The sequence below is a fragment of the Canis aureus genome, chromosome 1 (assembly GCF_053574225.1).
Source record: "Canis aureus isolate CA01 chromosome 1, VMU_Caureus_v.1.0, whole genome shotgun sequence".
NCBI classification, from domain to species: Eukaryota; Metazoa; Chordata; class Mammalia; order Carnivora; family Canidae; genus Canis; species Canis aureus.
Window position 1 is genome coordinate 16,155,709 of NC_135611.1, and position 72,089 is coordinate 16,227,797.

Here is a 72,089-nt window from a genome sequence, read left to right on the forward strand (position 1 = left end):
TTTCAATTTCTGACTTGTAGATTTTTAATTTTGGCTACAGACGTGGGAAGACAAATGACTGGGATTTCGTCTCCTTGCTTGCTTGCTTCCCCCCCACCCCCCAGTGTTTGGGGTTGATATAACTTCATTGATTTTAATTATGTATGTTATTTTCTTCCTACTCCATCTGGCAGAACTGAACTGTAAAATTGAAACCAGAAGGTTGCAAATCTCAGTTAGTTCATGAAACTTAATCGTCAATGTTAGTTTTGTGACCAACCATTGTTATATGTGTTTTGTTATGGAGCCTCAAGAAGGCTCCAGAAACTGGCATAGCCCTTAGTCACAGTCAATCAATTATTCCACTTTGCAGGTGCTTGATTTTTGAGCATACAGCAATTGCACAGTGGGTTTGGAAGGTGGGCAAACATGTCCATGAATATTTGGAAGTTTATTTTTCTTTACTGTCACAGGCACATCTGTTAGACGGGAGTTTTGTATTATGCCTCTCAAACACTGCTAAGATACGTTTTAGTGTCTTTTAAAAATATTTTGTCACACACGGCTTATGGAGAAATCATTAGCAAGTATAAACATTCCCTTTGTTTCACACAGTGGACTTATAATAATAACCTATCGAGTTAATTACCTGAGACCCTAAAAATTATATTTTAATGTACAATAAAATGTATTTGATATTTGCTATATTCTGGAGAGCCTTTATTTGAAAGTGGTATTTTTAGTAGTGTTCAGTAATAAATAAATTTTGAAAGAAAGGAGGTAATCAAACTTCATGTAAGGATGTTTAGTTTCATCACTATGTGAACATTAGCCAGACAGATTGTGTCAAACTGCATAATATCTCTGCAAACGTTTTCATCCTAATGTTAGGAAATTGACTCATAATCTTGATGAGATTGATAAGTAATACTCCTTTCACCTCTTTATAATAATAGAGTAGAAAATCAGTGGGATCTATTATAGATTTGCAGGCAAAACTGTGGCTTGCCTCATAGATGATTCACAGAGAAAATGGCTTTCTGTGAGATAAATCTATTGATAAATGAATGACAAAATGAATGCATTCCTTCAACCCTTCTGTACCTACCTGTTGGCGGTACACAAGCTGTCACTCCTTTCCATTGATTAACCCACGGAAGAGGTCATTCTGTCTTGATTCCAGCAAGCTGCTTTGCTTTGGACATTCTTACTGATGGGGATCTGAGGTTAGGAAAATACAATTCTGTCCTTGGGATTCTTCTGTGCTAGAAGATCCTAGAAATGTTGCTCTTCATTACAGTGCCTGGAGCTCTAAAATCAAACTTGTTTACAGGTAAAATTAATTTCATGGCGAAGCAGTCTGGCATAGCTGTTCAAGGCAGATTCTAAAGCTAAACTGCCAGTGTTAGAGACCCAAATCTACCACTTCCGGGCTATATGGTCTTGAGAATGTCACTTGACATTCCAGTGCTTCGCTTTCATCACCTGGAACAAAGATAGCAAGGACTGTTGCCCCACAACATTGCTGAGAAAATGCAATGACCAATATATGTGAAACTCTAGAGTAGTGTCTAGAAAGACTGTATGTTTTTGATATAGTTATTGGGGTTTTTAGACTCAGAATATTAATTTTAAATTTGCCTGTCATGCCCAACCTTTTGCCACTTTTCTGAGAGCCATTCTTATATCGTCTGGGATGATGAGCTGGCCAGAGAGAGCCTGTGTGGGGTTCGGCTGAGCCAGTGAAATTGCTTCTCTCCAAGTCTGGACTGGATATGTGGACCCTTTAGACAGCTGCTGTTGGATACTGAATGAAAGGAAGCTTTGGAAACCTGGGATTGGGGCAGCTCTATCTACTGAGGAATGAGTAGGTCAAGGGAGGAGAAGCCACGTTGCAAAGTGGGGGACTCTGGCAAGAGAGGCTGAGAGGAAGCAGAGGATTTGAATGGCCTGTTTCCCAACAGCGTGGGGACCTTGGTGGGTCACTTAAATTCCCACTCCTGTCCCCTGAGTAGCCCGGGCATCTTAGCAGACAGTTTCCTTCTGTTTCTGCCAGTCCCAATCACACCTGTGCCTTACAGCCACGTGCTCCCTGTAATATCATCCTAGACAAAATATGTATCCGAACACAAATAGAAACTCAAGTCTTGGACACTCTTCATTTCTTATTTCGCTTCAGTTTTGGGTCAAGCGAGTTCAACTTAAGGATGTTTCGGTGAATTTTTTTCATGTATAACAACTTACTATTTTTATAATGTTACGTAATGGTTATTTTATAGCACATGCATTTACCTTTAATTAAATAAATGAGATTAAATCATTCCAGAAATATGCTGGCTAAGATGCAGCTGGTTACTTACAAACATGTGCAGAACTGAGAAGACATCTGATGGAAGGAATTAATATTTATTGAACCTTTACTGTGTCAGGGGAAGTATCCTATGTGCCTTATTTATGTTGTCTTATTTCACTACATAGCAGTCCTGTCAGGTACATATTATTAACAGAGGATGAATTGGAAGCCAGAGAGGTTAAATAACTTACCTAAAGTCATATAGCTAAAATATGTGAGGCCAGGTCTGTTTGACACTGTGCTCTTTGCAGTATATCTTACAGTTAATCAATCATCCAACAATATTTGCTGAACATTTACTATGTGCCAAGAAGAGTGTTACTATGTGGGACTGGTCATGTAGGGTCCAATACATTGTAAATCATGTTGAGAATTTTATTTAAATGTTGTCAGTCTCTCCTATATGATAAAAATTGTGTATTTATGGAATTTTTCTCTTTTCACAAAAATTATTAAGATCTTAGTAGCATAAGAATGTCTCATGGTAATTCTAAACATAAGCAATTGAGGATGCATAAGAGTAATATCCAGATATCATTTTTAAGATTATGAAGCAATCGTAGAAATGGCAGCTTAGTAAATTTAGCTGTTGACACCAGGTTTTGCAGTTTTATGGTATGAGAAGTTCTCTGTGATTGGGCAGCAAAGACTAAGCTGCCTGGCAAACTGGATTATTAATAATGGTGAAAGATTCTGGAGCCTTTAATCAATAACAAGTTGAATTATTTGTTTACCAAATGGATTTTAAAAAGGTTAATATGAAATGGTTCACATAGCTTTTAGAATATATTTATAACATGAAGAATATAAAACTACCACTTTTTCCCTATAGTGCATCTTTCTGAATTAACTCTAATTATTCATTACTTTCTCTGATAGTTTTTTGGTTAGATATATTCACTGATGTGGAAATAGTCCTCCTTCCCCATAATGCCCCTTAATTGACCTAATTATGGCCATAATTGTACCTAATTGAAATGGCCCCATGTGGCCTTGGGGTATCATCTCCAAAATAAACAACATAGGAGCATGCAGTGGCACACACACACTCCTGTCCACACACATGCACACACCCAACCTGCTATTACCTTTGTCTCTGATTCCTTTCACTTTTCCATCTCTCTCTACAACCCAGTCAAATCTAAGACTCTATCCTGAAAACTTGTTTACAGAGTCACATAAATACATTTAATGTAATAATCCTACATAGAACTCACTATTGCTTAAAATATATATTTTAGGGATACCTCAGGTGTCCCTATAAAATATATCTGGTGCCCCAGATATATTTTAGCCACCCCAGATGGCTCAGTCAGGTTCAGTCAGTTAAGCTCCGACTCTTGATTTCAGCTCAGGTCATGATCTTAGTTAGGGTCATGAGTTCAAGACCCACATTGGGTGTAGAGATTATTAAAAAAAAAATTTATTTTAATAAAAAGATAAAAAGGGGGCACTTGGATGGCCCAGTTGGTTGAACTTCCAACTCTTGATTTCGGCTCAGGTCATGATATCAGGATCTTGAAATCAAGGCCCATGTTGCATTGGGCTATGCCCTTGGCAGGGAGTCTGCTTGAGATTCTCTCTCTCTTTCTCCCTCTCCCTCAGTCCCCTCTCCCTGTTTGTGCACTTTCTCTAAAGAAAGAAAGAAATAAAATCTAAAAACAAATAAATTACATACTTTACACAGCAAATTACAATTATAATTCTTGAGTTTTGTGATACTGTGGCAAAAGCATTTTTTATAGCAGCTGATGTCGATATAAGCTAAAACAACCAAAAGATTACAACCTGTGATTCAGTATGAAAATTAACATCAAGAGTCAACCAAAAAAAAAAAAATGCAACCAAGCAGAAAGTACTGTGTACTGTGTTCAAATAGGCAGGGTTATAAAATCTATTTTAAATTCAACTGGGGGAATAGTTAACTCTCTTTCAACTGAGGGTCAAATAGGCCCTTGGTGATTAAAATAGAAACTCAACAGTGATCCCTTTTTACCATGTCATATACAAGTAATTAACACTACACTTCAGTTTAACACCGAGCCTGACACTCAGGTCTTGGAAACAGCTCTAAATGCTGGAGGATCAAAGTTTGATTTTAAGTTTAATTACATTTGAGCCTGGTACCCCAAGCATTGGTAATTGATATGTAAGCCAAGTTCGTCACAAAGGCAGCAACCAGAGAACTCAAAGTATACAGTCTTGGAAACACAGGTTTCCTTGGCTCTATTTAGTACTGCAGTTTCTGTCATTACATTAAAGAGACGAAAGAACTACGTTTCCTTCATTAACTCTTTGCCTTGTCCTGTATGTACATTCAGAGAGGGAGTTCATATGATTCTTTTGGGACCACCCTCGTACTCAGCTGATCATAGAACATCTCATGCATGCCGGAAGAGGAGCTTATCCTCAGCTCTCTTATCCTCAGCTTCTGCAAACCTTCTGTGTTGCTTGTCCTGTTAACCTCTGGACCAGGCTAGCAGCCCCATCTTCCCTGGTTTCTTCAGCCTCACAAACTCCATTCTTTCTTCTGAGATTAGGCTCAGTCACCTAATAACCATGTTACCAAATATTAGGAATGTAAGGTGATCATAGATCTTTCATTTAATCCTATATGAAATGTGTATTCAAATGGTATACCTGTATCTGACACTCCTACTATGTTTCAGTCATCAAAACCGAGAATGCCACTCGTGTACTCAACTTTTCTCCAATGAGCAAAACAATCTCACATACACTATTGTACTGATACTTACCAGCCCTTCATGAGAAAGCCGAATTTAGTTTGTAATCAAGGAATGAATTTACATTCCCATCCTAGGTTTGCAATCTGGTAATTTACAATTTGAAACTCTCTCCTAGTAACACTTATTCCTATGTTCTAGTCTATCAATTAAGCTGCAATTTCTTCTAACTTCCATCTATCTTGAATATGACTATTCTATGTAGAACAATTAAAGGACTCAAATTTGGGAAATAATTGACAATCTGCCTTTGAAATTCTGTAACTCTATGGCATATTCACAAATTGAGAAGGAAATGAAGAGTGATTAACTAGAATTTGGAAAGCTGTTATTTTTTAAAAGGCGATGAGAAATGTGCATTGATCAGTTTTGTGTACTACCATGCAAAAAGGCAAGAAATTGAGATAGCTGTAATGGTCTCTTATTGAACCATTCCATATTTCCATGTGTTGCGAATTTCTCAAGTAAATCAGCATGTTTTTGCTGCTCTGTGACAGCCATAAATCTTGGATAATCATCCTGTGAATGGGTCAGTGCATTAGCTCTGTAACTTCAATTAGCTATACTACCATCAAGCTCTGAGAAATCTGCTGTAACACAGCTTAAACCATTAGATGAAAAATGATCAGAAATACTAAGTGTTGTTGTAAACGGAGCCAACTTTAGGATATATCATCTGAGCTTCAAAGCTTCATTTAAGTTTAAATGTTTAATATTGAAAAGGCCAGAAAGATGCCAGAACCACCAGTGCAACATTTATGCTTTATGTGTGACTGTGTTTTTCTCTCTAAAATGAGAACAGAAGAAGCCCAGTTGTTCCAGAACATGAAGAACAGGACAGTATGTCAGACTAGATAAACTGGCATTTCTTTGGGAAAAAAAATTGTAATAATAAGACTTAAAATGCTGGATAAACTATCACAGCTTCCTTCTTAATACATTGCTGAATTTAAAACTATAAAGTTAATATCTGGGAGTCAAAAATAGAAGGGAGTTCTGAAAACTCAGGATTATAAACAAATTGACTCTGGCTGCCCTAGGTAGATAGATAATTGAGGAGGGTGGGCTTGCTGCCATGTGAAGAGCAGAGATAAGGTCTTTGTTCTACACGAAGTGGTAAGCTGTAATTGGTATTTACAGATATAAAATCAGGATGGGCCAGTAAAATATTTGCCTACCCAAGAAATAGATGACATCAAAGTTTCTTTGTTCCTATTCGGAGTAAAAAAAAAAAGTCTCCCCTACAATCTTGTAGCCACAGGCCTGCCAGCCATCATGCAGATTTAGTTTTCAAACTTACATGGTCCATGTGTGACATGGGCTCATAAATTCACGTAAAATATCATACTAGCCTGTTAATACTTCTGGGGCACCTGACCTAAGTAAATATAAAATCAGTCTGGAGAGATTTACCTTCAACCCATCCCAGCAAATAATTTCCACAGATGAATTGCCCTGGAGATGAACTCACAACTAAAATTACAAAATACAGAAGGAATTCACAACTAAAATTACAAAATACAGAAGGAATAAACTCATCATATCTGAGAGTTGAGAGACTCAGGAGGACCTAAAGATAAGGGAATGATCAGTTTTAACTGAATCTGTTTTTCTTTCCAGCATTACTTTTCGGTTTGCGGCAGGACAGTTATTCCTGGTGCAGGGTTCACCTGTGTGCTGCAGGTCGTTTAGCATTCTCTATCTTGGTGCTAAAAGTTGGTAACAATCCCACTCCTACCAACACCCTCGGGTACTGTGATAACCCAAATACTTGCACATTTCTAAATACCTTCTGAAGGGGATCCTTGGGTGGCTTAGTGGTTTAGCACCTGTCTTCGGCCCAGGGAGTGATCCCAGAGTCCTGGGATCAAGTCCCACATCGGGTTCCCTGCATGGAGCCTGCTCCTCCCTCTGCCTGTGTCTGCCTCTCTCTTTCTCTCTCTTTCTGTGTCTCTCATGAATAAATAAATAAAATCTTTTAAAAAATTAAAAAAAAAAAACCTTCTGAAGAGTGGTGCCCCCTCTATTTATGGGCCACTGATCCAGAAAATAAAATAAGTGTGTCTTCTACTAATAATGATCTGAAAGAAAATGTTGAAATTATGAGAAAAACACAAGCACAAAAAAGTCAATTTTAAAAAATTGAATAGAACCTTCAAAAATTAAAAAATATAAAAGCTGAAATTAAAAACCCAATGAACAGATTGAACAGCATAATATATACATTTGAAGAATGAATTGGTGAACTGAAAGACCGTTCTGAAGTCTTTGCTCAGAATTCAGAATAAAGGAATGAAAGGTTGGAGAATATGTTAAAAAGCATGAGAAAAAATAAGAAGGTTCAACATATGCCTGATCAAAATTTCAGAGAAAAGAAGACAGAAATTCAGGAAAGGGAGTATTAAAAAATATAATGGCCAAAAAAGTTTTTTAATATTGATTTAATGAAAGATGTATATTCTCAGTTTTAGCCATTAAACCATGTCCCTAGCAGAAACAAACGCATCCACACATATCTACAAACTCTTAAAATTACAGGACACCAAAGACAAAGAGAAGATTTTAAAAGAAAAGAGTGAAATGCCAGATTATCTATAATAGATTGAGAACAGTCTTCTCAAAGGCAACTGTGGAAGCCAAAAATAACTTTTTAAAAAACTTTTTCAGAAAATGTGGGATTAAAGGAGTTAATAAATGTGAAGCATTTAGGGCTATGCTTGCTACGTTGCAGTCTGCATATAAGTATTTGCTCTGACAGTCATTATCCTGGTCTGGGTTGCATGAATAAATTGTTAATATAGAATCAGAGGTATAAACTGAACATAATCTATTAGTTTTTGAGCGGCTTCTAGGGGCCACAGATTGTTTTATTTTCCAAAGAAACTAATGCAATATGTATTAATTTCTTGGACATTGTCCTTAGAATTTAAATTAAGCTCCTCACCCTAATATTTGTTCAGTTTTAGGAAGTCGCTTAACTTTTTTTTATCTATAAAATGAGGATGATAGATTATTTAAGTATTTTATTTAAGTATATACTAATCACTATTTCTTTAAGCTCTAAGCCAAAAAATATATGTCATAAAAAAAGAAAATGTCTCTAGAAATGTCACCATTTAGGTGGGAAATAAGACACAGATGAATTCAATGTATTAAGTGCTATAACAAAGTTGTTTGTAAAATAGTGTGGAAGGACAATTACTCTTTTCTAAGGAGGTCAAAGAAAGCTGCAGGATATGCTATTATTACTACCATCGTCACTATAATCATTATCTGAATGCTTACTATGTGCCAGGCACGGCTCACACATACTGAATTTGTATTAAAGAAATGGAAGGGTATCACAGATAAAGCTAAGATAGAGTGACATGAGATTATTTCACAATTATTGGGCACTGCAAATAGTTCAGTGTGGAATTGCACAAGGGTAGATTTTGGAGAACATTTATCTAACATAAAATAAGAAGACATAAGATACTGTTAAATTTAGTTCAAAACAGTCCTAGTTTTTATCTTAGAAAGTGAATTGGAGCAGGATTCTGGAAGTAGAAGATTGGGTAGCTGCTGCTAGAATAATCTAGGCAAAAGCAAATGAGGGCTTGGCCCAAGTAAGGTAGAGGCAGTAGAAATTGAGCAAATGGGTTGAGTGACATTTGTGAAGTCAGAATCAACGAGACTGGTATTTTTCTCTTAAATCACACATCCAGAGTTGATTCTGAAATCTCCAAATGGAGAATTTGGAAGGGCAAGGAGCACATTCCTTACCCTGAACCAGTTTACAGAAACAGAAAACCAGAGTGTTGTTGGTATACGGGCCATGAAACCTACTTGCATAGGATACAGTGGGAGAAGCATTTAGCCCAACCTGGAGCTGTTTTCAGAATGATGAATGAGAGGCTGCCAAATCCAGGGAGGTGGGAAAGTGATTCCAGAGAGCAAGAGCATAGAAGCATGAAACAACAAGATGCAACAAGAAAACCAGTGCCACAAATGTGTGAAATAGGAGAAGAGAGGAGCAGTGGTATTTGACAGCCATATTTTCAAATGGAACCTCTTGCAGGTGAGTTCTTGTAGAAGGGAGAGTGTAGAAGGGTGACTTGAATGTAACCCCCTTCCAGCCCCTCCCCCCTCATTGCCCCCAGGGCCCCATTATCAAGATTAAAGCATTGTGTGATGATACTATCTTTCATCTAGATGGCTCAAGCAGGAGCATTTTCAATTAGTCTTTTGGAAATACTGCATGACATAAGTACCCTTAGCATAACAGGGGTGGATGTACTGTAAAATACAACGAGAATAAAGAGGGTATAAAGTCATACTAGTGTAGAAAAATTAATTATCTCAGGAGGGAAGTGTGTTTGCTCATAAACATCCTTTAATGGCAAAGAAAAGCATAAAAACTCATAACCTATAGACATTATTAGTAGGAGGAGTGGGGAGGAAGAAACGAGGGAAAAAGAACTCAACATTCAGTTCTTTTTAATCCTTTGGATCAGAGCAACGTCCAAGCTCACCCATTACTCCAGGGAATTGTAGAAGTCTCTTTAGGGCAGGCCACTACTGAAATTTAGTTGATGCTGTATGAAACACGTGGTGGGATCAGTGTAAAATTGAGAAACATGAGAAACTGAAGGTGTAGGATGATGAGAAAGGTACAGTTCATTTTTGGCTTAAGGAAAGGCTCCGATCATAAGGGAAAGGCTGGGAATTCTGGTACGAGGTTAATCGGTGAGGTTAGGCAGTCTTCATCCCATTGTATTATAAGTATGTGACATAGGTTTTAAAACTATTATACTCTGTTTAGTCATAAGGAATCACTGGGCCTCCTTTCTTCTAAAAGTAGGCAACCAGTGTCAAATAACAAACAAAATAGGGAAACATATGAGCTCACTAAAGTTTAGGAACAACCTAATAGAAAAGTAAGAAACTATGAAGGCTTTGGTAATTATGCTTTAAGAACCAATCTAGCAAATTCAAAGGTTCACATCAGCAGTTTCAACAGAAGTGAAATGCTACATGGACTGGCTCTTTGAAAATATTCACTGAAGCTGCGGACCAAAACCCTTTATCTTCACTGAGTCTACTCAGGAGACTTCAAAAATAAATGTAATTTAGTATATTTTAATTTTATTATTCCTATAACATCCAGATGCCTTTACTTTTAAAAGATGTTTATTTTAGGGGTCCCTGGGTGGCCCAGTGGTTGAGCATCTGCTTTCGGCTCAGGGCTTGATCCTGGGATCTGGGATCAAGTCCAACATGGGGCTCCTTGTGAGGAGCCTGCTTCTCCCTCTGCCTTTATCTCTGCCTCTCTCTCTCTCTGTCTCTCATGAATAAATAAATAAAATATTTTTTTAAAGAAAGATGTTTATTTTATAAACAAAATAAAACAAATGCCTTGAGGGCATTTGACATGTTTAAGCATTTCTCCTTGTCTATCCCTAGCCAAATTTGTCAAATAAAAAAGTGTTTTTGAAAAAGCTCTATTTATAGGGGCACCTGTGTGGCTCAGTCAGTTAAGTGTCCAACTCTTGATTTCAGCTCAGGTCTTGACCTCAGGGTCATGACTTCAAGACCCACACTGGGCTCCAGGCTAGCCATGGAGTCTATTTAAAAAAAAAAAAAAAAAGAAAGCTCTATCTATATATTAATATTTTTCATTTAGTTACTCCAAAGAGAAATTATTTTGTAGTGTCAGTTTCCTTTTACTATAATATCATGCTAATTATTAAATTTATAATTGCTGATATTTTAAATGATAGTGCCAAATAAATTAACCTAATATTTATGATATTTCAAGTACTTATTTTCTATTAATTTTATGAAAAAAACTTTAGACCTAAGATTAGAAACCTATATTTTGATTTTTAATGAAACACACATAAGTAAGAATGTTATTAATAGATTTCTTAGACAACTAAAATAATTTGTTATGGGCTTTCTCAAAAGCTAAGCTGACAAGTGAACTAGACCCAGCAAATCAGGCTAACAAATCAGATGGTAAATCACTGATTTAGACTATTGCCAAAAATTTGCCCAAAGCTTAGCTTTGTTCATGCGTGCATTCACTCAATCATGGGTTCCAGGTAAAAGCACTGTGCTGGCCACTGGAAAAACTAGTCACATTTCTTTAAATGGCTACATGCTTCTGCCTCTAACGTTCTTCCTGGAATGACTTTATGCTTTGGACTGTGGAGGGAGTTCCTACCCAATTTCTAGTTCTCCCTTGAAGCCTTCTCTGCCTCCCCCTCTATTTTACAGGCAGGTGGACCCAATCTCTTCTTTATGCTTCTATACAAATCTGATCTATGCCTCTACTTCTTACCCTGCACTGTAACTTGGTGATGGTTGCTGCCACTGCCATTACTCTTACATAGTCACATGACTTTTTTTCCCAACTACACTTTGAATCTTTTCATGATAAGAGATCCATCTAATCAATCTTCAGCTTCCTAGCATTTACTTAGTAAGTGAATGAATCCATCAATAAACAATAGTAGTTATAAAAAGTATAAAGGGTAATAAAACAAACATTCATGTACCCACCACCCAAACACTTTGAACAATATTACCAATAGAGTCCCATCTCCCTGGGTATCTTACCCTAATTCCATTATTTTCCTTATACACCAAAGATATCTACCAAGCTGAGCTTGATGTTTTTCAAGCCTATGCATCTCTTTAGGCCTCTACGTATATCTTCTTAAAAACATATGTATATATCTGTAAAAATATATGTAGTTGATATTTTAATATTCATAGACATCACTTATTTATGTATCATACTGCAATTAACTTTTTATACAGCAATATTGTATATGTGATACTTATATTCATCACTCATGTGTGGTATTTATGCAGTGTGATACTTATAACTACCATTTATTTTAAGTTAATATTCTTTTTTTTAAAGATTTTATTTATTTATTGGAGAAAGCGTGCACTCAGAGGGAGGAACAGAGAGGGAGGGAGGGACAGGAAGGGTAAAAATCTTAAGCAGACTCCGTGCTGAGTGCAGAGCTGGACGCAGGACTCCATCCTTCCACCCAAGATCACGACCTGAGCAGAAACCAAGAGTCAGATGCTTAACTGACTGAGCCACCCAGGCACCCCGGTTCTATAATATTCTAATGGATGTATATACCACAATTGTGAGTAGTGTTTCACAATATGGCCACAATATAGTTTGCTTAACCATTGACCTGTTGAAGGGTATTTTGGTTGTTTCTATTTTTCGGTTATATATAATAACCTATATTATAGCCTATATAAAATTCATGGTTTTTTTGTGTATGGACATATGTTTTCATTTCTCCTGAGAATAAGAATAGAATAGCTGGGTCATATGGTAAGTATATATTTAGCTTTATGAGAGACTGCCAAACTTTTTTCTAAAGTAGCTGTACCACTTTGCATTTCCATATTAATATATACATTTTTTCTTTTGAAATTAATTTAACCCACACTATGGGTAGGTATGGATCTAAAATGTTTTCCAGATGGCTATCCAGGCATCTCATCACAATTTATTGATATATATGTGTTCCCTGCTGATTTGAAGTGCCATCTTTATCATATTCTAAAGCTCTTTATCTATTTGCATCTATTTTTGACTTCTAATTCTGCTCCATAGGTAGCTCAATATGATGTATGAAAAAAATGACTCATGTTTCCATACCACACTTTTCAAATTATTGAGGCTTTATGTTTTGAAACACAGAGGGGCTAATTCTCTATCACTGATCTTCCTTTTAATTTTTTACTTGTTTAGTTTTCCATATCAATTTTAGAGTCATTTTATCAAGTTACAAATAATTTATCATTATTTCTTGGAGAAAGTTTTCATCTATATAGTTCTTAGCCCTCCAATCTAGGAATAATATTTTCCTTTACATTTATTCAAGTCTTCATGTATAGGTGTAACCCTGTCAGCTACCAGAACTCTCTATCATCTGGCTCTTCGTTACTTCTTTGACCTATTCATTCTTCTGTTCTGGGATGCTCCAGGCTGTTCAAGCCTCAGAAATGTTATATATGTTCTTTCCACTATCTCTTATTATTTTTCTTCACATAGCTAATTACTTTTCATCATTTAAAATTTGGCTCATATGACACCTCATCATAGTGTTTTCCTATCACTGCCTCGAAGTAGTGCCATCTCATCCCCACTCACTTGCTTTCACATTCTTCTGTCTTATTTTCTGTGTAAGGCTTATCTCTATTCGAAGCATGGTTATTCCTTTTTCTAGCTATTTATTTTTCAACCCCACTAATCGGTTTAAGCTGCCAGGATGGTATGGGTGTTGTCTTCTGGTTTCCTGCAGGGTCACCAATGCTGGGAACAGTGCCTGACACTTAGTAGGTGTGCCACACATATTAAGTGAATGAATGGATGACCTTTTTTTTCAGCTGCGACAACTGTCTTCATGCTCTTGCAACTACTACTTACACAAACCGTTTGGGTGGATTTTCTACTTGAAATTATTTGACTGCCTAAGAAAATCAGTGAAGTAATAACTTACAACTTTTCCAACTGAGCACCAGACTCAGGGGTCAGCCGAGCAAGATCCCCTCTGCTGCTTCGTTCTCTCCCTCTTGTCTCTCAATCTAGTCTTTGGCTGTGTTGCTATGACTGACAGGACCACCAGCTGTGACTCCTTGAGGCAAAAGAGTAAAAGAACAGAGCAGAATATGTGCTCAAAACTGCAAAAGGCACAATTTGGTATCTGTAATTTAGGTCTTTACAATTGGAAGTAACTAAGCAAAAAGTGATCTGGAACAGTAGTTTCCATGCCTGGCTGATGATATGAGTCACCTAGAGTGTTTTGACTAATATAATAATTTAAGCCTCACCCCAGTCCTATGAATTAGAACCTCTGTCACTCAAAAACATGCAGACAGCACCCTCCAACCTCACTCTTGCGGGACTCTAGTGTTCTTCAGTGTTAGGAGGTACTGTAGGTTGGACCAGGCAATTGACCAAGTAGAAGATGCATGTGATCAGTGTGAACTTTTGATAATGACCCACAAATTTTAAATGTTGATGGGATTGTTAAATCGATGGTAAAACAATAAGTTTAAATTCTAACCTGATTTAATACTCTACATTAATGAGGGCGGCCCGGTTGGCTCAGTGGTTTAGTGCCGCCTTCAGCCCAGGGCCTGATCCTAGAGATCCGGGATCGAGTCCCATGTCGGGCTCCCTGCATGGAGCCTGCTTCTCCCTCTGCCTGTGTCTCTGCCTCTCTCTCTCTCTCTCTCTGTGTGTCTCTCATGAATAAATAAATAAAATCTTTAAAAAACAAAAACAAAAAAAATACTCTACGTTAATGAAATGTGGAGTCTGTACAGCACCCAAAGATGAGAATAAGACGTTATGACCCATACTATGAATTCTGCTACTTACCTGGCCTGCCTGCTCTGGGACCAGAATATATATATATATATATATATATATATATATATATATATTTTTTTTTTTTTTTTCTTAATTCACTGTCTACAGATGTGTTGCTAGTTAGAATTGGCAGGCTCCTGAGTTTCATGATAGACATGTTGAGTCAGAATTTCTGAGTATGGAATGCAGGAATCTGAATTTTTCTAAAATTCCTTGGATGCTCTCTTTTTCACCCTAATATTTGAGAACTGTGAAAGCATAGGTTTGGGACTTTAGAGTAGCTGGATTTAAATGTTTCCAGCATTGTGACCATGGGTAAGTTTCTTGGCTTTTTCCAACCTCCACATTCTCATCTATAAAGTAAGAAATCAATGGGATCTGCCTCAAAGGATTGTTATCCAGAGTAAGTGAGGGCGGCAATGTAAAGCATTCAGAATGGTACCTAGGAGAAAATTTGCTCAGTAAATATCAGATCTTAGTTTTATTAACCATTGGCTTTTTGTTTATCTCTACCTGGAAATTTCAGATTGTCTTACAGCAATTATCTCAACTGATATTCTCAAAATGTGGCCCCTGGACCAGCATCATCAATCACCACCTAGAAACTTATTGGAAATAAGAAATTCTGAATACCACCCAGACATACTGGATCAGAAACTTGGGAGTGGAAACACAAGATCAGAAACACACAGCAATGTGTGTGTACCAAGCACCCCAGATGACTCTGATGCCTGCTAAAGTTTGAGGATCACTGACTTGGGGGTGGGGATGGATAATAAAAGGATTAATTGAAAATAAATGTAATTGTACCATGAAATAAACAAAATACAGTTTACTAAACAGTTAATTTTAAAAGATACACAGTCAGGTGTATTTCTCTGACTAATATTCCAATTTTCACAGACCCATGTCTGCTCTGGTTTTGTTTGGCTTTTCTTTTATCAATACCCTGGTTCTATATTATCTATTGTTCTGTATTCCACACTCTTCTCTATTTTCACAGTAGTGTCCTCCCAGGATAATTATCTTTCTGTATCAGATTACAGCGTAGAATACACAGGGAGTAGACATTCAAGATAAATAGACATGATGTGAACCCAACTCAGTGTGTTGATGTTGGGCAAATTACTCAAACCTTCAGAATTCTCGGTTCTTCATTAGTTAAAAAGGGAGGCTAACACCCACCTTGAAATTTTCTTGTGAAGATTATATGTAATATATGTAAATTACCTAGAACGGTGCAGGCCCATAGTGAGTGCCAAATAAATGGCAGCTAATGACCAATCACATATAAGTTTCAGCATTTCTCTGAGCTGGAGCTAATGTTAATGTTTTGTATTTTACCAAAAATATATACTGTTTGTTCTATGTCTGTTCCTATTTGCACAAAAATTTAGGGCAGAGAGGTAGAGTTTTCCAACAAATATTTAGCAAACTGTTTATAGATTTCCTAGTTGCTGTCAAATTTCACCAGATTATAGAAGCTTGAGGTTTAAGGTTTAGGAGATTCATGCTCACCGCGTATAGTATACTGGAGTGAGCTGGAGAAATTACAGTTGCTTATTGTAAACTATGTTTGGAGTCACTACACCCTGTTTATGTTGTCAAATATAAATTAAAAGCCCCTCTCGATGTATTTATGACATTGAATCTGCCTACAATCTGACACCATTCTACCAGTTAAAGTAGAAAGTGACACCCAATAGGGTCTTTATGTTTATAGTAGAATCTTCATAGCAGCTGCTTCTTATCTAGGCAGCCAGAAGATCAGTTGCAAAGCATTTATTAGGATATACTTTTGGTCTTGCTCATTTAAGTTGAGAAGGCTGTAATCCTGAGGACCAGATTCTCTCTCTTCTCTCTCTCTCTCTCTCTCTCTATATATATATATATAGAGAGAGAGAGAGAGAGAGAGAATATATATATATTCTATTACGATAATTATAACCTTGAGCCAATTGCTTCATTTCTCTTACTGTCAGAGATACTCAGGTCAGCTTCTTCATTTATCAAATGGCTAGGTCAATTTTGGTAAGTATTCTGTGTGTACTTGAAAATAATATGTGTCCTTTATCTTGTTTTACATATGTCAAAATTGGCATTCACGTTGAATTTATAAATGTGTTGTTCATATTTTCTGTAGTCCAGCTTATTTTTTGGTTTGCTCATTTTATCAGCTATAGAGATTGTGAAAATACCTCTTCCCATTAGGCGAATCTGCCTTTTGGATTGCATACCAATTCAGAATTTTTACATCTTCTTAGTGGTTTGATTTATCATTATGAGAAGTCTCTCTTTTTGTCTAGTGATGCTTTATGCCTTGAAGTCTATTTTGTATGATTTCAGTATAGTTATATGTGCTTTCTTTTGATGAATATTGGCCTGATTTACATTTTTTAAACCGTTGTCCTTTTATTAAAGATTTATGTCTTGTAAGTAATAAATGATTGAGTTTTATTTTCAGAGATTTTAGTATGCTGTGCTTGGGGGTCATTTCATTGTATTATTCTTGCTTGGGGATTTGTATAGCATTATTATTATTATCATGATTATTATTAAACATTTAAACTTTTAATTGAAGTATAAAACACATAAAGAAAAGGGTATATAAAGGGTATATATCCTCAATGTGCAGCACATGAATTTTCACAAACTAAATAAAAGTTTGTGTATAGATCAAACACCCTGATAAAAATGTACATGTATTGCCCAAACCATAAGCATTCCTCATGCTCTCTTCTAATTTCCATTCTCCAAAGTAATCACACTCTTGATTTCTAACAAAATATATTAGTTCTGGTGCTTTGTAGATTCCGTATATACAGCTTCTTAGCTCTGTGGCTTTCTAACTTGCATCAGCATCAAAAATTTTCTATTCATTGTATTTTCAAATATTACTTCTGCTCCATTCTCTTTAATTCTTCCCTGACTCCAATAACACACATTTTAGATCTTTTTACTGCATCCTTTACATTACACCCTTTCCCTCCTCTGTGTTTCATTCATACTTTCTATTGAATTAACTTTCAGTTCACTGATCCTTTCTTCTCATTTGTCTAGTTTACTGTTAAGCTCATCTATGAATTCTTCATTTAGGTTATTATTTCCACTTTTCAGGGAAAAGTCCCTATCATGTTATCTATATTGTAGTATATTAACAATAGTTATTTTAAACTCCATCTCTGAGAACTTGAATATATAGATCTTTTGTGTGTTTTTAAAAATATTTATTTATTTATTTATTTATTTATTTATTTATTTATTTATTTATGAAAGAGAGAGAGACAGAGTGAGAGAGAGAGGGGCAGAGACACAGGCAGAAGGAGAAGCAGGCTCCATTTTTGTGTGTTTGTTCCTACTATGTCTTTTCCTTCTCTTTATGCTGTTCATTCTGTTATTTTGTCTTATGGAATAAATGGTAAATTTTTACTGAATGCTCCATATAATATATGAAAACCTTAGAGATAATGATGTTACACTTAAGCTAGAGACAGATTCCCTTAATCCAATTGAGGATTGATGTGATTTCTAACTGGATTTCAGTCAGTGAGAACTGATCCACTTATTTATGCACCTTATTAGGGTACAGTCCAACATTAATTCCAGTGGAGAGTCCAGAGTGTTTCCCAGGGTCTCTTCATCAGCGCAAGCCATACACACATTTTTGCTTGCTCGCAGTCACATAACATTGCCAGAAGCTCTGCCCCACTTCTCTACCTTTGTCACGTCTAGAGAATGAACAAGTGTCTCAAAGAGAAAAGTGGCAAATGTTGGACTCATTTCTTTGAGTACTTTCATTCCTTCTGGGATTGTGAGCCCTTAAGCTCCCTTTTACATCTCTGATGCTTTCAGACAGATTAAAAACAAAAAAAAAAACCAACCTTTCTAGTTGTTCTCAGAAGGAGAGTTAGTCTGCAAAATGCCACTCTACAACTGCTGGAAGCAGAAATCCCTGGTGCCCATATTGAAAATTTATTTCGTTAGCGTACAGCCTCCTTTACATGGACTTTTAATGCAATCAGTACAATTAAATGCTTTGAAATTAAATAGCTTTCCCCACTAGAGGCCACCATGATATATTTTGCTTGCACAAATCTTTTATCAAAATTTAAAAAAATTATTTAAAAATTAGGTTAGTGAGTGCCCTAATATTTATTTATCAATCTTAAATAACAATGCAGAATAAAATTACCTACCTATAGACCCAAGTTTCTTAAGGCAAACTTTTACAGAGTCAAATACTAACACAGCCACTATTTGACTGACTGATTTAACTCAGTGATGCATAAAATAAGATACAATCTTTTAATTATGTGAAATAAAAATATAGTAAGAAATTGGGTATTTTTTTCTATAAACCGTGTCAAAATTGTATTCCATAAAAATGCTTATTCCCATATAATACCCTAAGTGAAGATTCATACTTTGAGAGATAGAAACTGCTTACATTTTCTTCTTCTATCATCAGAAAATAGTGAATTTTATACCTATCTTACAAGATGTGTGTAATAAAAGGCCTGAAAAAATACTTTCATGATGTTTTCAAATCATTTTCTTTGGGGCCTTCGGAGATTGACAGCCTGGAAAGAGGGGAAAATGTGGTGTTCTTTATTTGAAATTAAATAGAACACCTTAGAATCTCTGAAATTGTCAGGAGGCTTTGTGAAAAGATATTCTTATGCAGGCAACTGCAAGTCCATCTGTTGTTTTAATTTGTCTCCCTAATAATTCCCAGGAGTCTGACTTGGTTTGAATATTGGAATAAACAGAAATGAATCAGGTCGTTTTCTTTTAATATTAATCCAAAATTCAAAGTGGTGTATTAACCAGCACCTACATCCCTTCAAGGTTGTTTGATTTCATTAACCTTCACAATATCCCAATTAAATACAAGTATATTCATTTTATCATTGGTACTTGATTTCTTTAGATAATCAAACTCTGCAATTTTTAGTGATTTTAGATGCGAATGCCATTATAATTCGTAGAATGTTTTCTTCTTTTCAAACAATGTCACATATTTCAATAATATAACACTACAAAATATTTGTTATCTATCTTAGGACTGGAACCATCTACTTTTTATTATGTGTTTTATAATTTGATTTAAAAAATCTTCACTATTTTAATAATTTTAAGAGACCATTTTGCTGTGCTTCATCAATATATCTTGTGATTTGGAAGATATGTCATAATCTGAAAGTTGCCTATACATAGATTACATAATGCCACTCATAATGTTATGGTTATTATTAGTAAATTACATATGTTATTTACTTTTCTACAAGCATAATTTTTATTCTGTTGAAAGGTCCACAGCACTTCTTCAACAATGAATTTAAAACGTTAAACATCTTTGTGGTATGATCAAGTACCCATCCTCAAGTTCTTTGGGCCACAAATCAGCCCCTAGTCCACTGCGATAATTTTGGGGACTGTTTCTGTAAACCACAACAGATCCACCTTTGATTTGATCTCTGCAGTCCTGCTCAACTAGAATAATTATTTTCCTGCGCTTCCAAGTGTAAAGGCCTAATCCAAGTACCACATGAAGGAAGGAAAACCAAGCGAGAGGGCAGTGAAACAGATTGTGTTCCTTTCTTCCTTTTCCCTTGCTTACCCCTATCACCCCTCTCCCCAACAGTAGCTCCAGTCTGCAGAAGTGCCAGTGCCACAAAAGTCTGTGCAAGGGAATGAGCAAGCAAGGGGATCTGACCAGATTGCACAGTCAAGAACTAGGAGTCAAAAGTCATGAGTCTGAGGTTTCAAGTCTGGCTTAGTAAAGAGGGAAACCCACCTTTTGAAATCACTGTTTGCATTTTTTTTCATGGCACCACCTTTATTCAGGTCCCAAAACTTAGAATTAATTACAAGTTGTAGGGACCAAAGGAGAAATCAGGGAAGCTATGTGACTGAAGGGATCAGGCTCTGGTTGTGCAGAGTATTAATGAACACGGACTGTGTGTACACAGGAGTATTAGTTTTAGTTAGTTAAATTGAATGGATAACTTCCAGTAGATTCTCATATTGACCATACAGAGATGTAATGTGATATTTTAGAATACATTACTATGGTCTAGGCAGTAGGAGAAGTCATTGGTGATGCTGCACTTAGGGGATGGCAGGGCTCTGGACAGCCTCATACCAGAAGCATTCAGCAAAGGCAGAGTGAGCATAACCCCTAATGTGCCAATATTGGAACAGAAGAAGTTCGATTAGAAAGGAATTAAGTTAACAATATATTGACTGAGGGAAATATTTGGCATTAATTGGGTGGCTTTCTGAATGACACTGCTGGGTACTACAACCATTTGTCAGAGGAGGACGTAAGCTTCAATTTGTCTTTGCTCTGTCTGAAATTGCCATGATCTGTTCACAGCAGATTTAAATGACTCTCCCATAAGGGAGCACTCACTTTGAGCCATGGGAGAAAGGGAAAACCTATTGGAAGAAGATACTTTCTGTGAGATGGGCATTTGGAGGCCACAGAGAGCCAAGTAAATAGAGAAGAGGGATTAAAAGAGCATTAGGAACAGAATCCAGTAATAGAAGCCCACAAGCTCAAAGTTCCCCGAAGAAGGACGAATTGAATTGATTGAGAGGTAGTGTAGATAGGAGTGGGACATAAACTTGGAAAGGTAGTTTACTTCCTGGTCACAACTGACCTTAACATTCCAGTAACAAATCTGATCTTCTGGCTGTTGGAGATGGGGAGCTGCAGCACACTTTTGAGTAGAAATCTATGACTGAAAGGTTATTTAAACATTAAATCAGTGATGCATTCTTGGATTGCTCAAAGAAGGGAAATTAGTACAGACAAAAATTCAACTTATGAGAATATGTTGGAAGTCTGAGGGATGAGTGCTTAATTAAGATGAGGCTTAATTACTGACACAAAATAGGAAGGAAGGGATGCAAGAGAGAGAGCTGCAATCTTTGTTGTCTGAATGGATCTGGATGGAAAGGTTGGGGGAAAACAAGTCGAATGTGATAAAACAGAGGACAAAAAACTCCAGGTGTGGGCACAAAATGAGCCAGGATTTTTGTCCTGTTGAGGGAGGGTATGTGCATTCTTGCTTTGATGAGATACCTCCTTCCTTTTATCTTCTTACATATTCTCTGAAGGCTGTGGAGTTGGCATAGCCAGCTCTAAGGTTTCAAGGTTGGGAGATGAGAAAAAGCACCTAGTAATTCTGCACTAAGGAAAGGGGGGGGGGGCGTAAAAAAAAGACACATGTTGCCTTTCAAATGCTGAAAAAAAAATCTTTAAAAACCCATTTACTTCTCATCTTATATGCTCTTGGGTCAATTCTGTTCTTTAATTCTCTAGGTCAACAGAAATAGGCAAGTCTGTTTCATTTTGATTTCTAGTCAGTTTCACTTTTGTATTTCCATGCACAAGCACAAAAAAGAGCAACTTCTCGATTTTTGGTCCAATAATCCATACAACATATCATATTTTGTGCCATTGCATATAGCACCTCTTGTCCACAGCTTTTTTTTTTGCAAGTGACTCACTGCTCAAGCAGATGGTTTAGGCTGCCCTCTTGAACCGCACTATCAGCGTCTTTTAAAAAAAATCACCATTTCAGATGATACATATTAAAATCTAGAATATTCTGCTCATGTTGAATCCTATGCACTTTCTGGTTGCATGAGTTTTTTAAAAACTAAACTTCAAATTTGCAAGGTAGCACTTCAGTTTTTTTCATAGTTTTCTCACACTCCGGCTCTGGGCCAGCTCTTCTTACTTTGCAGGTTAATGTTTCATGAAAATTCATTCATTGCCTCCAGATCATAGGTTTTTTTAGGGCTTTGAGAAAAGTCTGCAACAACCTAAATGTATGCATTGATGTTCATATGAATAATCTGAGCCACAGAGGAAATTCAATGACTTGCCCAAGGTAAACACAGTTCTTAAGAAGATCCAGGGTCTGGACTCTGCACTCTGTGTTTTTGTACACCACTCATCAACTAGACAAATAGTTACAGATGATCATAATTTATTTTTTCAACATTTTAAGGGTTTTTGAATGCAAAAGGATACTGCTCTCAGAAACCCCCAGTCCAACCACATTGCATTTCTGACTCCAAGTTAGTGAAAAAGGAACCTGTTAAGCTTATGAACTGGAACCACCTCACAGACTATGGGAAGGGGTCATCATGAGCTACCCTGGCATCTTCAGCCTTAATGTGCAGACTTTCAAACAGAGTCCCTTGACACCTTTTTGCTCCTTGGTTCATCATTTTGTGCTCTGCTTCCAGTTGTGGTGGTGAACTCTTGAAGGCTGTTACTAACATATGGGTAAGAGAAAGAGGGATGCTTAATAAATTCTAGATTTAGTATAGAATTTAGGCTAGAGGAGGGATGCTTGGGTGGCCCAGCAATTGAGCGTCTGCCTTCAGTTCAGGGCATGATCCTGGTCTGGGGATCAAGTCCCCCATCGGGCTCCCTGCGAGGAGCCTGCTTCTCCCTCTGCCTATGTCTCTGCCTCTCTCTCTGTGTCTCTCATGAATAAATAAATAAAACATTTTTAAAAATCGTTAAAAAAAAAAAAAGAATTTAAGTTAGAGGAGAGGTGCCTGGGTGGCTCAACCAGTTAGGCATCCCAATCTTGGTTTCATCTCAGGTCATGATCTCCCCGTAGTGGGATCAAGCCCTGTATTAGGCCCCACGCTGAGCAGAGTCTGCTTCAGATTCTCTCTCCCTCTCCCCTCTGCTCCCTGCCCCCCCCCTACTTGCTCACACCTGCTGTCTCTCTCAAGAAGAAGAAGAAGAAGAAGAAGAAGAAGAAGAAGAAGAGGAAGAATTATTTACACTGGTGGAGCAAAAAGAGTCCAAGTCAGCTCAGAAGGGCTAGGGATCCACATTACTATAATAATCAGCTTTTATTGAACTGCTACTATTAAGCATCAAGTACTGATGTAGATACTTTCCTATAGAACTTTCTTTAATCCTCACAGTAGCTTGTAGTGGCTCTCTTAGTTCAGGTTTCCCTAGATAGTGGCAATGAGACATGTATTCAGTGCAAGCAGTTTGCCTGGAAGGTGGTCCCAGGTCTCACCAGTATAGGAAGAGGGAGGTGAGAGAGAATGGAAAGAAGCCAACAAAAGGTGCTGAAACTATGGATGATGATTAAGGATGACAAGAACTTAATATCTGGCACTTCTGGCTTGCTGTACATACAGCCAGAGATCAGAGAAATCCCTTCAGCTCCTTTTCTCACAGTTCTTGAGGCTAGAAGTCCAAAGTGAAGGTGCAAGTATTGGTTTCTCCTGAGGCCTCTCTTCTTGGATTGCGGATGATGGCCTTTTCACTGTGCCCATATGGCCTTTCCTCTGTGTAAGCACATCCCTGGCATCTCTTCCTCTAATTATATGGACCCCATCGCACTGGGTTAGGGTCAATCCATATGATCTCATTTACCTTTAACCGTGTCCTTAGAAGCCCTATCTCCAAACACAGTCACACTGGAGATAATGACTTCAATCTATGAATTGGGGAGGAACACAGTTCAGTCTAGAACTGCACTGAATCCCTTATTATTCAAATGAACTTATGTAAAAGTGTGCTTTGTTCTCACTGACACTATTCACTCAGATAAGCTTTAAACTTTCCCTCTGAATTTGTCACACCCAGTTATAATGTGCATATACATTTCTATTCACGATCAACTTGTTGTGGTGGCACAGCTGAAATCAGCACTTTGCAAGGTAGGGATTTGCACCCCTAGGGAAAAACAGGACTGAATGCAATACTAAAGTATGTCAGGAAGGCAAATGCTATTAAATATTCGTAGACATAAAGTGACTGTTTACCGATGGAGACCAATTTCAAATATGAAAATTAGTTAAGTTCTTGCAGACTAAAGAAGAACAGAAGGAAATTTGAGAGAACTTCTAAATTCCATAATGCATTCCTGCTGATCATTTAAAATCCCATTGGCTTCACAGAAAATTAAAGAGCTAAGTAATAACACTAAATTGTAAGCAATATTCCTTGTGATAATAATTAATATGATTATTCAGGTAACTGCTGTCAAATTTTAGAACTATGGAGATTAACAGGGAACAATGGGCACAAAATAAGAATTATGAAAATATGTCCAAGCTGACAAGAGTCGACTTCAATTTGCTTCACAAAGCTGCCTGACCTTGAAAGATACATTACAGTAGGCTGAAATCTGTTAATAAGTTTTTCTTGTGCAAGCCTGTTGAAGTATTTCAACATTTTTTTAATGTCAAATAAAAAAGCATACACATCTAGAAATATTAAGGACCTGAGTCATGATGGTAAGGTGTTATTGTTTCTAAGGCACAGTTTTCTTCACTCCTAAGAAAATTTTCTTAGAAGAGAGCTTTCTTCTAGAAGAAGATTGAACTGAGTATTGAATTACACTCGTAAGTATTTACCAGTCATAATAAGACTAATTTTCAACTCATGTAAACTGGGTACGTGAATGGATTTTCATACAGAACATAATTCTTCCCTCCTGCCATTAGCTGTTATCACACAAGACACACCAGCCTGTGTAAACCTAAATAGATTTGCTTTGGCCTAGATTTGAAGAATTCCAGACTTCAAATAAAATATAGCACTTTGCAGCTAAAAATAACTTTGAGATTATACTGTCTATTCTCCCCCTGGTGAGTTTCTGTGCCATTTTGCTTCGATGTCATGGTCATGGAACTTCATGAGGACAGTAAAAGAGAACTAACACTAGACAGTCAAGAACTCTGAGATCTAGCTCTGGCCTTTCTGCTTTATTGCCTAAGTAAAATTACATAAGAGTGAGCTCTGCCATCAGGCAAGCGTGAGCTCAAATCTAAGCTCTCCAATTCATCACTTGGGATCCTTGGGTAAGTTTAACTTTCACTAGAATAAAGAAAGATACAGTAGGACTCAGCCTGTTTTACAGACTGTCCTCTAGTGAATATTTTTATGTTCTTTTGCTCTTGTAAAAGAACACAATTTTAGGGTTCAAATAGTAAACATTTTTATTTAAAAAACATTTCACAATGGGTAAAAAAATTTGCATTGTAGCTGTAATAACCTCCCAGGCAAACCCACTGATTTCTAATATTGCCAAATAAGGCCTTCCAAAGTCAAGTAATAGACCACCTTTCCTGTGGAAGGTAGTTTTACCAGTCAGTTTGTCTAGACTTAAGTACCCAGCTCTTCAATCAAATACCAATATAGGTGTTACTGTGAAGGCATTTGGTACATGTGATCAATGTCTACAATCAGCAGACTTTAAGGAAAGGAGATTATACGTGATAATCAGGGTGGGCCTCATCCAATCAGTCACTGGCATTAAGGACAAAATTGAGGTTTCCCTGAAGAAGAAACTCTGCCTGTGGACTACAGCACCAGCTCCTACCTGAGAGTTTCCAGCCCCCCTGCCTGGTCTATAAATTTCAAACTTTCCAGCCCCCCTAATCGTGTAACTTGATTCCTTGAAACAAATCTCTATGTATCCTACTTTATTAGCCAACTGGTTCTATTTTTCTGGTTGAAACCTAATACCACTCCATGAACTGGGCCTTAGGAGCATATAAATTAATGAGCATGAAGCTTGCTTAAGATTCTCTTTGTCCCTCTACCACTCCACCCCTGCTTGTGTGCTCTCTCTCTCTCAAAAAAAAAAAAAAAAAAAAAAAAAATCTCAAGATGAAATCACCCTGGATTTAGAGTGGGCCCCAAATCAAATGACCTGTGTTCTTATAAGAGAAAGGACACAGAAATACAGCCACACAGGGAAAAAGTCCATGTGAAGACAGAGGCAGAAAACCAGAACAAAGCTGCCACCAGCCAACGAATGCCTGGAGCCACCAGAAAGTGGAAGAGACAGGAGAGATTCTTTCCTAGAGCTATTAGAGGAAACATGGCCTTGATGACACCTCGATTCCAGACTTGTGGCCTCCAGAGCTGTGAGAGAAAGAACTTCTGGTTTCTTTAAGCCACCCTGTTTGTAGTACATTGATGCTACAGCTCTAGAAAATGAAAACAGTTCACATGATGCTTTCAAACTGAGCTAGGCCCTTTCCAGTTTCCATTCGGAGGACAGTTGAAGTAGTAAAATACATAGGCCCAGCAATGTCAGATTCTGATCTACAATGAACATGAAAAGCCATTGACATGCACATCTATTCCAAGGAATGATGCTCTGGTCTTAAGCGTTTGCTGCCTCAGGACCAGGAATGGATAAGTGGAGAGAGAGAGAGAGATAATTGATGGGTATTCTCTCTCTCTCTCTCTCTCTCTCTCTCTATTTGGGACAAAATATAAATAAAATCTAAATATATGTTAATACATATTTATATAAATTGATACTCTTATTTATTGCACCTATAAGTAAACCTGTTCTTGTCCCTTGGTAAGGATTGTGTGTTCCAGTGAAACACACGTTCCATGTCACATGTTCAGTTCCCTTGAATTCAGACTAGGAGATGGAGATTGGCCAAGTTGCTAAGGAGGGCTTTTGGGATTCGCACCTGCGGGGCTGGTGGGGAGGAAAAGTAAAGGGAGCAGGGCTGGGAGACAGGGAAGTTGGTCTGTCACATAGTCACAGTATGGCCCCAGTCAACATCTCTAACCCACAGGTTGCTTGGACACTGAGATGGGCCTTGAAAATTGGCTTGTACATCCTTTGAATAACCAAAGGGCTGGCCACGTTCTGTTTTCAGCAATTCCTGAGGGCAGTAGCTTGGGAGAGTAAGACCTTCGGTCTTGAGACGGATCTCAGTGGGCAATATAACATCCTTTACAGCTGATTGTGGAGGAATGGAAGAGTCAGTCTCTGAACTAAATGAGGCAGAAAACCATCCTATAACATTTAATCCAGGTCATCAGAGACTTCTCGCCAATAAAGTAGGTGAGATTATAAATCTAAGTTAGAGACTGTATATAAAAACACTTAACATATTGCCTAATATATAACAGCTAATAAAACTAATTTTATTGAAATGATCTGTATCAGTACAAGTAAGTTTTCCAGACATATGACAAGGGAACTCTCTCTTGAAGGGATTCTGAGACCCAGTGAAGGACTGAATGCCTTTAGGAGACCCACATAGCTTCTGGTTCTGGGTACTGCTTTTAATTCCTTCATGGATCAGGTTCATAATCATTCAGCAGATCTTCAGTTGTAAAATGGAGGGCACCTGGGTGGCTCAGTCGGTTGAGCATCCGATTCTTGAATTTCGTTCAGGTCCTGATCTCAGCGTCCTTGATGGAGCCCTGGGTCTGATTCTGTGCTCAGTGGAGTGTCTGCTTGAGATTCTCTCTCTCTCTGTCGCTCTCTGCCCCTCCCCACTTCTCTCATATCAATCAATCAACCAACAAATCAATCAATACAGATAGTTAGAATACATTTAACTCTAATATTCCAGGACTTGAGGATTCACAAATTCCACTGAGCAGCTAAATGCTGAGCTAATACCTGTGTCATAATTAACTGGGGACAAATGCCAGCCTGGACAATGGAACCTACACCTGGTCTGGTAGGAGAAACCTATAGGTTAAGAACAGTCAAATTGCCTCATTTTAATCCTGGTTCCACGACTTAGTCGTTGTATGACCTTGGGCAAGTTATATAATACCTGTCTGCTTCCCTTCTCTCACATACAGAATGGGAGTAATAATAACATTTTTGATCATGTAGGGTTGTTAAAAGGTGTAAATGAGATAATACATGTACGACATTTGGAACAGTGCCTGGAACATTCTAAGCCCCCTAGAAATGTTTAACATTGTTATCGTTGTCTGATTTTTTTTGTTGTTGTTAGGACAATATAATCCCCCATATTCAATCCCATCCATTCAGAACAGCCTGGAGAGTGAGAGGGGACAGTTTAATTGTCTTTTTCTGAATGTTAGTTTGACAATAAGTGCATTTATAAAACTGGCATTTTTTTTTTATAACCATTTGCTCAGACCATCCTCCCCTTGGGACTATAAATTAAGAAGGAAAAGAACAAGGTCATCTTCAACAGGGAAAAAAAAATTACAAGAAATCACTTGCAGTTGCTAAGGAGCAAGAGACCAATACCTTTTTAGCTATTAATGCAAATTCCCCACACAATAGATGTTCACTATAATGGCCTCCTTCCATTTCAATATGATATTCATTAAAGTGTTTTAATAGGTCATAGAAAATTTTGAAGAAGGCTTTATATAGAAAGTTAAATTTAGAGTGGATTTTGGGAGGATTCTATTTAAGTCATTGTTGGCATTTCAGTGTTGTTTTCTTCATTAGCGAGGTCATTTACCTGAAAATGGGATCCTGCGCTCTAATGGCTTGTTTGTCCCTCTTGCTCCAAATCTCTCTCCACTGTGTGTGACTTCACAATGTGTCATAGAGAGGTTGACGCTCTCAAATACCTGTTCTCATACCAAAAGAAGGCAAAAAAAAAAAAAAAAAAAAAAGCTTGTGAGATGAGAAGCAAATGAAGAAAGTGTAGACTTTATCCTTTTTATGTTTCAAGAAAACTATGGATAGCTCACTGTTTTTTTTTTTTCCACACAATTGAGAATTCTAAAGGCAGAAGAGGACTGTAAATCTCACAGAGCTGAATACTGTTTTGATTACTGTTACTCTCTGAGGAATGGAATTTCATTGAAGCATTAGTGAGCTTAAAATCAAAAGACTTGAAACATCAAGAGAATTAAATATTTAGATTTTCTTTATTTTTCAATTTGAAAGGTGCACTATGTGCCTGTGTCTCCTCCATTCCTCTGGCCCCTCCCTTCCTTCTTCACCAATCCTAAAATACCTCACCATCCCCACAAGCATACCCAAAGAAAGCATGCCAAGTTGGTTTTGCCAATTAACTAGGTTGGTGATTTTAGCAAACCTCTTTACCTTTTTGAGATTTCAGCTGTAAAAACATGTTGGTGGAGAGGTAAGTGTGTTCATCAGGCAATCTCTCTAATCTTCTGCTTTACTGTTCTAAGATTCTTATTTAACTTGGTTTTGTTTGAACAAAGAATCAGACACTACAGCTTCCCTGTTGTTTCTCTTCCTTTTTAAGTTATTCTGCACACATGGTGCATATACCCGGACTAGGCACTGTATAGACAGTTGAATCAATGAAGAGAATTCCCTGCTTATAATTTAAAAAATACACCTTGTGATATAGAAGCATACAAGGTAGAAAGCAGTAGTGACCAAAGAGAGCTCAGAACTGCAGGAAAATTTGATCACATGGAGCAGCCAAGTTATTTCTAAAATCATAGAGTCTTATTACAATCATGTAACTTATTAGTAAATGAGATTGGCCCTCCTGTAGGTATTTATGATCTCATGTATGTCTGCTATCATTCAGTAATAGGAGTACTGCATTTTCCAAATGATTTTACCTTTGTAAAATATGTAGGTTTCTCGAAGATCCCCTCCCCATTCCATCTATTTTATAACCGCTGACCCCTCTATATGTATAAAAATACAATGATAAAAATTATGTATCCTAATGCAGCTCATCATTTTGTTTCTCCATTATGTATCCATTTAATTCATAACATCTTAAATGCTTTAATTGCGGTAATCTCCTAAACCATTTTTATATAAATATATATATTTATATATAAATAATTTTATATTTTAGGTTTCTGCTTAAAGGTAGTTTGGGCTTTTAGAGAAATCTTTGTATTGCTAATAGTTCAAATTTTAACGTTATTTATATGAAAGTAAGTTATGTTTGCAGAATGAGCACATGTATCAATACTATTCAGTGATTTTCACAAAAAGGAAATCTTTGATAAACACTATTTAAAAAAAATCATTCCATGTTATAATTGGGACTTCATTAAAATTTTCCCTCTTATTGACCTTTAACATGGACAGTTATCTTCTGATTACTTCAAACATTTCTCTTTTATCTCTTTAAAACAAGAGGACAAGTGAGGGGGCACCTGGCTGGCTCAGTCAGTAGAGCATGCTACTCTTCATCTCAGGGTCATGAGTACGAGCCCCATATTGGGCATGGAGTCTACTTAAAAATCAAAACAAAACAAAAAAACCCAGCAGGACAAGTGAGATCTTTCTTAGAGGAAAAGAAAGGACAGCGTTACCAGTCTAGTAGCCTCATATTAAAAGAATAGGTTTTTCTTCATAATTAATACATTAGAAAAGAACTTTCTGATGAGGTCCATGTCATTGTCACTGGATAATCATATAATGCTCATCCATCATAAACATTGTTCTTGGAGCTTCTGCTCCTGCTTCCCCTCCCTTCCTTCCTTTCGCTCCTTTTCTGTCTACATTCTTTCCCCAGGAGATCTCATGATTGGGTCTCTATTTGCAGTTTTGACCATATAAATCCTCCAGACATCATATCTATGCAGTCTGTTCTTCATGGACTAGGTAACTCTTTGTGTCCTGCATCCCAGAATTGAATGTCTCACCCAAGGTAATCAACAATTGCAAAACTGATGAGAATATGTCTCCATAATAGTGCATCATTTCTCTGAACTAAGACCACCCATTAGGCTTAAAGCTGTACTTTTATCATTATCACATTTTTCCTCACCCCCATCCTGTAAGTTTTAACTGGTTCATTCTTCTATGAAAGCATTTCCTCCTTTCATGGGAGTGCACTCATTTATTCAAGCAGCCTATATTAATAAATGTTCAATGTACAGGACACCGCTTGCCTTGGTGCTTTAGATAGGCAAACCATAAATAAAGCATGGTTCTGTTGATTTACTTCCTCTCTGTAATGTATATTATATTTGCTGCTATCTTATCAGGCTTATTACCACTTTCCACACTAAGATTACCTAGATCATCTAATCACTTATGAGTTTTAATGCCTTCAATTTCTCATCAATGCCAGAATTATCTTCCCAAAGAATACCCCAGATCATGTCAATCCTTTGCTAAGAGTAAATAAAAAAACAACAGCAAAAACAAAAACAAGAAAATGACAAGTATAAAAATAACGAGGTAAATTTACTCCCTAAAATGGTGAGTAGGGATTTTCAGTGGCATTGGTGGATCCAGATCAAAGGAATCGATGTGTAAGTTGACTTTACCATGAGATACTTTCCAGTCCTCAAATGCCACAAAAACTGAGTCTTTAAAAATCACTTTAGCTTTCTTTTCTTATTTTTCCCAAATTGAGGTTTATCTACATTTTATAAAATTGAAAGGTGTGTCCCCTTATAGTTAGTTTACTATCACACTAAGAATGGAGAGAATTCAAAAAGCTAAATAATACAACAATAGCATTGCAGTAGCAAAAGACTAGTGGAGTTCCAGCCTACTAAAAAAGATGAAGTCATTCTTTGCAATGTGGGAGGAGACATTCTGCTTCCTGTCTTCCCCTTTCCAAAGCCTCATGGCCCTTTGTCCAGAGAACTGCTCCTAGAGAGAGCAAAACACAATAAAATCTGCAGTGCACATGTCCATATGATAGATTGTGTGTTTAAGCCTATGTTTGTTTTGTTTTGTTTCTCAATGATCCATTATGATGGTTTCCTCTGCCTGAAGAGTCCTTTTATTCTGAAGGCTGCTTTATATTAACTGCACCTCCCTCCCTCCACCTTTTTCTTCCCTCTGGTTTGTGACACCTACTATAGTGACTAACATTTAGCGATCATTTAATGACCGTTTCACAAAATAAAATTTGCACCTCATTTTTTATCTGTTTAAGTTGATGATGCATTAAAAAGTAAATGATAACACTTAAAGGAGTGATAGGATATAAACTAACCCAAGACATAGCCTCACGTTCCCTGAAAGGCTGGTGACATTATACAAAAGATTACTTCTCTACCGAGCCCCTACTGCACAATGCTAAAATTGCCTCTTGCTTTTCAGCATGTTTCCTGTCCTTCTTCTTTGGGTTTTATAGCTGGAGGCAGGTGGCTCATTACAGCTTGAAAAGAGCTTCTCCAAATTCAATTTCTGGGTTCTCGGCAGGAATAGATTTTGTAGAGTCTTATTGAGCAGAGACACATTTGTTTGTTTTGTTTGTTTGTTTGTTTGTTTGTTTTTCTTTCTCTGTTGCCTATAGGGAACTCACTTAAATTCATTAGCAGTTGGAGTCAGGGTTATTGCAAACTGTTCTATTAGCGACACTTCATGTCCAGAACCAATAGGTTGCTGTTTAATTTCTGCTAATGGGTTGTGGGTTTTCACTTCCTCTTCACAACTCCAATGACAGGAACTGTGCTGTGTAGAACCAGAAGTAGGTTGAGTTTTTGTGATGTTTAGAAGTGTTTTGAAGGAGAATTTATTACATTATGGCAATAAAATTTTACTACCTCTGACAACAAAATAAGTTTTTATACATGTATATACACACAAGTATGTATATAATATATATATACACAAATATTAAGAAAAAAGACTATTGAAAATAAAATGACTGAGGAAAGAACAAATTATAAATCAAAGTAGGAGTATTCCTCCCATTTTACAGACAATAAAAAATATTTGTAGTGAGATAGAAAGGTTAAGTGTCTTGTTCAAAACCATAAAACAAGTGAGTGATGTTTCTGAGAAAAAAAGATCTAGAATACTCCCAGCCCTGTTCTCTATCCTTCAATCCTGAAACTATATTTTCAATTTTATTCTCTGTCTACAGTGCTTTCCTACTAGACACTATCTTTGTCAGTGAAAAAAGGCAGCTCTGCCTTCTACTCCTGTGATATCTCATTTTCTACTATCAATTACCAACTACCTACATAGGAACATCATGCAAACTTTTATCAGGTGAGGTCATTTTACTCGGTCTTTCCAGACCATTCTTATTATCTTACAACTATCAATTCAAATCATAGTCATCAAGAATTTAGATCTTTAGTTTAATTTTTAATTAAAAGTTATCGAAGCATATATACTTTTTAAATACATGGATACAAGTATATATAAGGTATCAAAATATTTGTATTTTTTTAATATTTGTACTTTTAAAAGTACTTTTAAGTATATATACAAAGTATCTATACTTTTAAAAAATTAAATAATTTAACAGAACCTATGCTGAAAATAATTGATCCCTTCCTCTGCCCCAAGACCTCAGAAGTTAACACTTTTAATGGTTTCCAGGCTGAGTTTTCTATTTATTTATTTATTTATTTATTTATTTATTTATTTATTTATTTATTTATTTATTATTTATTTATTTGAGAGAGAGAAAGAGAAAGCACATGCATTAGCATGTAATATAGTACAATATTAAGTGAAAAAGTCTGAAGTGGGACTTCTGGGTGGCTCAGTGGTTGAGTGTCTTACTTTGGCTCAGGGCATGATCTCGGGTCATAGGATGAAGTTCTGCACCGGGCTCCCTGTGTGGAGCCTGCCTTTCTTTCTGTGTCTTTCATGAATAAATAAATAAAACCTAAAAAAAAAAAAAAAGATAGTATTTCTGGATTATCAAGTTGTTATGGGATGAATTGTGTCCCCCACCTTCCTAAATTCTGATGTTGAAATCCTCATCTCAGAATGTGATTTTATTTGGAGATAGAGTCTTTACAGAGGTAATTGAGTTAGAGTGAAGTCATTAGGTTTGGGCTCCAATCCAGTATGACTGGTGTCCTTTCAAAAAGAAGGAATTTGAACACAGTGACTCATAGAAGACAATCTGAAGAGGCAGGAAAGAAGACCGTCTTCCACAAGCCAAGGAGAAAGACTAGAACAGATCCCTCCCTCACAGCCCTCAGAAGGAACCAACCTTGTCAATACCTCCATCTTAGACTTTTAGCTACCAAAACTGTGAGACAATAAATTTCGGTTGCAAGTTATCTAGTCGTGGTACTTTGTCACAGAAGCCCTAGGAAACTAACACAGATGTACAGTTCATTGTCTCTGGACCACACCACCACCTCTTAGCTGAGTGCTGGTATTCCCAGGACAGAAGGGAGCCTTAGATCACTGGCCTTACACTGAGTTGGAGCGCTTAGCCTCTGAAAGCAACTGATGCTACTCTTAAGAGGTGAATCATTGGTTTGTTTATTTTGAGTCTCTAAAAACTCTTCTTAAAGTAGTAAATTTCATGTAAAAGTCTTGAAAGTTCAACACAAATCTGAGACTGATAAAAAAATGCTCATTTAATTTTGAGAGCATATGCTGTCATAATTTTCCAGCTTCTTTTCTATCCCCACACCTGGCCCCTTCTTTCCTCCAAATCACAATTGTAGAATAACACCACATATGGAAGACGGTCTATTTCAGTTAGCCAATGAGCGAGTGAAGTATGTAACACCATTACAAAACCCTCCAAGACACATTTCCTTGAAGAAGAGAGCTGCTTTGGGTTCAAAGTAATTATGGAAGCAAGAAGCATGATGGATAGATGAATAAGAGCCTGAATGAAGGAAGAGTTACAGAAGGTTACAGATTTTTGTCTGTTCTTAAATAATTAGGACCTATATAAGTATCTCTTTGCTCATTTATTACATAAGGATAACAGAGATTATTTCTGAAAAATTTTTTAGAATAAATATTCAAATTGTTTAAATTGACTATAAATTGTTTGAAGCACTTCAGAGATCAGTTTACTGCTCTAAAACACTAGAATTCTTTTCTTGAAAATGAAAATTTTAGAGGAAGTGTTATGATTTGGGTTTGTCTTAAGTAGAAGTATATTTTTACCTAAAATAAAAACAAGATTATTTGTGATATTGATGTTTGTATGTCCACAATACAAACTGAGAACTATGACTTGGCAAGTGTCTAAGAATAGAATGTTCCCATTTGACTTTTGGATTAGTAGAACAATATGCTATTTGTTAAAATATCCTATTTTGAAAAAAAAAGTGTTCTCCAATAATAAGTTAATGTGTTTCTCATTGAATTGGGTCATTTTGATTTAGTTCAGAGTCTCATCTCTTCCACTGAGATTAGGCAATAAATATAAGCTTATTCCCCTTTCTCCCATACCTTGAACATTGATTTTATTGAAAAGTTAACACAAATATATTTTTCTGCTTAATATACTGACTCACTCTCTGAAATAATAATGGAAACATGGAAGATATTATAAGGTGGAAGGATACTTTAACACCTAATGTAGTTTATGAAATGTACCAAAGAAGAAATTAGTGTTATAAATAATAATGAAAACAAAATCTAGTGTTAATCTAACCAGCTTTCCTCTCTAAAGTCTCTCAGAGTGCCCCTGGATTAGTTAGATGTAAAAACTGATCCTGCAGTTTAGTCCAGAATTAGAAATTCAGTCTGGACATGCCTGCCTCCTGCTTTATCAGGAGAATGAAGATCACCACACACAAACCTCATCAACTCACCCCTCTCTAGTAGAGGATTTGCTTTATATTTACCATCTCTGTTTCCTTTCAGACGCCTTCTCCATCATATCATCCCCCACACCCGACCCCAGCCCTTCTCAGGAGTGGGGGAAGCATTACCCTTCATCCCCCACCCCCATCTGAAGAAGGACCACCGTCTCCTCCCAGGTTGACAAAGGACTACTTATTTCACTTCCAAGACAACATGAATGTTTTAACTTCTGCTTTTCATACCATTGTATTTCTGCCCCCCCCCCATCCCCGCTGAGGATCTAATGACTAATTATTTGCACTTTCATTTTTATTTCCAGTATCTCCTTCTTTGTGGGCTTCATCACCTCTCTACCCAAATTTCAACGTTTAATGTAAAGAAACAATAAGGAAAGCATCACACACACCATACACACAGCCATTCAAGCTTCTGTCCCCTTTTGGTTCTTCCAACTCTCACCACCGCGTGTCCTAAAAGAGCTAACTGAATGTATTGCCTCCACTTTCCAGCAGATTTTCCCTTCTTCACGATCCTTATATTTGGCTGCCAGTTTTGCCAATCTGCCTTATCTCTTCATAGCCAAATCGTGTATATGTTTTCTCAGTTCCCCTGGTCCTTAAAGTTTGAAGGATTTTACAGTGTTTCCCATGTTTTACTTCTTAAAACTTTACCTTCGTGGTGGGTGTGGACTTTGAGAGGCCTAGATTTCTTGAGTCAGAACTTGACCCACGTGGTCGCTAAAAATGTGTTATAAAAAAGAACTCTTCCAATTGTTGTCAAATCCCTGAACACGATTCTCTCACATCTCTTACTCTGCCCTTGCTCTCAAAGAGTTTTTAATTTGGGGGGAACAGAAAAGACTGAATTTTTAAAAATGCCTTTTAAAATGCTGTCTGTTCAATCCTGATATCTATAATGGTTCTTAGTAAATTTATTCAATTGCATTAAGTCAAATGAGTATAAGTTGTAAAATTTAATCTGGCTCCATGCTCTGAATTAGGCAAAAATCTGTAAAACTTTTTTTTCTCTTTCTTTCTGTTTCAGTTTTGGTAGTTTACATATTTCTAGAAATTTATCCATGTCTTCCAGATTGTCCAATTTGATGGTATAGAATTTATCATAATTTTCCCTTATAATTATTTGTTGGTTATTATTTCTTCTCTCTCATTTGTGATTTTATTTATTTGGGTCCTTTATCTTTTCTTTTTTGATAAGTCTGGCTGGGGGTTTATCAATTTTGTTAATTTTATTAATAAATGAATAATGGGTATTTAGGAGGGCATATGTGATGAGCACTGAGTATTGTAAGCAAGTGATGAATCACTAAATTCTGCACCTGAAACTAATATTACACTGTATATTAAATAATTGGAATTTAAATAAAAACTTGAAAAAGAAAAGAAAATCTTCTTCCAACTAAAAAATTAAAAAAAAAAAAAACAAAAAAAAACAATAGAGGCATCTGGGTGGCTCAGTTGGTTAAGCATCTCCCTTCAGCTCAGGTCAGGATCACAGGGTTCTGGGATCCAGCCCTGCATCAGGTTCCCTGCTCAGTGGGGAGTCTGCTTTTCTCTCTGTCTGCCCTTCCCCCTTGCTCCTGCTCTCTCCCTCTCTCTCTCTCTTAAATCAATAAATCAATAAATAATATTTTAAGAATAAAATAAATAAAACTTTTTCCTGTGGAGGTAAGTTAAAAAATTCTTCCAATTATAAGTGAACTTTTGAGTACCTTTGTATCTCAGTATTTTCCTATTTTAGTTATATTTATTTTGTGCCTGTCTTCACATTAATTACAAAACTTCCACACACACACACACACAAGTAAAAATGAATAGAAACAAAATATAATGTCATATAGAAGAAATATAAATGTAGGGTCTAGAGAAGTCTTATATATTCCTTTAATCATTTCTTCTAGCCAAAGTTCATTTTATAATTCTTTTGGAATCCATTTCTCTGCTTATTTCCAACTACAGGGTGATTCAGATGAAGATCACTCTAAGGAAAGTAGAAGTTTCTTGAACTCGTAACCTTACTCTAAATCTCACATTAAAACCTTAAAATCATACCATCCATGAACAGCATTCTCAAGACCTGTCATTTCCCTTTCCTTTGTTGAACACTTAGATGCTCTGCTTACCCATTTTTAATAGCATTCAAGCTTCTGTGTTCTTTCCTGCGCTTCCTGTCATCTTACCATGGGTTCCAATTCTTAATCCACATCCTTGCACTCCTGACTCCTCTGCATTACTATTAGTAACGTTTGAAGATGGAGGTTGATTGCACTACCCTAAGCCTACCCTTTGATATCTCAAGAGATGTCATAAAGCTGAATTCTCCCTGTTTCTCCCTTGAACACATTACCTTCCTTGCCACCTTCCACTAAATTGCTAGCTGCAGATACAGAGCTTCATACTAAGTTTGGAAAGTGAATATAGGTCACTAACACAGCAGGGCCATGTACCGCAATTTGTCCACCAGTCTGACTCATTTTATGTTCTAATTTCAGTAAGAGGGTGCTGATTCTTTGCTAAGTGGTAATTGCACCTGCAGTACTAAAACCCTTCTACATGCCTGGAAAAGCGCACTCACCATCAACTTGCAATCATCTCCTACCGTGCACTGCAATAGCTTCTATGAGCTTGCTGGCCTTGACCCTCAGAATGAATCCCTGGTTTCTTCTATCAGAGGTAGTTCTACACCTCCCAAAAGGCATGCCATTCTTGTCAGCGGGAGACCAGGCATAAGATGTACCAGGACTTTGGATCAGAGTCCTGTTTTCACTCTATGGCTCTATGGAAAGGTGTGGCATGTTACCCTTGGGAATTTGGGAGCTCTTTTTCATCCATGGTTCAATAGAGTCATAAGAATATCAATGATAGAGATTTTTGTTTGGAATTCTAAAGTTAAATCCACTAATCTAACCACAAATTTTATGTTAGTGCAAGATATTGTATCTTTTCTTCATGATACAGAAAATTCAGAATTGTTGCCTTTTTTTCCTCCTCTGTGTATATTAGTACTAAGAAAAAAAAGCAACACACATACACACAAAAGCCTACTTCTCTTTGTGTTGCAAACAAGATTGGGCAGCAATTCACCAGTATGACTCAACCTGACGTTACAAATGCTCAAGCATCTATGAATGCTCTTTTAATGGCTTAAGTTTTAATATGTATTCTGACTACATGCTTGGATTGAAACAAATCACAAGCTAAGCCAATGTCTGCTTTCTTTTCTTCACTATTAATACTATGTATTTTATATGCCTCTTCATTCACAAGACAGGGGGCAAGAATTCTGAATATCCTGGGACCAACTCTAGTTTCTGCCACATGAATGTCCAGTAAATGTTTATTGAGTGAATGAATGAAAATGTTTCACCATATTAACAGAATTCACACTGGCAAATCTAGTTTAGGATCCGCGCTTGCATACGTAGAGATTGGATGTAGTTAATTAGAAGGTAAACAGAAATGAGGAGAGAGAGGAGCCATAAACAGATTAAAACAAGAAAACAGTTTGTAAGAATTCAGTAGAAAATAATAATTTTCTAATCTATTTTAGGAAAGGTTAAATTGCTACTGTGGGGACATGAAATAAATGTGGGGGGAAGAAACTAAAGCTCTTAGTATTCATAGAAAATGAAAGAAATCAAGGGCTAAACAAGCAAAAGAAAGATTGGGCATGGAGGATCTGTGTTTCTCCGTCTCCTCCCTTAGGATTGGAACTCAATATAGAGAGCTGACTGACTGATTTGTCACCATTGTTAGTCAATGAAATGGGGAGTCCTGAGATAAAAGGTGGTGGGGAAAACAGGAAGAATGTGTTTTTAGGGTCTGCAAGATACAATGTTTGGACTTCAGGTAAAAAGAAAAAAAGTATCCAGGCCCTGGGAACCTGATTTGTGAAGAAATGGGTAGAGAGAAAACTGCAAAAGAAGACATGGAGAAAGAGGCACATAGAAAGGCAATCTTCATTCTCATAATGCCCTGTTTGAGGGACTAAATGTGTATGTTCTTGCCCTAGGAGAACCAAGCCCCTCAGTATTTTACTGTAGTTGAAATGTAATCTCTCACTTCAGGGAACTTGCCCCATAGAGGTGAGTCTTCATCATACAACATTCTACTCTTTAAGATGCATATCCTTTGGGAGAGGATTTCCCAACATCACTTTAATCAATAATGGCAATAGTACTACTACTTAATTTTTCATGTTACACGCCAGAAACACTCTGGACTTTTCTGTCTCTCAGAACTATAGACTCAGAAATTCATAAAGTCTAGAGGCATCTGGAGCATGCAAACCACTAAGTGAAAGAACAAGGTTCTTGGGTCATATGGAGGCACATTTCTTATCCTTCTTTCCATGATCCCCCCAAAGTCACTCTGAAGGTAATGTCTGGTGCATAATAGCATTTAGTAAAAAATGCTTTAAATGAAAATAGAAGAGGGCATCTAATTTATGCTTGGAAATTCTTTGCCATACCCTTGGAATGAGAAAATTTTGTTCAAGACATTGACAGCAACCCTGTATATGTTCTAAGGTTGATGCTTTTAACCTCTGTGAACCATGGTTGAATAGTAAATCACTGAAGGTGAAAAGAAAACTATAAATATTTTGGGGAAAAGCCAAAAATTTTAAAGTAAGCTGAGCTTAGCCAGAGATTGCAGCCAATTTCACTTGGCAGGATTGCTGAGATCAAAATATGGAATTAGATGCGTCACTTAGAATCAAATAGGCAATTACAGCTACCCAACCACTTCAGGGAACTATTAACTAATTTAGTAATTAATAAGTATTTATCGAGCATCTACTTTATTCAATGCCTTGTCCCAGGCGCTGTTTAAGATTTGCCTTCAATGAGCTTATATCATTTGAAACAGAAACCATTTCCAGATCTAACAAAGATTCTGTGGCCTTTTAAGGTGAATTTAATTTTATGTACATACACTTTATGCTGTATAAAAAGGTCATAAGTATTACTGAGATGAAGTAGCTCTTGATTACTACTAAAATAATCATGTCTAAATATGAAACATTTCACATTCTGTGGCCACTACTTCTGTGTCTCCTCTGTCTATGACACTTTCTATCCGTCACCCCTCATTTTCTTTGCAGCAGGTCTGCTCATCCACTGGGGACGCTGGGGCCCTGTATAAGAAGCACTTACAGTCATTCAGCCATTCACACCATACACATTTATTGGCAACCTAATATGCACCGGGTGCAGTGATAGGCCCAAAGTGAACAAAGCCTGCATGGTTACTGACATCGTGAAGTCTATAATACAATAAGACATGAAAGCAATAAATATATGGGTGTGTGTTTCAAAACAACTACACACTGTTTTATGTTCATGAAGGAAAACAATGGAGCATCATTAAGAAATAAAAATGAGGAACAATTTTAGATAAGCAAAAAAACCTCCCCAAAGGGAAGAATGAAAAGAAGCCAGTCAGGGAGATTAGGAGGATGAGGTATTCCAGGTGGGAGAAAGCATATGGAAGGCCAAGGTAGGGGCAGGGGAAATAAATGAAATTGGCTCAAGGATCAAAGAGAAATCCAATGTGGCAAGAAGATATTTCACTAGTGTAAAACCATGAAAATGTAATAATAATAGTAGAGCTTTTCGTATGTGCCACATATGGTTGTAACTACTTATTTGTGACCTTATTTGACCCTCACAACAGATCTATCACATAGGCATCATGATGTTCTCCATTTTACAAATAAAGGAAACTGAGGCAGGGAGAAAGTAGTACTTTCAGAGATCAAAACTGAAACTAAGACTCCAACAAGAATTCGAATGGAAGAATCCCAGTGCTTAAACCATTACTGTAAACTGCCGAGGCATAACATCCGGCAGCAGGTGGCTAGCTCACATGGAGATGCCCGGGTCATGCTAAATATGTGTATATTTTATTCCGAGCCCAGGAAAAAGCGATGAAGAGTTTTATTTATTTATTTAATTATTTATTTTTAAAGATTTTATTTATTTATTCATGAGAGACACAGAGAGAGAGAGTGGGGCAGACACACAGGCAGAGGGAGAAGCAGGCTCCATGCAGGGAGCCTGATGTGGGACTGGATCCCGGGTCTCCAGGATCATGCCCTGGACTGAAAGCGACACTAAACCACTGAGCCACCAGGGCTGCCCTCAATAGTTTTAAATAGAAAACAAGCCATTAATACTACTGAAAGCTGACAAAACATTTAGTCTGATGAGGGCTGAGAAGTTTCCATTAGATTCACCTTTATGAAAGTCATTGGCCACCTTGGCAGGGATTTTTGGGACAGTGGCAGCAGAAATCACATTGGAATATGGTGAAGTCTGCTGAGGAAGTGATGGGAAATGGCGTAAGTGGACATTTTCCTCTTTCCCAAAGTTTGGCTGGAGACCAGAGTGGAGAAATTGAGGGCCGCTAAAGGGAAGATATGGAATCATGGGAAGTGCTCTGTTATGTTTTGTCTCAAGTGTGGGAGCCATAGGACATATTTGTACATCAGTGGCAATATTACATCACGCTCCTTGTGATTTCCAGGTAGGCATGAGTCTATCCTCCCTGCAGATGCTCTATGAGAAGATCAGAGCGTGGCAATTAAAATAAACTAACCTCTGCTCAGTGTTGGCGGTGCACTAGGACCACACTTCCCCCTTGCTGCCTGGATTCAAAATCTGAAGGCCTTTTTGAGCTGCTCCTGTTATTTTTGACTTCTACTCTCAGGCTTTGAGACATCAGTTTTTGTATTATCTTCAACTTGCTGCCTTCCTGGTATGAAGAAACCTCTACTACTTAGAGCAATGCTAACTGCTATGACATACGAACTAAAATTTTTAGTGGATAAACACACTAAAAGTTTATTTTATGCTCACAAAAAACCCAAAGTGCCTACTCAGGAGAAGCTGGTAATCTCTTGCCTCTGCAGTGAGCTGAACCCAGGCTCGTTGCCATGGATATCTCTATCAAGCCAGTGAAAGAAAGAAGAGAGTGAAGGACCATTTATGGGAAGGTTTCCTAGGTCAAGCACATCACCCTGAAGTGCACATCACTTCTGTTTATGTGCCACAGGCTAGAGCTCCGTCCCAAGGGCAGATCTAACTGCAGAGAAGGCTGGGGAATGTAGTCTAGCTGTGTGTTGAGGAAGAAGAGGAACAGGGTCACGTGACTAGCCAGTTACTTCTATGCTTCTTTGGATCTGACTGCTTGCCCCTCAGATGAATTAGAACACCCTGGAGCCCACTCCCTGATTGGTTTTTCTGTACTCAACCCTGCACCACCTTACTGAACAGACCAGGGGGCTTACCCACCACCTCCCCCCTGCAACAAAATTCCTGCTTCTTCCTCTGTTGTTCTCTTTAATGTTGCCAAAGTCACAGAATGACATTGGTGTTGGTTAACCCGGTCTTCCAAGGGAAATGGACGGCACTCCCTATTAAAAAGAATTTCATATAAGCAGTTTCATTCCAGTTATTACTATAAGAACAATTGCTGTGCTTCTCAGCCACAAACCAAATTAATCTATTTCCAGCAACATCAGCTCCTCCCAAAAAAGATACTCGTTCAGAAAATATCCTTCTTAGAGAGATGTATTGCTGCAGAACATTTTATTACATAATCCTCATAATTCTAGGAAGCAGAAATGCCAACCCTTTTATTTTATGAATGAGGAAATTGATAGGGAGGTTACATTTCATTTAACTAATTGGTGGGTGTTAGAGTTTTTTGAAAATTTCTGAAGCTTGGTAAATGATTTTCTCTCATTTGGGGCAGTACAGTTTGTAAGACATACAGAGAAACTAATGGAAAGCACAAAATTAGAGGGCAGGGGAGAAGCATATTATCAGTACCAAAAGCAATAGGGTTGGTAAATTTTTCTTATGATCTGATTTCTATGATTTTTTGAAGACTTATTTGTATGAGAGAGAGAAAAAGAGAGTGGAGTGAGGGGCAGAGGGAGAGAGAGAGAATCTCAAGCAGACTCCCCATTGAGTGCAGAGCCTGACATGAGGCTCCATCTCCCCACCCTGAGACCATGACCTCAGCTAAAGTCAAGGACTCCACTCTTAACTGACTAAGCCACTCAGACATCCCTCTATGATTTTTCTTGGAAGAAATTAGCTCTGAAAATCTATATATAATAAAGTTTAAAAATAAACACTTATATACCCACTATCCAAAATATTTTGAAGTAATTTTGTTTAATGTTTACTTCAGATCTCTTTTTAAAGATATAAAAATGTTACAGATGAAAGTCACATATACTTTTTCTTTACGTTGTTAATTCATGGATGTTTCATTTCATACTGTGCTCTTTGCTAAATATTTCAAAATATTTCATCATAACCTTAACCCATATGATTAAAATTCATCATAAACTTAACTTGTTGAATGATATTCTATTGTTAAATAGGAATTTTTTTACAGTTATGCTATAATTGCAATATAATGTGTTTCTTTATGCTTAAATGTTTCTCCATATTATAGACAAATTCCTCTTGGTTTATTTCCTAGAAAGGAAAATAATGCAAATTTGTCTCTACCATGTCTATCACTATTTCTACCTTCTTAAATTGTTAATTCTGATTTTTGTCTCATCGAAATGTTTCTTTATGTTGTTTGTTTCCAAGACGGGTAGGTGATTAGTGTATTTTTAGATTTTTGTTTATAAGAGAATTGTTTTTTGTTGGCTTCACAAATGAAAGACAATTTTGCTAGCAAAGAAGTTCTTTAGTTACAGCCTTTCCCTTTAAAAACACTGTAGGTTATAAGCCAGCATATTCTGGAACCTAGTAATACAGAGGAAAGCTATAAAGGCAGTCAGTTTTTCTGGGTGTTCTTTCAAAGTTTTTTTAACCGTTTAATTAAAACATTTTGCCAAACGTGTCTAAGGGATGGGACTCTGATTATTTTATGTATAGCATAGTATGATTTCACAGTTGACTTACTCAGATTTTTGTTTGCTTGTTTGGTTTAGATTCTACTTACGTTCCAATGGTTTTTGTCTCTTTAAAATCAGCTAAAATTCTTCTTCTGTAATTTATCATCCATGTCTATCATCTTTTTTCCTTTGGCCTCCCTTCTTTTTAATCTCTTGGTTCTTTTTCTTGCATTCTGGAGAAAGGAATTGAGATTTACATTTTATGAGTGATTTGATTTTTAAGTAGATTTTGATGTCTAATATGAATTTGATTTTTTCATTGTATTAGAGTTTTTCTGCCAATCTTCCTTTCTCAGCCACTTCCTATTTCATCACATCCTATTTTATATCCACATTACCCTGTACTTTGTATTTCACACCTGCATCATAGGTTCTGTATAGTTTTACATCTTATAATGAATCTAAGGAGCTATTATAATTTTCTTTCATTATTATTATTATTATTTCTGGATCCTTGTACATTTTCTCTCAGCTTTTAAGATGACAATCTCCTTTTTTTTTCCTGCCATGTTATTACGTAGGTCCCCTTTTTGTTATTTTATTGTTGTTATTGTTGCTTTGTTTTCTTCTCAGATGGATACGTTTTGTCAAGGTCCACCATCTGCCAATGGACAAAGGATGTATTGTGCCTTTAGTCCCATTCTCCAGGCATTTCAATACTGGATGAAAATCCTCTTGCTGAGGTTTGGCCAGACATCCAGCTAATATACGCAGCTCTTAGCTTAATTATTAAGGTCAATTATTAGGATTTTTTCAAGTGTAACTATCCTGAACTATGATGAAATTAGCATTTCCCACTGTCCATGTCTCTTTCACTCTAAACAGAAGAAGAAGAAGAAAAATATATATAGTTAGGAGGCACTCAGAGTTTTTCCAATTCCCATCACCATAAAATTCTTAGAGTGCAATACGCCAGTATTATTTCATAACCATTGATTCTCCAGAAGTTTTACCCTTCAACTGAGAATAGAAGGAGAAGTGCTAATGGGTATGGAGCAATAGCTATACCCACACAGAATAAAGACAAATTCCTGACTTTCTCCTTGCCAGAAAACTTCTATTTCTGAAAGCGGTAAGTCTGGGGGTGATAAGGGGGCTGTAGCACATGCGTGCTATCAACTGGGTTAAACTGAGAGCCAGCCACCTGAAGAAAATGGAACAAAGCACAAGGTCCTGGCAACAGTGGAAATGTTAGTAATTGCTTCCTTTGCTTTGCCAGTTCTCATATTTTAGCAGTAAGTTGCAAAAAAACTGAGCAGGGAAAATTAGAGCCAGTTTTAATCTGGAGCTCTTCTAAATGATTATCACATAATGTATTTTGAAGAGGATAACTTCTATTTAATATAAAATACACAAAATGATCCAGGTTAAACTTTTTCTGTGATAAGCCCAACTTTTTTCCTGTCAGGAAGTGACTTATTTAAGAACACAATTAAAAGAGAGAGAGCGAAAAAAAAAAAAAAAAAACACAGAGAAAACAGTTTCTTTGGGTGTTTTTATTAACTTTTTAATGTAAAAATTTTGCCATACCCAATATGGGATGTTTTCATAAGGTTTGAATGAACGTGCAGTTTTGCTACATGACAATTCTCACATTACTTGAAGAAAGCCCCCTACTCTAAAATCCTAGGAACAATCTCAAAATGTACCCAGGCATACCCCCTATGATTTTTCCCACATGGCAAATTTATCAGAGGGTCAGGCAACAATTTTGTTCATGAACTGGACAATTTTTTTAGTTGTAGGTGTGTAGGTAGTTGCCTTTGGTTGTGTTCTACAGTCTGGGAGGTCACACACTGTCTTTTCTTTCTTGTCCTTGAAATACATGGAAGCAAATGCCTATAATTTGTTTTCATAGGATAATAAAATGTCACTATCCAGTGAAAATGAGATAGCTATAAATTTGGTAAAAACATCATGATTAATTTTTTTTTTTGATTTATACTTAGAATTACTAAAACTGTTGGGCTTTCCGTTCAGAGTGAGGAAACTCACAAAAATATTTGTGGGAAACGTTAGTACTAAATCCTTCCCAACTGAATAAAAAATGAAATAGATTGTTTCAACTGGAGTTGAAATGTTCTGGAGACGTAGTCCTGATGGTGCCAAAGCAATTAGGAATTAAACACTGACAATGGGAATGATATTCTTCACACGCATTGAAAGGTGATCATTTCAGCATTCTCACTAATCAAGCACATTATCTCTAATTGGGCAATCTAAGGATACACCCTTATACTTTTTTGCAAAGGTAATAATATTATCTGGAAGATCATTATCAATTTTAAAATTGGCATTAGTATTTGCTCTTTCTTAACTGAAGGGAATACCCTTCAGGTTTTAAATGACTGTGTGAAGTAACCAAACAGATTCCAACAGTGAAGCTATTTCTTTCTTTTTGTTTTGTTTCGTTTTTGTTTTTTTTTTTTTTTTTTAGTGAAACTATTTTTCTATGTGGCCATATTTACTTTGGTTCTGTGTGAGGTAGTGAAATAAGAGAGTGTGACCATTGGGCCATCTAGTATATTTAAAAGACAAGGGAAGGAATATGAAAGCTTATACATCTTGTCTTCTGACCTTTTCCATCTTTATTTGAGAGCAGTGGGAGGCGTGTGGTCTTTTAAATATCTGGAGAGGGAACATCTGCTCAGTAGACCCAAGGTTTATAAGCTACATCCACTCCAAGGGCAGTCAGCTCAGCCAGATACAAATGTTCTATTAACAGACTTGGCCCCGGTCTCCTGTCTGTAATCTCCACATTCTCTTTTGCCCTCTTGGCTTTTTACAGTCCTTTTATAAGAGCGGAAGAACCTTCCTGGAACCTGCAAAATGCAACACAAACAAAAAAGGAGTAAAAAGTAATTCATGTTTCTGATAAAGAGCCATTAGCACTAATTATGTCACTAATAGTCCATTGAAAGGGAACAAGAAAAAGTCTTTAAATAAGGACTTGAGAAAAAAAAATATTGAAATCAACCTTTGAGTTCTTTTTTACCCATTTGAGCTCCTTGTGGGTACACAACTCAATATTTTATTTGCTCTTTTAAGTCTAAATAAAAAAATATTCAAACTTTTGAAAAATATCAAAGATTTTTAAATTCAAAATTGTACGTGTGATTTATTTAACCCATTGGCTGTTCTTTCTCACTGTCATAAATGTCTTTTGCTTGAATATTTTAGTCTTTAAATTTTTCAACGTTTTATGTAATATGAAAAAATAGCGCATTAAAATAGGTTTATTGTTAAAGTCATCATTCTACTTCTCATTTTGATAAGGTATTTGCAAGGCATACAGACAAATATTAAATCTCTTCAAGAGCAACTAGGTTTACCATACAGGATCTATTTACATTATGATAGTAAAAGGCAAACTTCTAAATGAGAAAAATATCTCTACATAAAATTGTTAGAACTTATTATACTTTTATAGCCATGGAGCTCATTAGTAGCTATCGTAGGATGATGTAATACTGAGAATTTCTTGCTTTAAGACCGCTAGCAGAATCAAATATTCCTGCTACACACTCAGAGATCGTATACATATTCCAGCTTTAGGAAATCTTAATGCCCTGTCCAAAGTATGCTATTATAATGGTGATTAAAAATAATAGAAGTTATTTCATTTATGAAAAAATGGACAGGTTGTAGGTATAGCATGGCTATACGTGTAGGAAACATGACGAAGCTAATGCCTAAAAATATATTGAGATACAAGTGTCTAAGTCAGGAATAATGGGAATGCTGATGAAATTTTAAGTATGTAATTGAATAAGGCTGGTTTGTGACCTCAGCAAATTGAAAATTGTTCTTGAGGCTGGTTTTATATTGAGGTACTAGCATCATCTGTTTAAGTATGTGGTTTTTATTTTTGTTTTGTTTTATTTTAGTAGATTTATTTATTTATTTATTTATTTATTTATTCATTTATTTGAAAGAGAGAGAGCGAGAGAGTATAAGCAGGGAGAGGGGCAGGGGAAGGGAGAAGGGAAAAGAATCTCAAGCAGACTCCCTGCTGAGCGTGCGGCCCCATGTGAGTTTCCATCCCATGACTCTGAGATCATGACTCAAGCTGAAATCATGAATCTGGCGCTCAAGGGACTGAGCCACCCATCCAACTCTGTTTCAGTATTTGTTTTGATAAAAACTAATCTACACAACTATTTTCTCCTTTAAACATGACTATAGACTCACTGAGTATGTAATGAGTTAGTGTTCTTGGCAGTGCATGTACATCAGAGCAGCATGTTCATGACTCAATTTGTTTATCCCTTACCAGTAGACCGATAGCTAATATAGTAGTTGTGATGGCTTACAATTTTGTATTAATATTATCATTTGTCGTATGTGCTCCATTTTTATGCATTTACCTCAACCGACAAAAACAGAAAGCAAGAGGAATATTTATATTGAAACACAAGTTAAAGTGCCTAAAGTGTAAAGTCTGCCAATTTACTTCAAGATATAATTATTGCAGGATCTGTAAGTGATATTAATCATATAAAAATTACTCTGTAATATCTAGCCCTTATATATCAAAAACTATGACAAAAATCAAAATATGGTAAATTTTTGTGACATTAGGTTTTTTGTTTATTGGAACTAAAAAAAAAAAAATCTATGCCTACAATATGTTACATACTTGAGAATAGCAGCCAGAAACTCTGATATCTTGTCATTTAGAAAAATAATATGAAAATCATAAAGACAAACCAGTGGAAAAAATAAACTAGTGGATTTTTAAATTCCAAACATGAAATTTCAAAAATATTTCCATTACAAATATTAAAATTTCTATTTTAATAAATTGGAGTTTCAAGATTCAACGTAAAAATATCAATAGTATTGTGGGGCACCTTTGAGGAGTAAAGAAAACTGTCCATTTGAGTTTTAGTTTCCCAGGAAACAAACTGACCTACACTTCCAGGTTCTTTTTTTTTTTTTTTTTTTTTTTTAAGATTTATTTACTCATGAGAGATTCAGACTGAGAGAGAGAGAGAGGCAGAGACACAGGCAGAGGGAGAAGCAGGCTCCATGCAGGGATCCTGATACGGGCTCGATCCCGGGTCTCCAGGATCTTGCCCTGGGCCGAAGGCAGGCACCCAACCGCTGAGCCACCCAGGGATCCCCACCTCCAGGTTCTTACAGAAAATGTCTTCTCTGGCTTTATCTGTGTTGAAATCTTACTCTTCCCTTTGATATACAATCGCTGAGGCATCTCTGATGGAGGTGGCTCATTTTCCCTTACCCATGTCTTAGCTCAGGCTGCCATACCAAAATGCCATAGGATGGATGGCATGAACAATAGAAATGTATTTTCTTACAGTGCTGGAGACTAAAAGTCCAAGATCAAAGTCCCAGCAGGGTCAGGGTCTAGCAAGAGCTCTATCTTGGATTGCAGATGGCCACCTTCTTGCTGTGTCCTCACATGGTGAAGAGAGACAATGAGAAACAGAGAGAGTGAGCTCTTTGGTGTCTCTTCTTGTAAGGATACTAATCCTGTAGTATCAGGACCCCGCCCTTATGATGTCATTTAACCTTAATTACCTCTGTGTAGAGGTAATTAATCATATCTCCATATTTAGTCATGTTAGGGATTAGGGCTTAAATGTAGGAATTTGGCAGGGGACATAATTCAGTCTATAGCAGTTCATGTACCTTGGGTAGGGAGCTATGGTGGCTGTATCCTCACTCCTTCATGCAACTTCCAAACCATCCCTTCCCCACCTTCATGTAAACCCTCTTGTTCTTTTGGGGGCCTCTTGTTCAGGAACTCCTAGAAAACCTCAGTGCTAGAAAGACCTCAGTGTGTGCCTTCACTTCGGATGCTGATCCTAGCTTGAGAAAATCAAACAAATGCACAAACAGGAGCTCCTGTGGGGTCGTACTTTACACCTCAACTGCAGTCTCAGTGTTGCCCAGACTCCTTTGGTTGTGTAGGTACTTGTTTTCTTTTTTCCATAAGAGAACCCTACCAACTAGCCTTCTACTTCTATAATATGGATGGTCAAATTGCTCTTTTGACTGATTAATTGATTATTTGGATTGGTTAACTGATCATTGAAGTAATAGCTTATCAGATTCAAAACTCACTCTACATTCTGTTATCAAATTGAAAACTTGTTGGTAAGTCTTCCACCTTTTTTTTTTTAAGATTTTATGTATTTATTCAAGAGAGACACAGAGAGAAAGGCAGAGACATAGGCAGAGGGAGAAGCAGGCTCCCTGTGGGAAGCCCTATGCAGTACTTGACCCCAGAACCTCGGGATCAAGCCCTGAGCCAAAGGCAGACACTCAACCACTGAGCCACCCAGGCATCTCCCATCTTCTCCTTCTAAAACTAATTCCTTCCAATTATGTTACATACATTAAATTTTTTTAATGTACAACTGGAGATACTATAAGCAAAGTTAAAAGATGAGGAATATAGTGTAAGAAGCATTCACTTGCAAAGTGTTTAACCAGCAAAGGGTTAGTATCCGATATACATAAAAAGTTCCTGTAAATTAATAATATTGAAAAACAACCTAGTTGAAAAATGGGCAAAAGCTATGAATAGGCATTCCCCATAAGATGCTTTTCACTAGGACTATCAGACAAAGGCCAATTAAAACAACATGATACCAATTCACATCCATCTGTCAAAAATAAATTGAACAGCACCCTGTGTGAGCAAGAATGTAAGCTCTTAGATACTACTGGTGGGAGCATTCACTGGCACAATCACTTTGAAAAGCAATTTGGCAATATCTGGAAAAGTTACGAATGCATATTCTACAACCTACCATTTCGACATCTAGGGAATACCCTAAAGCAGCTATCATTCATGGACACAGATGGTCATTGCTACATTACTGATAAAAGTGAAATATCATAAATAACTAAAATATCTACCATTATAACAATGCACAAATAAAAATGGTTCTATTCCTCCTAGAAAACTATGTAGAAAGTAAATTAATGACCTTGTTCTGCATGTAATAACATTGATGAATTTGAGCCATTTCATGACCCCTTTGAAGCATATCTTCATTTAACATCCAGGCTATGACACCTGGTTCTCCTCCTAAATTTCTGGCCAGGCTCTCTGTCTCCTTAACTGATTGCTAGTCATCTCCATAGCCTCTCCTTGAATTTCTCTTTTCTAGCAACATTTACTCTTTAAGTGATCTCATCCATTTTTATAGCTCTAAATACCATCCGTGTGCCAATAACTTTGAAGTTTTATCTCCAGCCTAGATCTCTCCCCTGAACTCCAGACCCCTATATCTCACAGCCCATGAATTCAAAATCTCAACTTAACGTTTTGGACTTAGGATCCTATGACCTCATTTTTCATCTGTGTTACTGGAAGACAATTCTTATAGTTGTTCAGAGCCTTCAAAATACATCTCCAATCTGATCACTTCTCATCATCTCCACTGCCACATGCCTGATTGAAATCACCATCATCTTTTGCTTTTACTACTGAAATAAGTTTTACAAGAGGTTTCCCTGCTTCTGCCCTTGGACTTTTTTCTTTTCTCAACAGAACTGTTGAGAACAATTTGTTAAAATGAATGTCAGACCCTGTCACTCCTCTGTTTAAACACTCTCCCACGGTTTCTATGTGATCTTGGCCTCCTTTAACCTTCCAGCCTCATCTTCTTCCTCTCCTTCCACTTTCCCCTCTACTCCCTCCACCCAAACCTCCTCATGGCTCTTGGAACATGCCACACACTTCACTGGTCAGATTCTGCACTGGTGCTTCTTCCTCTTCCCTCAGTTAGCCAAGTGACCAACCCCTCCACTTTCTTCAGTCTTTTCTCAAGAGTAACTTCTTGGATAAGACTTTCCTGGACACTCGATTCCAACTACAAGTCTGACCCTCATCACTCCATCTCCCCTTTTCCTACTTGTTAGCACTCATCAACATACAGCAGTTGTACTAGTGAGGGGAGGGCTATCATAATAAACTGCCACACCTGGGATGGCATAGACAGGAAAAATTTTCTTACAGTTTTCGAGGCTACAAGTTCCTGATCTGGGTACCAGTAGATTTGGTTTCTGGTTTGGGCTGTCTTCATGGCTTGCAGATATTGTCCTTGTCCTCACATGGGCTTATGCTGTGTATGCATGAGGAGAAAGAAGAATTTCTGATGTCTCTTCTTCTTATAAGGACATCAGTGCTATGGAATTAAGGCCTTTCATTTATTATCTCACTTAATCTTTAGTGGCTCCTTATAAACCTCATCTCCAAACTGAGTTACATTGTAGGTTAAGGGTTTAGCGTACAAGTGTGAGGGTCTCAGTTCAGTATCTAACAGTAGTCTATATAGAATATTTCATATTTTGTTGTTTATTGTTTGTTTACTCTACTGCAATATAAGCTTCAATAAGGGCAGAGTTATTTGGACATTCACTGCTTTATTCTAGCACTTAGGATGATGCCTGAGGCACAGTAGGTATTTAATAAATATTAAGTAAATTATTTCAAAAACCTGATGTGAGATATAAAAAGCAAGTTATCATTTTGTACCAAAAACATCATTTCATAATTTACAAAATACAAAATTATGTTACAAATTTCTCATGAACAAATATGTACGTGGTAACATATTTTAAAATAATTGGAAGAATGCCAACTTCAGGATAATTAATTACTTCCCTGAAGAGAGGAAGGGAAATTTCATTTGAGATAGGTCAAAGCAGCTCTAACTGTAGCTAGGTGATTTTATTTGTTTAAGTATGTTGTGAAACAACTATGCAAAATATTACCATTTGTTAAATCTTGAGGGAATACAGAAATGTATGATATATGATTTTCTGTATTTTCTATTTTTAAATATTTCAAGAGAAAGAGATGAGGGTTCCTATAAGGGCAGAGACCATATCTGTTTTGTTCCTACATGTATTCCAAACTCCTAAAACTTGGTTGATGGTCCATAGAAGGACCTCAATGCATATTTGGTGGATAGATGTAGTTTTAGACTATTTGGACTTCTTTGTGTTTGGTTCTGAGAACAATATCTGGTCCATACACCCAGATAACAAATACATGAGCAAGTAAGCAAAAGACACAAACAGATACAAATATTTCCTGAAAGCTCTACAAGTCTCCCCATAATCCTAATCGTGCCCTTCCCTCTTTCTGACCCTTCTAGTCAGTGATTTGGGATTGTCTTGGCTGCCCTGTTCTACCAAGTGCTTTTCTGCTCTCACCTCTAATTGACTTTGCTGCCACTAGAGAAAGATCTTAGGGGATGAACAGGGATTACAGTTAAGGTACTGATCTGCTGCATTTCCCCATAAACCCTTAAGTCATCTGGAATCCCTATTTGGATTTGGACTTCCACATAACTCTTCCTCATTAGCTCTGATGGATTATTCTGCCTAAAACAAGTCTTGTTGGCCCTTCAAAGAGTAGCAACAGAAATCTGTTGTTTTTACCTCTGCTTGACTCATTGATACCCTTTGCTAACATAATTTCCTGCCCCATCTCACAGTCAGATGCTCCAGATTTGGCCAGACATTAGACCACTTTCTCCCAACATTCCCTATTCAATTTTCCTAAAAAATATTTATGGCTCCCGGTTTTGTCTAATAATCTAGAGTCATACATTTATATTTACCTTCCATTGATGGCAGATTCTAGCAAACATTGAGAGTTACCATGTTCTTTTTTTCTCATTTTGCCTGTCGGTATTTTACATATGTTTTGGTCCATCTATCTCTTTTCTGCCTTATTTTTTTTTTTTTTTTTTTTTTACAAACAAGCAAGAGTCAAGTTATTAACGTCAAGTTATTAACCAGAATGCAAAGATATTCAGAGAACTCATTCCCTGGAAAAGACTCTCACTCCATGTTAATTAGGGAAACAACAATACAGTGTTTCACACTTGTCTGTAATCTTTTCTCTCTCTTTCTACTTGGCCATGGGGAAAGTGGAGACCCTAGGGATCAAAAAGAGAAAAGAACTTGGAATTACAAATTAAGATTCTTTATCTGCTAAATACCAAGCCAGAAATTAGAAATCTTACCTCACACCACACTAAGAGAAAAGTTTCAGAAGTGTGGAGTTAAAAAAAAAAAAAAAACTAAACCAGAGAAAAATTGAATAAGGCATCATTAAGTATTTATCTGACCTCTGGATGGAAGCCTTTTTTAGTTTAAAAGCAACTATAGGCATACAAGAAAAAATAAAAAAAGAAAAAGAAAAGAAAAAGTGGACATTTGATCTGCATAAACATTTTAAAATTTAGATATGGTTTTTACTTCAAAAAGGCAAACATACATAATTAAGAAAAAAATGAAAACTAGATTGGAGAACCTGCAACCAATATAGTATTTTCCACTGTAGAAAGAGTCAGTTCAAGATGATACTAAAACACTAAGTAAGACCCTTGAAGCTGAGAAAAGATTGAGTGACATGGCCAGTCAATTCATAAATAAGCTACAACATAAAAATATATAAATTAAGAATATAATAATAATAAAGAAAATCAAATTAACAAAGCAGAAGGAACCAACAGGGTCTGTGGAAGGCAGGCTTTATAGTAACCAGGGTGGCACTATTTCTGCTTCCTGCAGGAGAATGTGATTGCTGTTTGAGTACTTTTATGGCCTGGCGAGGAAGTACAATCCCTTCCATGGAGAAGGGGCAGGAGCAGCTGGTCTGGCTGATAGAAGACTAGCTGGTGGAGTTTTTCATGCTGAGCGTAAGGGCCTATGTGGCAAGAGCAGTAAACCCATGTCTAGGCCTTTGGGGCCCCATGAGGCTCAAAGATGTTAAGACAACACTGAAATTTTAGATCTTACAATTCATTCTACCTGGAAGATAAGGAAGAAGACAGACACCTAGCCTTACTTCTCTTGTATGAACAGTTTCCAGCCATGCACTCAGGTACAGTAATTTCCAATAGTGTCTGCTGTTCTCTGTAGTGAATCTTATCAGGATTTTTACTGGGAAAGATAACATGAAACTGGTAGTAGATGCATTTAAAAACTCCCATTTCAGAGAGGAGTACAGTGGAAATCAGTTTAAATGTGAATGGCTTGAATGTAGGGTGTAATTAATTAAATTAATTGAAATTTAATTATTTTAATTAAACTTCCCTCTATCAAACCTTATTTGTCCTTTCAACTCTACCCTAATTAAAAAAAAATGATCTGAGACAATTTTAATGATTTCTCTGTGACATTAGGGGCTTCTATTTTATCCATTCTCATGTAGCGTCTGTACTTCAATACCATTTACAAATTTTCACCATGTTCTGCGTTTTCCACTTAAGAATTAGCCCCTGAGATCAGAAAGACATTCATTGGTGCCTTTCAAGATGAAATGGTTGGATCACCCACTGAATCAGAGACCCTTGTGGTAGGGCATTTTTAATGAGCTCTGCAGGTGATTCCTATGCATGTCCAATTTTGATAAATCCACTGATACTGGAAATGCCTTCATTTCTGTGGCTCAAGGAAGTAGCTCTCCAACTCTTCTATCCAGGGGCAGGGAGTTGGTAAAGAAGGGAAAGGTGGTGAAAGGTTTACATGCGAGCATCTCTCTTATTCTTATTCCTGTGTGACCAAGGCAAGTTACACAGCTTCTTTGCATCTCCTCTTCCTTATCTGTAAAAACAAAGGTAACCGACAATATGAATACTGGGAGCCAAGAATCTGGTACACAGCTGCCACACACCATACGATGGATAATGTTACTGCTTTCTCCTCTTTTTCTCCCACCTCCCCAGTCTCTCCTCTTCCTAACCACCTTAGGAGAACTTTGGAACATAACCAAGATAAGGTAAGTCATTGTGAGCCCACTATGCCAAACCCCACATTATACATGTAATAATGCAGAGTTTGCATTCATCATCACCATGTATTATGTGCTTCTATAGGTTAACTTTTAAGTCTTAAAATAATGCGACAAAGTTGATTGCTCTGTATCCATATCAATAAATTTACAGATGAGAATTCCGAGGATGAGAAGAGTTTTTTTAACTGGCCCATTATCAGTTCAGTAGGTGTTAAAACTAAGGTTCAAGTTCACGTAAGTTTGGATACCCAACTTGTCCCACTGAAGCAGCCCCAAAATGCAGTTATTTAAATTTTATTTCATTTTTCCAAAAAACAATCTTGGACCATGCTCTTAATTTTTAAAACCCGTCTTTAAATGTCTCAAACTCACATGCCTAATACGACCAGGAAGAAAATATAAATGAGAAGAAAAGCTAGGCTATATTCAGCTGACTTAAAAACTGATCTCTGTGTTTTTTTTTTTTTTTTGCCATTTTTCTTGAAACACGTAACAGCCTATACCTTGCTTTTCTTGTCCTACTTTTGATGGAAACATAATTACAGAGAAAACCAATAGCAGGAGCATGATGAGGAATGGCAGGTGAACTTTGGCTTCAGGATTGGGGCAAAAGAAGACAGTGGCAAGACATTGGCAAAGGCAGTAGGTTGGAAATATCAGAAAGGGAGACAGAACATGAAGATTCCTAACTCTGTGAAATGAACTAGGGGTGGTGGAAGGGGAGGAGAGAGGGGGGTGGGGGTGAATGGGTGACGGGCACTGAGGGGGGCACTTGATGGGATGCGCACTGTTATTCTGTATGTTGGCAAATTGAGCACCAATAAAAAATAAATTTATTATTAAAAAAAAAAGGCAGTGCAACACCTCACTTCTTATCTGAAGAACACAACTAGCCATAAAGCCCACACCCACCATGATGAAATTCAGGTGGCAAGACTCTGGACCAGGTTTCTCAAGAAAAGTCAGAAATCTGGGTTTTCATCAGAAATCTCACAACTTTTGGTTGTTGGCCTAAAACAATAAAACAAAACAACCACCAAACTTTGTGCTGCCCATACAAAGCAGCTCTGCAGACCACACCTAGCCCATTGGTTGCCAGCGTGGAACCTCTTCTCTTAAGAGAACGGTAAGAAACACCTGAGGTTTTAAGACTCCATACTTAAGGAAATTATTTTTATTAAAAATGGTCTCAAGCATAGGCTTTTGTATCAGCAACTCTTACTTGAAGTGGCCTTCTTCTAAATGTTTGTGTGACTAATTCCTGTTGGTCAGTTTTCACCTCCAAGGAGTTTTGCTTGGTCTTTCTGTCGAATATTGTCTGCACTTGTCTTATTGCCTCACTACTTTTCTTCAGACAGTTATTGCTCTCTGAGGGGATCCTATTTGTTTCTTAGTGGGGGTTTTTCCCACTGGAGGATGGTTTCCATAGGGGTGGGAACCTTTCCTGTCTTGTTCACCATCATATTCTCAAGACCTAGAGCAGTATCTTATACCTGGTACATTTCCACAGTCATTCACGAGGGAGAATTGCAATTACGTATTGAGAACCTCCTATATGTCCATGTGCTAGATGTCTCGAGATCAAGTATTTGATGGCTGCAAAGGTCAGAATAAGCAAAGAAGTTGACTGTATCATTAACAGTGCTGAGCACTCAGTAGATTATCAATGAACATTTATAGAGTAAGTGAATGCTAAGTAAATCACAAATAATTCAGATTCAACTAATTTATACTTCGCTTCCTAAAATATGGCATAGTTGGGTTTAATATCCATAGTATTTGAATGTATCAGCACATTATGGGCCACATTATTCCAGAAATTGCATATTTGATTTGACCACTGTTGCTAATAAAAGTGACCTCTTATAAAATGATTTGCATAGCATGCTCATGGGACTCACTTACTTTGTTAGGCAATTAATCCAGCATACTACCCCAAATTACACATTTTATATTTATTAATAAAGGTAATTTAGATGTTTCAGATACACTGTAAAGCTTTTGGAGATTGAGCAAAATATGGCTTTTCATCTATACATAGTCAGATGGTTTCTTAATAACACAATTATCTTTGGCTGATTGATTCTGGAAATTTTGCTAGTTTTTTTCTCAAAGTACTGTGATATTTTACATCTCGTATTACTTTAATTTTTTTAAGGAACAAAGCACTTCTTGCTTTTTCTAGTTGACATTTTCTCTTTTTGCAGTGCTGGCTATGAACTGCACATGGCTAATCTTGGATTCCTAGAACCGATAGAAAGTTAGCCAGGCCTAATAAATTCCGTGCATGTTCTCCCACTGCATGTGCACATTAAAAGAAAAACAATTATAATAATCAGGTTTCTGAAAAGAAGCTTCTGTAAAGTACTCTTTTATGCAATCAGGAGCTCAGTAATGGAATTACGGATAATATTAGTTACCATTCGTCATAAATCTCACCTTTTGAGTTTCACTTTTTTGTTTTTAGAAAGGAAAGAACTTATGTTTGTTACCTCTCCTTGTGCTTCCACAGCCTGGATGTTTCAGAGTAGAGAGGGGAATTATACCTAAATTGGAAATCCTGTGAAGATAAGGTTTTGGGTCTTTTCTCTGGAAGTGGCTTCTGGAAGCTTCAAAGTAATCCTCCCCTATATGTACAAAAACTCTGTATACGTCTATGAATCATTGATTTAGACTGATGATATTAGAAGGGTTCAACATCAAAACCTTCTGGCAACTGTAACAGGAATTTCCATAGAAATACAGAAACAGCTCTCCATAATTTGATAAGTGGAGTTCAAAATAAACCAACCATGTAACATCTGTACATGGTATTTTTTAGTCATTTTTTAAACAATATTTTGTTTATTTGTGAGAGAGAGAGAGAGAGAGAGAGAGATAGAGAGCACGCAGGGGGAAGGAGCAGAGAGAGAGGGACAAGCAGACTCCAGCTGAGCACCGAGCCCGACATGGAGCTCGATCGCAGAGCCCTGAGATCATGACCTGAGCTGAAGTCAGATGCTTAACCAATTTGGCCACTTATGTGTCCCTAGTCAGTTTTTACTAAAACAAAAGCACATAAAATAAAGATAGTGAAAATTGTATGTAACTGAACATACACACAAAGTAAACAAAATACTATATGATCACAGAGCAGTCTTTTTCTAACCTTTCTTCCCCCACCAGTAGATGAAATCTTGAGCACTCTCCTGCACTCTCACATGTAACCCAGTAGAAGAGCTTTCCAAGCCATGCAAGTCCCATTTGTTCTGCAAGCACCTTCTGCCTCATGTATTCTCATATCCCAATCTATGCTAAGCCAGTCATCCCTATCTTTATTCCTCTTCCCAATTTACTGACAAGAATGCTTATAGATGTACCTAGAGTAAAGGAATAAGGCCATGGTAATTTCCAGCGTTTCCTACATCATTTTCTTTTTTTCTCGAGTTTTATTGAGGTAGAATTGACAAATAAAAATTATATATATGCAAGGTATATATGATGATTTGACTTAGGTATACATTGCAAAATGATTATTACAGTCAAGCTAATGAACACATCTGTCACCTGACATAGTTACCCTTTTGTTGTTGTGATAACACTTAGGATCTTCTCTCAGTAAACTTCAAGTGTAAAATACAGTATGATTAAGTATAGTTGCCATGCTGTACATTAGATCCTCAGAACTTACTCATCTTATAACTGAACGTGTGTACCCTTTTACCAACATCTCCTCATGTCCCCCACCCCTCAGCCTTTGGCAACTACCAACTACTCCATTTCTATGAATTTGACCATTTTTGAGACTTTACATATGAGTGAGATCATACAGTATTTGTCTTTCTGTCCTGCTTATTTCACTTAAAATAAGGTCCTCTAGGTTCATCCATGTTGTCATAAATGGGATAATTTCCTTCTTTTATGGCTAAATAATGTGTGTGCATCACATTTCTTTATCCATTCATCTATTGACAGATATTTAAGGTTGTTTCCATATTTTGGCTATTGTTAATAATGCTGTGATGAACACGGAAGTGCAGATCTCTCTTTAAGATCCTGTTTTCATTACCTTGAATGTATACCCAGAAGTGAGATTGCTGCATTGTATGGTAGTTCTATTTTTGTTTACTTATTTATTTTTGAGGAACCTCCATTCTGTTTTCCATCATGCCTGGATCCTACATTTTATTTTTCTTTTGACACTTTACCCTGTGAGCCTGGCGTAATATTTAAATTTGTATTATTATGTTAATTAGAGAGGCAGTTACTGTAGGGGTCACAAAATAAGCTTTACAAAATAAAGGAGAAATGATGCCACTAATGAAAATATAATACGGCTCTAAGCCTTTCAATGGATGATAACAAGACTAACTCAGAAATAGTCTATTCTAGTACATCCAGTCTAATATGGTGGATCTGGAATTTCATTCAAATCACAATTTCATACCAGTTTACCATTCTGTTCATATCACGGTTCAGCAAACTACTAGAATGCTGACATTTAGGGGGATCTCTTAAAAATAAGTTATTATTTTTATTATTAGTGCTATTGCTATACTGTTTTGGTACTTAAGATCTCTCTAGTAGAAAGTAAAGGAAGGAGTGAGTAAAGAAATATCAATTACTTAATTTCTATATTGAGGAAAGAGGCCTCAAGGAAGCAATGAGGGAAGAACAACTGGACCAGAGCCTGAGCAGTTGCTATGGGAACCAGGAGGCTGCACTGATCTAAGCAGAGGTTGTTCTGTGTCCTGTGACCTCTGCTGGAGGGATAGTGTTACTGGAAGGCCTATGTTGGCTGCTATCAGATTCCAGAGACCTTTTTCCCAGTTTGTGAAAGACACTGCCATTTTTATTCCCACTCTACAGATTGAAAACTATATGCCTAAAGAATTTAAAAGCCACATTCAGTGTTGGCCATACTAAGAACCCTATATAGTTCTTCCTGTTGTGACTAGAACACACTTGAGTGTCTATTATTATTATATGAAGAATTTCAGAAAGGTTGAAATAGTTGGAAGTAGCTTGCCAGATAATATGGCCAAAATGTACAGGTCTGATTATTTGAAAAGTTAAGAAAAACTTTCCCTATGCTGACCATGAAGAGAAGAATCTGTAATAAACCCAAACAACTTGTTTACAAAGAGGTGACATAAAGGTAAAGGTTTTGTGACTCTGAATTTTTCCTCAAGAAGTCTTGGGAAGGGCACTGGATAAAGCTCATCAAATAGTGAAGAAGAGAAGCAGAGCTCTAGAAAATTTAAATATGCAAGAATCTAATATTTGAGTGCACGGAGTTAGAGCATAGATAGCTTAAAGAGGCCATACTTTCTAGTTCTGGAGGATTTATTCTTAACAGTAACTGTGATTTTAAAACAAATAAACTCAGACTTCTGGGGAAGATGATGGAGTAAGAGGATCCTAATCTCAGTGTGTCCCACAGATACAACGAGATAACACCCACATCAGTGTAAATAATCCAGAAAATGACCCAAAGATTGGCCGAACACATGCTACACAGCTAAATGTAGAGAAAACAGCTCGCTGAAAAGGGTAGAGAGGGTGGCAATGTTGTCAGGAGCTAAACGGCCCCCCAGGACTGTCTCAGTGGAAGAAGGAACACAGCCGGCATGAGAGGGGAAAGAAACAGACCCTCACACTGGGCATCCCAGGCACAAAAATACCTGCACAGGGAAAATGAATCCCCATAACATTTAACTTTAAAAACCAGAAAGGCATACTTTTGCAAGTTCTAAAAATCAGCAGGGGTTTAAAAAATTAATTTTCATTTAAATTCAATTAATTAACATGTAGTGTGCTATTAGTTTCAGAGGTAGATATCAGCATATAACACCCAGTGCTCATTCGATCACGTGCCCTCCTTAATGTCCATCATCCAGTTACCCTTCCCCTTACCCCCAACCAACCAGCAACCCTCAGTTTGCTTCCTATGGTTAAGAGTCTCTTTTAATTTTCAGGGAAGTACAAACCCAAACCACAATGAGATACCAACTCACACCAGTGAGAATGGCTAAGATTAACAAGACAGGAAACCACAAATGTTCGCGAGGATGTGGAGAAGGGAACCCTCTCGTACTGTTGGTGGGAATGGAAGCTGGTGCAGCCACTCTGGAAAACTGTGAGGAGGTTCCTCAAAGAGTTAAAAATAGAGCTACCCTACAACCCAGCAATTGCACCACTGGGTATTTACCCAAAGATACTGATGTAGTGAAATGATGGGACACCTGCACCCCAATGTTTCTAGCAGCAATGTCCACAATAGCCAAACTGGAAGGAACCACAATGTCCTTCAACAGACAAATGGATAAAGAAGATGTGGTCTCTATATACAATGGAATAGTACTCAGCCATCAGAAAGGATGAATACCTACCATTTGCTTCAATGTGGATGGAACTGGAAGGTATTACGCTGAATGAAATAAGTCAATTAGAGAAAGACAACCATCATATGGTTTCACTCATATGGGGAATATAATAAATAGTGAAAGGGATTATAAGGGGAAAAAGGGAAACTGAGTGGGGAAAAATCAAAGAGGAAGACAAACCATGAGAGACTCCTAACTCTGGGAAACAAACACATAATTGCAGAAGGGGAGGGGGGGTGGGAGGAATGGGATAACTAGGTAATGGGCACTAAGGAGGGCACTTGATAGGATGAGCACTAGGTGTTATACTATATGTTGGCAAATTGAATTTAAATTAAAAAAATAATAAGAAAGAAAATAATTGAAGCTTTAAAAGTTAGAAGCAATTTATTTTTTTAAAAAGTCTCTCATGGTTTGTCTCCCTCTGATTTCATCTTGTTTTATTTTTCCCTCCCTTCTTCTATGCTCCTCTGTTTTCTTTCTTGCATTCCACATATGAGTGAAGTCATATGATGATTGTCTTTATCTGATTGACTTATTTAGCTTAGCATAATACCCTCTAGTTTCTTCCATGTCATTGCAAATGGCAAGATTTCATTTTTTTGGTGGCTGAGTAATATTTCATTGTACATACATATCACATCTTCTTTATTCATTTATCTGTCAATGGACATCTGGGCTCTTTCCACAGTTTGGCTATTGTGGACATTGCTGCTGTAAACATTGGAATGCAGATACCCCTTCAGATCACCACATTTGTATTTTTAGGGTAAATATCCCTATAATGTGAATGTTATTATGTTTGATGGTGTTACTGAGTTATCTATTTTCATTTTTTAGTATGATTTTTCTCCCTCCTGTTCATCCCGATTACTTTCCATTACTCCATCCTCCAGGTAGCTGATCAGTTCTGCTTCCTCTAGTCTATTTATTCCACTAGTGTAGTAAGTTCTTGACTTATTCCACTAGTTCTTGACTTCTTCATTTCTGGGTGGTTGGTTCTTTTTTGTTTTCTTTCTCTTTGTTGAGAGTCTCACTGAGTTCCTCGAGTCTTCTCAAGTCCATTGAGTATCTTTATGACCATTACCTAAAATTCTCTATCAGGTATATTATTTATCTCCATTTTGCTTAGCTCTCTTGCTGTGATTTTATCCTATTCTTTCATTTGGGAAATATTCCTCTGTCTCCTCATTTCATCTACCTCTCTGTGTCTTCAAAAAGTCAGCTATGTTTTCTGCTCTTGAAAGTAGTGGCCTTAGGAAAAAGAGGTCTTATATCAATGCCCCCTGGTCACCAGAACATGTCACTTCAGAGCTATCTTCTATGTGTGTTGTGCAAGCCCTACTGTTGTGGCTGAGCCACTTTGACTTTTAGTCCACTTGTCTGCATGATTCTCTTTGCCTATTGTGGCAAGGTTTGGTCTCTGTGTTGTTAGTGGGCGATTTTGAGTCAGGTCAAGCATTTGGCAGAGATGCAATAGCACCAAACTGCAAGGTACTTTCTCTGTGTTGTCCCCTGGGAAGCTTGCATTGGTGAGTGGGGCCTACAGTCATACCAGGTATCTGCCTCCAGCCCACTACTAGAGCCATAGCTGAACTGGTGTGTGGTTATCTTCTCCTTTCCCTGGGGCAGATGGCAGTTTGGAGTGGCACAGGTCCCTGTTGGGGTTGCTTGCATACCACTAGGCTTGTGTCACTGCGTTGGATGGGATTTGGCCAAGGGTGGGTTAGAGGGGGTAGGTTCACAGGAGAGCATGGAGGTGGGGTATGCTGGTCTGCTATAGGAAGGGACCTGCATTTGCCCAAATCTCCTCCAGAGGCCAGCTGGAGGGAGGGGAACCACAGAAATGTGTGGGGATGGTGCATACTGTTAAGATAGGTGGAAAGCATCCTCATTGTGCTGGTTCCCACAGGTGTCTGTGTATGTAGGTTGGGAGTGGGGAAGGGAAATAGTGCTGCAAGCTGTTTTGTTCTTGGGGCAGTCTCCTAAATATCTCTGCCCTTCTAGCACACATTTTGAGATTAGCAAACAAATATCCCTCCTGTATACCCCAGGCATTTTTCAAATTGCAGTTTCTATGCTTTATCTCTGCATGGCTGTTTGTTGTGCCCTTCCTCCCTTCTCTTGCCTTCTCTTGCCTTCTCTTGCCTTGCCTTGCCTTGCCTTGCCTTGCCTTGCCTTCCCTTCCCTTCCCTTCTCCTTCCTTCCTTCCTTCCTTCCTTCCTTCCTTCCTTCCTTCCTTCTTTCCTTCCTTCCTTCCTTCTTTCCTTCCTTCCTTCTTTCCTTCCTTCTTTCCTTCTTTCCTTCCTCTCTCCCTGCCCTCCTCACTCCCTTCCTTCCTTCACTTTTTTTATGAGTAAAAAAAAAAATTTTTTTTCATGATCTAGATTTAGCCAATGAAGAGTAAGCTAATACTTTCTTTAAAGAAGAACAAAATCCTTTTTAGTATTGAGCAGTTATTAAAATAATTTTATTCATTTCACAGATTAATGCAATAGGTACTCAATAAAGGGTGATAACTCATTTTCCTCTTACTCTTCAGGCTTTCCCAGATCGAGTGTACTGATTTTTATTAAGTCCTACTGGGACAAGAAGTCCTTAACCTACAGAGGTAGAAGCATAAGGCTGGCAGCAGACCTATCCACAAAGACCTGGCAGGCCAGAAAAGATTGGCATAATATATTCAGGGTGTTAAATGAGAAGTTTATCCAGCAAGGCTGTCATTCAAAATAGAAAAAGAGATAAAAAGCTTCCAGAACAAACAGAAACTAAAAGAATTTGTGATCACTAAACCAGCTCTGGAAGAAATATTAAAGAGAATCCTTTAAGCGAAGAGAGAACCCAAAAGTAACATAGTCCAGAAAGGAACAGAGACAATATATAGTAACAGTGACCTTATAGATATTACAATGCCATTAAATTCACATCTTTCAATAGTTACTCTGAATCTAAATAGGCTAAATGCTTCAATCTAAAGACACAGGGTATCAGATTGGATAAAACAGCAAGACCCATCAATATGCTATTTACAAGAGACTCATTTTAGTCCCAGAGATACCTCTAGATTGAAAGTGAGGGGTTGGAGAATCATTTATCATACTAATGGACATCAAAAGAAAGCTGGGGTAGCAATTCTTGTATCAGAAGAAATAAGATTTAAACCAAAGAGTATAATAAGAGATAAAGAAGACCACTATATCATAGTTAAAGTTAAAAAACCTATCCAACAAGATCTAACAACTGTAAATACTTATGCCCCTAACAAAGGAGAAGCCAGTTATATAAACCAATTAACAATAAAATTAAAGAAACACATTGCTAATAATATAATAATAGTAAGGGACTTTACCACCCCACTGACAACAATGGACAGATTAAGCAGAAGATCAATAAGGAAACAATAGCTTTGAATAACACACTGGATCAAATGGATTTCACAGATATATACAGAGAATTTCACCCTAAAGCAACAGAATGCACATTCTTCTCGACTGCACATGGAACATCCACCAGAATAGATCATATACTGGGCTAAAAATCAGGTCTCAGCCAGTATCAAAAGATTGGAATTATTCTTTGCATATTTTCAGACCACAATACTTTAAAACTTTAAATCACAACAGGGAATCTGGAAGGAAAACAAATACATGGAGGTTAAAGAGCATCCTATTAAAGAATGAGCAGGTCAGCCAGGACATTAAAGAATTTTTAAAAATCGTGGAAACAAATGAAAATGAAAACACAGCTTTTCAAAACCTTTGGGATGCAGCAAAGACAGCCCTAAGGGGGAAGTACATAGCAATACAGGCCTCTCTCAGGAAAAAACAAAAGTCTCAAATATACAACCTGAACTTACACCTAAAGAAGCTGAAGAAAAAACAGCAAATAAAGACTAAATCCAGCAGGAGAAGAGAATTCATAAAGATTAGAGTAGAATCAATGAAATAGAAACCAAAGAACCATAGAACAGATCAACAAAACTAGGAGCTTGTTCTTTGAAAGAATTAAGATCAATAAACCCCTAGCCAGACGTATCAAAAAGAAAAGAACACGGTCTCAAATTAATAAAATCATGAATGAAAGAGGATAGATAATAACCAACACCAAAGATAACAATTATAAGAACATATCAGGAGCAACTATATCCCCCTAAATTAGACAATCTGGAAGAAATGGATGTGTTCCTAGGGATGCATAAACTACCAAAACTGAAACAGGAAGAAATAGAAAACCTGAACAGACCCGTAATCAGTAAAGAAAATGAAGCAGTAATCAAAAAATCTCCCAATAGACAAGAGTCCAGGGCCAGATGGCTGCCCAGGGGAATCATATCAAACATTTAAAGAAGAATTAATGCCTATTCTTCTAAAGCTGATTCGAAAAATAGAAGTGGAAGGGAAACTTCCACACTCGTTCTATAAGGCCAGCATTACCTTGATCCCCAAACCAGACAAAGACCACCAAAAAGGAGAATTGTAGAGCAATATCCCTGATGACCATGGCTGCAAAAATTCTCACCAACATACTAGCCAATAGGATCCAACAGTATATTAAAGAGATTACTCACCACAATCAAGTGGGATTTATTTCTGGGCTGCAAGGGTGGTTCAGCAACCACAAATCAATCAATGTGATATGCTTCATTAATAAAAGACAAAAACCTCATGATCCCCTCAATAGATGCAGAAAAAGCATTTGACAAAGTATAGCATCCTTTCTTGATTAAAACTCTTCACAGTGTAAGGATAGAGAAAACATACCCAATATCATAAAAGTCATTTATGAAAAGCCCACAGTGAATATCATTCTCAATGGGGAAAAACTGAGAGTCTTTCTAAAGTCAGGAACACAACAGGGATGTCCACTCTCACCACTGTTGTTCAACATAGCATTAGAAGTCATAGCCTCAGCCATCAGACAACAAAAAGAAATAAAAAGCATATGAATTGGCAAAGAAATCAAACTCCAACTCTTTGCAGATGACATGATACTCCCAAAGATTCCACCCCAAGATTGCTAGAACTCATACAGGTTTCAGCAATGTCGCAAGATATAAAATCAATGCACAGGAATCAGTTGCATTTCTATACACTAACAATGAAACAGAAGAAAGAGAAATTAAAGAATGAATCCCATTTACAATTGCACCCAAAACCACAAGATACCTAGGAATAAACCTAACTAAAGAGGTAAAGGATCTGTATTCTGAAAACTATAGAACACACATGAAAGAAATTGAGGAAGATATAAAGAAATGGAAAAACAGTCCATGCTCACGGATTGGAAGAACAATCTTAAATATTATTAAAATGTCTATGCTCCCCAGAGGAATTTATACATTCAATGCAATCCTTATCAAAATATCATCAACATTTTTCACAGAGCTGGAACACATAATCCTAAAATTTGTATGGAACCAGAAAAGACCCTGAATATCCAGAGAAATGTTGAAAAAGAAAACCAAAGCTGATGGAATCACAATGCCAGACTTCAAGCTCTATTACAAAGCTGTAATCATCAAGACAATATGGTATTAGAAGAAAAAAAAAACAGACACATAGATCAATGGAACAGAATAGAGAACCCAGAAATGGACCCTCAACTCTATGATCAACTAATCTTCAACAAAGCAGGAAAGAATAGCCAATGGAAAAAAGACAATCTCTTCAACAAATGGTGGTGGGAAAATTGGACAGCCACATGCAGAAGAATGAAACTGGATAATTTTCTTACACCATATACAAAAATAAACTCAAAATGGATGAAAGGCCTAAATGTGAAACAGGAATCCATCAAAATCCTAGAAGAGAACATAGGCAGCAACCTCTGTGACCTCGCCCACAGCAACATCTCCAAAGACAAGGGAAACAAAGGGAAAAATGAGGTATTGGCACTTCATCAAGATAAAAATCTTTTGCACAGCAAAGGAAACAGTCAACAAAACCAAAAGACAACTGACAGAGTGGGAGAAGACATTTGTGGAAGAAGACATTTATATTTGTAAATCTAATTGGATAAAGGGCTAGTAGCCAAAATCTATAAAGAACTTATCAGACTCAGCACTCAAATAATAAATAATCCAGTCAAGAAATAGTAAGATGATATGAACAGAATTTCTCTAAAGAAAACATACAAATGGCCAATAGACACATGAAAAAATGCTCCATATCACTGGGCATCAGGGAAATACAAATCAAAACCACAATGAGATGCCACCTCACAGCAATCAGAAAGGCTAAATTAACAAGTCGGGAAACAACAAATGTCAAGGAGGACATGGAGAAAGGGGAACCCTCTAATATTGCTGATGGGAATGCAAGCTGGTACAGCCACTCTGGGTTGTACATCATCAAACATAATAACATTCACATTATAAAGATATCAGAAGAAGAAGAGAGAGAAAGGGGGACAGCACATTTATTGGAAGAAGTAATCATTGAAAACTTCCCAAATTTGGAAAAAAAATCCAGATCCAGGAGGCACAGAGAGCCCCCAACAAAATCAACCTAAAGAAATCCACACCCAGGACATATAGTATTTAAAATTGTCAAAAGTAGTGACAAACAAAATATTTAAAAGCAACAGGAGAAAACTGTTGCATAGTAGGGAAACCTCATATGTCTATCAGCTCATTTTTCAACAGAAAATTTGCAGGCCAGAAGAGCATGGCATGATATATTCAAAGTGCTGAAAGAACAAAACCTGCAGCCAAGAATACTCTGTCCAACAAGGCTATCATTCAGAATAGAAGGAGAGATAAAAAGTTTCCCAGACAAACAAAAGTAAATGAATTCATTGCCACTAAACCAGCACTATAAGAAATGTTAAAGGAGGGAGAGGAGAGGCCATAAGCAGGAGTAAGAAAAGTAGGAACTCAAAAGCAGTAAAATTAAGTCTATTTATAAGAATCAGTCAAGGAATTCACAAAATATAAGGATGTAAAGTAGGACAGCATAAACCTAAAATGTGAGAGGGAGAGGAGTAGAAAATTGTTTCAAATTTAAGTGACCAATAACTTAATATAGTCTGCTATATTCATAAAACATTGTATAGGAACCTAATCACAAATCAAAAAGCAGTAACAGATAATGCAAAAAATAACAGAGAAAGAAATCTAAGTATATAAGTAAAGAAAGCCAGCAAGCTATAAGAGAAGAGGCCAAAAGAATAAAGGAACAGAGAGGACCTACAAAAAAAATCCCATGAAACACATAACATTTTTCTAGATATGTCTCCTACAGCAAGGGAAACAGAAGCAAAAATAAACTATAGAGGCTACATCCGGATAAAAGCTGCACAGCAAAGGAAACAACCAACAAAACTGAAAGACAACCTACTAAGTGGAAGAAGAGATTTTCAAATGACATATCTGATAAAGGATTAGTATCCAAGATATATAAAGAAGTCATACAACTCAACACCAAATAATAATAATAATAATAATAATAATAATAATAATGGAATTAAAAATGGGCAAAAGACATGAACACACATTTCTCCAAAGATACACAGATGACTAACAGACACATGAAGATGTTCGGCATCATTTATCATCAGAGGACTGCAGATCAAAACCACAGTGAGATGCCACCTCACACTTGTCAGATGGCTAAAATCAAAACCCTTGGAAACAGGTGTTGGTGAAGATGTGGAGAAAAAAGAATCTTCTTGCACTGTTGGTGATAATGCAAACTGGTACAGCTGCTGTGGAAACAGTATGGAAATTCCTCAAAAAATCAAGGACAGAATTACCATATGATCCAGTAATTCCATTACTGGGCTCATATCCAAAAAATATGAAAACACAACACAATATGATTACTGGAGTATTATTAACAATAGCCAAGATAAGGAAGCAACCTCAGTATCCATCAATAGATGAATCAATAAAGAAGATGTGGTGTGGAATATTTTTCAGCCATAGAAAAGAATGACATTTTGCCATTGGCAACACCATGGATGGACCTAGAGGGGTAAAATGCTAAGTGAAATAAGCCAGGAAGGGAAAGAAAAATATCATATGATTTTACTAACTGGAATTTAAGAAACAAAACAAATGAACAAAGAAAAATGAGACAACCCCAAAAAACACTCTTAAGTATGGAGAACACAAAAATGCTTACCAGAGGGGGGTGGGATGGGTCAAAAATAGGTGAAGGGGATTAAGAGTAGACTTATCTTGATGAGCACAGATTCATGTATAGAACTGTCGAGCCACTATATTGTACACGTGAAACTAATACAACACTGTATGTTAATTTAAAAAAAAAAACAAATAAACTCAAGTCACCATGATGCGCATGCCATAAAGAAACCCAACAGACCTGACTTTAGTACAGAGTACCTCCTATACAGGGTGCTGGTGTGCTCCTGAGCATCTCCTAATGGCTTCAACATTTCAGATAAAATGAGTGAAAAGACACTTGCAAGATCAAGTGTCTGAGGAAAGAACAAAGGTTCATGCAGGTAGGAGGCAGCTGGCCCATGCCAGCTCCTGAGGTGACAGGATTTCTGTTGTGAACTCTGAAGGATGCCTGAATTGCCAGTGATTGTAGAAAGACACGGCAAGCTGCGACTTTTATCAATTTTTATCACCATTTTAATTGTTTAAAATTGACATTCTGCTTAATAAAACTTTACTTAGAAATCTTTCTTATGCATAATTTCATCAACATGCTTATAAAAGCATATGTATACTTATAAATAACTTCTAACCATGAGGAGTTTTTTAGTTTGTTTATTTCATATGTCTGAGAATCTGAGGAAAAATGTATCATGCTGTGGTTTTGGTAGGAAGAAATGGAAATGTCTATGAAAAACTCTATTAACTAGCTTTTATAACCATTTTTAAGAGGGCAAGATGACATCACAGGTTTAAATTTAAGGTCTCTAATCCATCCAAACAGATTTATTGTATTGGGGAAAATTCTGCTTGTTGCCGCATTTTAATAAAATTAATCTCTATAATTTGTATTTGGGTTCATATATACAATCTCATTTTTGGATGCTGACAGAAAATGAAATTTTTAGTGGACAGTAAACTACCTTTATTTTGATTTGCTTCTTTTATAAGGTGCCCATTACCTAAGAAAAATACAATAATGGAAGAGTTGCTCCTTGAAAGAAATTTTAAAGGCCAGGTAATTAGAGGCAAAGAGTTTACCTAAAGCACTTTGGGTGCTTTTTTCTAAACTGAAATTTTCTTGTCTTTAATACACTCTGTGTTGCCAGAAGGCACTCACACATTAGCCTCTCATCCAGAAGAATTTGAG